Source organism: Medicago sativa, chromosome 6 (genome assembly GCF_051527215.1).
Source record: "Medicago sativa cultivar Bolivia chromosome 6, Bolivia_mono, whole genome shotgun sequence".
Taxonomy (NCBI): Eukaryota; Viridiplantae; Streptophyta; class Magnoliopsida; order Fabales; family Fabaceae; genus Medicago; species Medicago sativa.
This window is the reverse complement of record NC_140754.1, coordinates 40,443,967-40,516,055: the sequence shown is the minus strand read 5'-3', so window position 1 is coordinate 40,516,055 and position 72,089 is coordinate 40,443,967. Positions and strand designations below refer to the sequence as shown.

Sequence of the window (72,089 nt, the reverse complement as noted above, 5' to 3'; positions counted from 1 at the left end):
TTAGCAGGTTGTTATCATTACATGCTTTTAAATTTCTTTTGATTCTGAAGATGTATTCCAAAGAAGAAGAAAAAAAAGGTATTTAAAATGGAGAATTCTACGGTACAGTCATCCAAATGACTTTTCCAATAAAGTCGAACATTTTAAATCAGTTTGTGGAAAACCGGCTTTAAAAGTCTAAATAAAAATGGAATTTATTAAAGGACCAACAGGGAAATGTATTTTACAACCCTTTATATTATGTCCAAACTATCAAGATATTACACTAGTTAAAGCACAAATTAGATGGTGCAATACAACGGCTGAATATTTTTTAGATAAATATTTATATGAAAGCCATGAAAATATAGATCATTTTTTATATAATGAATATAAAGGATTAGCTCAAGATTTAAGGAATAAACTTAAAGAATTAGCTAGATGAGTGAAGAAAATAATACCCTCACAACTAGAGTTAAAGCTTTGCTTGACGAAACCAAGAAATTAAATGAGAGATTTGAAAGACAGATTTCTTTTCTTGAAACCTTACCTCAAATCTATAAACAAAATAATTTGTTTACAAAAGATTATGAGCAAGGATTAGAAAGACCCCATGAAACTTGGGTAAATATGGAAAAAGATTTTCCGTGTTACAATAAAAATGAGAATAATAAATATCCTCATATATATCATTCTTTTAATCCTCAGTTAAACAATATCACTGATATGATTAATTATCTAATAAAAAACTGTTGTAAACAACATCTTTCTCTTCAAGAAGGGGGGAAGAATAAGGAAAAAATCGAAATCGAAGAAAAAACCTTATTTGCTAATTATAAAAGATGAGTATAGAAGAAAACATAGAGTATCAACTCGAAAAATTAGATCAACTTATGGCTACTTTAGACATAAGTGAAAAAGATTCCATTAAGGAAGAACCTGAACCTAAAGATCTAGAAGATTTTGTCTACGACTTTAGTTCTGATGATGATTCAAAAGACGATGGAAATTTCGTTAAAATAGAACAATTAGAAATGGGCGAAAGCTCAGGAACAAAAAGAGGACCCTCTTATAATTGGAATGCAGAATTCCATAGGGAATTTTCCCAAGCTAAATACCAAAAAATTCCTATGAGTTATATTCCCAAACATAGTGTAAACGATGGAAGTGGAATTTTAAATATTGATTGTGTTGACAATCTTGTCCAAGCCATAAGAAGTTGGTATAATAAAAATACTATCCAGATACAGTTAGATAGTGACTTAAAAGGTCTAAGCCCAAAACAAATTTTTAATTATCTTTTGTGTAGAACAGAAGGTAATGCATATAAATTTCTGGCCGAAAAACCTGAAGAAGAACAAACTGCAGAAAACAGTATGGGAATGATCAATAAAATCTTTGAATGGCTTTTAAATGAATTCAAAGGATGGCAAGATACGGTAGACTCAAATACCGCCTTTAATACTGAAAAATTATGGAGAATAATGAATTTATCCATATGTAATCCTTGTTACATAGAAAATTATATTTGTGAATTTTCACAATTATATTATGATTTAAATAAAGACACTAGAGAAAACCAAAAGGTTGTCGAATTATTTTACCAAAAATTACCTATGTCTATGTCCCAAATAATTCAAAACGAATTTAACAGTGCAGTATCCTCAGGAACGGTTAAAGATACTTTAGGATCTAGAATTTCTATCCTTAGAAATTGGATACAAGAACAATGCCTAAAGAAACAATCAAAACGAGATGCACGAATAGGTTTGTGCTGCGATAGAATCCAAGGAAGAATTGGAGCATATGGTTGTGAAAAAACTAGGAAAAGAAGAAAATATCCTAAAAAAAAGAAATTTAAAAGATTTTCCTATGATAAAAAGAAACATAGGAAGAAAAGATTCTATAGAAGAAAAAGGGAGTACCCTAGAAAAAATAAAACTTGTCCTAAAGGTAAAAAATCATGCACATGTTGGCTATGCCATGAAACAGGACATTATGCTAATGAATGTCCAAAGAAAGTTTCTAAAGAAAAGAAACAAGTTTTAAACATGATCTATAGAATAGGTTATGAACCAGTAGAATCAGACTCAGATTCTGATTGGGAGCAACAAAGCTTCTATGAACTTTGTACAGATTCCGAAGATGAGCAAAACCAAGATTTTGAGTAAAGGAAACCCTAGTGCTACCTTTATTAAAATAAAACTTCGTAAGAAGGAGATTTTAGCCTATTTAGATACAGGCGCAACATTATGTTTTGGAAAACGAAACATATCAAGAAATTGGGAAAGATTAGGAAAACCCAAAGAAATAATTGTTGCAGATAAGTCAAAACATCAAATATGGTTTGTTTTGAAAAATATCTCAATTACTATAGAAGGTCATGAATTCTTCATACCAACGATTTATCTCCATGATTCAGGATTAGATTTAATCATTGGAAATAACTTTTTAAAGTTATATGCACCGTTTGTGCAAAATGTTAAAACTATTTCTTTACTTTGGAAAAATTTAGCAAACCCCAAAGAAAAGACAAAAGTTATAACAACAAAAATTATAACTAGAAATGAGATTATTCAATTAATTTCTGAAAATCTTATAAACCTAAAGAGTATTTGGGAAGAAGGTAAATTATTTTTAAATCTTGAAGAAATTGAACAAAAACTTGATGCTGTATGTTCAGAAGATCCTTTGGATAATCTGAAAAATACAAATCATGAACTTGTTACCATCAAATTACGAGATCCTAATAAGGAGATTAATGTAAAGTATAAAATGCCTTATTCAATACAAGATAAATTAGAATTTCAAAAGGATATAAAAGAACTTCAAGAAAAGAAGTTAATTACTCCATCTGCAAGTCCACATTCAGCACCCGCTTTTTATGTGACAAATCACAATGAAATAAAAAGAGGAAAAGCTAGAATGGTGATAAATTATAAGAAACTCAATGATGCTACAATAGGAGATTCTTATAAATTACCACGAAAGGATTATATTTTGCAAAAAATAAAAGGATGTGATTGGTTTTCATCTTTTGATGCAAAATCAGGATACTATCAAATCAGACTTTCAGAAGGAACTAAGCCTTTAACAGCTTTTTCATGTCTACAAGGACACTATCAATGGAATGTTCTTCCATTTGGACTAAAACAAGCACCATCTATATACCAAAGATTTATGGATAATGCTCTTAGAGGATTAGAACATATATGTTTGGCATATATTGATGATATTTTAGTTTTTACAAAAGGAACTAAAGAACAACATCTTAAAGATGTAGAAATTGTTTTAAATAGAATTTCAGAAAAGGGAATTGTTATTTCAAAAAAGAAATCACAATTAGCCAAAAAGGAAATCGAGTATTTAGGCCTTATCTTTAAAGAAAATGGCACCCTCGATTTATCTCCACATGTTCAGGAAAAGATTCAAGCTTTCCCTGATGAATTGAAAGATCGAAAACAAATTCAAAGATTTTTAGGATGTTTGAATTATATTGCCAATGAAGGATTTTTCAAAAACTTGGCAACTGAAAGAAAGATTTTACAGAAAAAGATATCTGAGAAAGTTCCATGGTCATGGACTGAACAAGATACTCTAACTGTAAAAACTATTAAAAGAAAAATTAAAGTTTTACCCAGCTTATACAATCCAACAGAAAACGATTTTTTAATTGTTGAGATTGATGCTGATAAAACAACCTGGGCAGGTTGTATGAGAGCTCTACCTAATGGTAAAGCGATACTGAATCTTGATGATTCGGGAAACTATGTTGGTGATGTAACCCATCAACAAGGAATGAAAGATACTGGAGCAACCCAGTACGCTAAGTCTAGTAGCTCGAAAGAGAAATTGGACAAACTCTCTGATTCATCAGAAAAATTAGTATCAAAAGATACTAAGATTGATTATTCTTATGAAAATATTAAAAATAAGATAAAGGATGAAGATCTTTTACTTTGTAAATATGTTTCAGGATCATTTACAGATACCGAAACAAGATATCCAATTCATGAATTAGAAACATTGAGTTGTGTTAAAGTTTTAACAAAATGGCAAATGGAATTAATTCCAACCAGATTTTTATTAAGAACAGATTCCAAATATGTAACTGGATTTTGGAAATATGACCTTCGCGTCAATTATAAATATGGAAGACTTGTAAGATGGCAGATGAAACTCCAACCGTTTCACCCATATATTGAATATATAAAATCTGAAAAGAATTGCTTTGCAGATGCATTGACAAGAGAATGGAAGCAGCTATAAAGACATTACAGAATTCTCTCAGGCAAAAGCAGGAGCAAATTGCCTCTGCAAAAAATCATCTAGAAACTCTTCTTTCTGAAGAGGGGGAGATGATATTAACAATTCAAAACCTTGAAAAATTATGCAAAAAAGAAACATCAACAGTTTCAGAATCCAAAAATACTGAAAACTGGGATCTGCTAGGTCAAGATTCTGGAAAATTCAACTACTATGTAAAATACTCAGCTCCAAAAGAGTCAAACATCCCAATTGAGTCAATAGAACCAAAAGGATGGAAATCCCCAACAACTGTCCTTGCAGATTTACCAAAAACATCTTGGGCTGATAAAGTCGAAGAAGATGAAAGAAAAAATGGAAAAGAAAAAGAACCCATTGATCAACAAACAAGCCAAAAGATTGACAGTCAACTTGGAGGCAAAAAGAAAGCTTATGTAATTTTTGATGGACCTATGAAAGGTATCTACCAAAACTGGGAAACCACAAAGTTACATACAAACGGCAAAAATGTCAGATACAAAGGATATGAGACCCTTGAAGAAGCAAAAACAGCTTACAACACTGTTTACAAGGAATTTGCAACAGCAAACAATATAGTCCAGCCATCAAAAATGGAGACTAAGAAGAAAATATCTGTAGATAGAATTATCTATGGAGAAAGCAAATTTGTTAAAGAAGTCACCATTGGAGACTACTACAAAAATTGGAGATGGTTAACCAACTACTCAGAAGAATTAAAAACAGAATGTTTTTATCCTAGCAACAACGGGATAGAAGTAAAAGCTGTAACAGTCCCAGGCGTAGGAAAAGAATTAGTCAGATCATTCTATGATTGTGGAATGATTAAAACAATGTATCTTCAAGAAGATGCAGGAAGAAAAATTCATGAACTAGAACTTCTTCCAAAAGATATAGGCGAAATCGCTTATAAGTTCAACAATAGCTTCGCAAAAGGTAAAGAGTTCTTTTTATCTTTTACTTCAACTTATCCATGGTTTGAAGACGATGAAGTTATTAAAGCCAGACACTTAATCAAGATTGGCATTTTAAATCATTCATATCCAACAAATGATGGAAGAGATGTAGATCCAAGACCAGAATGTTTTCTGCATCAAATGGAAAAATTCTACGACACTCTCATCAGATTTGGAGTAAAATTACCAAACTTCAGGGTAATTACTGCAAAGGAAAGTTTTCTAGTCTATAGTGATTCAAGGAAACAAGCAAAAGAAGAGCATCTTCAACAAATCCTAAAGTTTGAAGAAAACTTTAGTGGACTTGAAGCAGACTTGGGCCGTCTACCCGACCCAATCCAACAGGAGTGCTGCCGACACTTTCAAAAATACAAAGGACACCAATGCAAGTGGTGCGCAAAGGACATGAAAAACGTGGCCGACAAAGAATCGTTGTATGACAGTGACATATCACCAAATAACGAAGAAAATGTAGAAAGTTAGTGGGCATGGGACCCATTTAGAGATAAGCCTTATCTCCAAGGCAATTATGTAACATATTTTTCTACGTTTTCTTTTTCTTTTTGTCTTGTCATTGCTTTTGTGTGCTGTAAAGGAAAGGGACGTTTTGCCAACTATGAAGGCCAACTTGTGAGTCTCTCATCCTATAAATAAGGGCCTTGAAGCTCATTTGTATTCACCATGTTTTGAAGCAATATAAGTTATATCGTTTGATATGAGCTTGCCTCTTAGTTTTAAGAACTAGTGGTCCTATAGTGGTAAAACACTATAGTTGAGAATTCTTGAGGTAATACTCTGGAGGAATTCGCCCTGAGTTGGGATAAACTCAACACAAGCAGAAAAAACTGCTGAAGAAGATCAGATTGCTGAAGCAAAACAACCCATATTTCTGAAGAAAAAATCAGGTATGAATTTATCAAGAATTATTATAAAATATGTCTGAAGTTTCATATTTTGAAGGAACATCTAGTTATCATGCTGATAGCATAATAGATAATAAAATTGAAGAAGCAGATTTGTCTTTAACTGCTGAAGAAAATTTTAAAAGAAAGTTTAGTAAACTTAAGGAATTTCTGTCAAGAAAAAATATTCTAAAATTCGGAATAATGGTAGGAGAGGAAGCAATTCCAATTGAAACAACTAATGGAAAAATAGTTATATCAACTATAGATAAACAACAAATCGATAAAAGACTTGGAAAATTTTCTGAGAACGAGAGAAAAAAGATTGGTTATATTCATATATCAACCATTCAAATTCTAATCAAAAGTACCTTCATGAAAGGTATTGATTCACCTCTAGAAATAGCTCTAGAAGATTCTAGAATTAGAAATAAAAAACAAGCAGTAATTGCAAAAGGAAATTGTAATCTAAAATATGGAAAGATAAAATTTGATATAAATTTACAGATGGGATTATCCCTAAAAGATATAGATTTGAATAAATCTATAGTTTTTCATTATAAACTAAAAGATTCAACATTTATGAAAGAAGGTAATCATCCTTTTACAATTTACTACAGAATTAATTATGCTTTGAGTAATTCACATCATAGCATAGAATTCATAGGAAAAGAAACAATTCATATTGATGAATTATTTACACCATTAATTACTTTGGAAACACCAATATTTAAAGATATCACGAGAAATAGTTTTTCTTTGATAGAAGCAGAAAAGAATATGTTTGAAGAAACAGAAAAACCGTTGTTTAGGAGCCAAAGTCTTCGAATAACATCACCGAACAAAGATCAAAAAGATTTTAGCAAATCATTAAGTTCTCAAACTATATTTGAAGATAATACTTCATCCTCATTCGAACCACCTAGAAAGGATTTCGAAATAAGTAGAGAAAAAGAGCTTAAGGATCTTCATGATTCTATAAAAACTCTATCGACACAGGTTAATAAGATTAATCAAAGACTATAAAAGGTCAAAATGCCTGGATTAAATCTAAAATCAGAGTTACAACTCTATAAGCAAAAACTAGAAAATATAATTTCTGAAATAAATTATCAAAATACAAGAATTATGTTAAATCAAATTCTTTTTGCTTCACAAGATTTAATAATCTACCATGTAGATTCTATTTCTAAGTTATTAGAAGAAATAGAAGATTTGAATACTCTTACAAGTATTCAGCAAGAAAAAGCAAAAATGCTTTTAGAACCCTTTCAAGGTTTAGCAAAAATCGAAAAAATGTTAAAACAAATAAAAACTGATCAAATGTTAGAACAAGAAAACCTCCGCTGGAGAATCAACAATTAGATATGCCTGGACTAGATCTTATAACAGAATTAAGACTCTTCAAGAAAAGGCTAGAAGACATAGTCTCTGAAATAGAATTGTATTATGAAAGAATTGTTTTTAAACAAACTCTTTACAATTCTAGAGAATTTGTTATATATCATATAGAATATATTGAAGATCTATTAAGAGATACAGAAGATTTAGAAAATCTTACTCAGATACAAAAACAAAGAGCTAAAACACTCTTAAAACCTTTTCAAGGGTTATTTAAAATCGAACAAATGTTAAAAGAAGTTCGTGAAAATTCCGCTGAAAACCCCACCCCAAACCTGGTATCAGAGCAGGAAACACAATCCTAAGGGATAAATATGAAAATAAAAATAAAAAAGAAATTAAAAAATATTTTTTATATAAAACAAAAGCTTTTTAAAATCGTTTTTCCAAATAACCGATTTAAAAAGACATCCACGTGGCACTCTCCCATTAAGCCACATAAGCGACTTTTCCAGAAAAGTCATAAAAACAACTGCACCATAGCAGTCCCCATTTAAAATAGATGCACATTACTACCGTGTACTGTTTTTCCAATCTATCCAATGCATGTACTCTAAGAGTGAACATCACAATTTTTTATTTTTTTCACAAACTTACTTTTCAACTCTAATTAAACTTATTTTGTCTATATAAATTAAGTTCAATTGTCGAATCAAATTTTAGGATATTTTTCTTTTCTTTTGAGTAAAAATTTCAGGATATTTTTGAGATGTCATAATTCATTATCAACTGTAAATTGATTTGTCCTAGATAAAAATAAAAAATATAATCTTTAATATATAAAAAATGGAATAAATATTTATTTTTGAAAGATATTTTTAAATATATTAAACCAATAATATCAATGATATATATAGATACTCCCTCCGGTCTCAAATGTAAGAAAATATTCCTTTTTTAGATTCATTGAATAATTAATGTATCTGCTTTACAATGTAGACCAGATACATTAACTACTCAATGAACCTAAAAAATGAATATTTTCTTATATTTGAGACCGGAGGGAGTATATTACATATAATTGTTAATATTTTGTATTTATGATTTTTTAATTATGTCATTGATAAACAAAGTTTAAACAATTACTGATATAAATTTTGTCAAAAAAAAATTACTGATATAAATATTACATCTTAGACATTCATCAAATTAAAAATTTGTACTAAAATAAAATTGGGGAAGTAGATTTTCTCAATTAGATAAAGAAGACAAACTAACATGGAGATCTTGACCATTAATATTCACATTATTAATGGTTAAGATCTACCATTAATCTTGTACCAAAAAAAAATTAGATCTACCATTAATCTTTACTATTGATAGCATATATAGATCAATTGTCAATATTCACATTATTTCCTCATTTTTTTAATTAATAAATACAATCCATTTCCATAAAATTGACGTAATGGGTTATATAATTATATTGAAGTAAAAGTCAGACTAACACCAAAAAATATAATAATAAAGTCAGACCTCTAAAAAAGAAAAAAGAAAAATAGTGGGCATAGGTAATGATTAGACTGAGGTGATGATTCAACCTAGAACATCGAAAATTATCAAAGCATTCAAAATTTAGGATTTATATATAAGTTTTTGCACACTATGATAAATACTCAATCCCTTTTAAAATATAAGCAAAATTCAATTTTTAGGTTCATTCATTTAATGATGTATGTGCACATACATCATTAAATGAATGAATTTAAAAAGCGAATTTTGCTTATATTTTGAAACAGAGGGAGTAGAAAGTTAAGTCTCTCCCTAAAAAAAAAGGAAAAAAAGAAAGTTAAGTCTTAGGATAGACTTTTACACAGCTAAATATTGTTTTTTTTTCTTCTAACTTACTAACAAACAGTGGTTTAATTCAAGATGTACCAATATAGATATATTATATACTATAAATTATTGAATAAAGATTAGTTTAATTCAAGATCTACAATTATATATTTTTTTGTCAAAAAAAATTATATATTTTTAAATGTTACGAAATGAATATAGATCGACACCAATAATCTAATGATAGAAGAAATTTTTTTTAGCCACGTGTATAAACAAATAATTTAAAATTTTTCAAATATTTAAAATTCTTTTTTTCAAATTTACGAGAATTAAGAAAATTGAAATTAATTTCAATTAAAAAGAGAGAGTTAGTTTATGTTTTCAACATGTTATTTATTGTTAATTGAAGACATGTATAATAAATAAGAGTATATAGGTAAAAAGTAACTAATGTAGTTGGAAATAACAAAGAGGTTTTATTAAAAGGAACTTCTATGTCTCTCTTCTGTCACACTCTTTCAATTTAATTTCCTCTCTTTTTCTTATCTTTCTCATTTGTCTATATACAAAATTTCCCAAAGGCCAGAGAAGCATCGAACCAAAATGATCCCAAATTGAAAAAGGAGTAGCACTGTGTTTCCACTTTTCCTAACTCAAACAAACAATGGTAAATGTGTGCTCTTCTACATACTAAAATAAATGTTATGATACAAATTGTATGAGTCATTACACTAAAATTTTCCCTACTTGTTGCAGGTACCTGTTTGTCTTACGTGTGGTGAAATAGGTTTTGAAGAGTGGTTGGTATATTGTTTCAAATGTAAAGATTCTGCACTGCATAGGTACGTCAGATCACGTCGCCCTTCTGTCAATATTTCAACGATTTCACATCATCGGATATTGATAGTTGTTTGATCAAGATTATACGGTCTAGATTTAAACTAGGTAGTTTAAAATATAATAAAAATTAAAGTCAGATTTTCCGTGGACGAGTAGATTAAGATCAGGTGACCTATAACAAATTTTAGCCATTTTACTTTGCTTTACATGCATTCACTTCTGTTTCTATTAGAAGTTTGTGATTGTGATAACAAGTGTGGTTACAGTATTGTGGTTACTTGCATTGTGACTGTTGACAGGTGCTTGAAATAGTTAGTTGAAAGACCGTTGAAAGGAAAGAATTTTATTAGATCTTTGAGCGAATATGATCGAAATCGTCTTATCCAATTACGCATGAGAAATTATTTTTTAGCAGGTTTTTGTCACACTCAAGTAGCAAATGCGCATGTGGACATGCTTTTGAATTTCTTTTGGTTTTTAAGGTGTATTCTAAGACAAAAATAAGGGTAATAAATATTTAAAATATGATTAGGATGCACATTACTATAATAATACCATGGACTTACGTATCAGAGAAGTATCAGTGTTCTTCTGAAACATAGAGATTTTAGTATGCTATATTTTTTCAATCATATTTTTCTAAACAAGAGGCATTGCATTATATAAAATTGTAGTTTCGCGTTATTAAATACCTTAGCTTTTGCCCTTATACACTTTTTCAGGTACTGTTTAGACGGACCTGTGATTTTTGGAGATCCATTTATTTGGTTTTGTAAGGATTGTGAAGCAGAGGTAATAGGCATAGATCATCATGATAGCGAGATGGCAGATTCAGAAGAAGTCGAAATGGATTCCGGTGAAGATTGTGTTATAGTTGCTAAACCACAACCTACTGTTGATTCAATATGGAGGTAAGAATTTTTTTTATTTGGTAACTTTACAGAATCTGTTTTCACTACAAATTATTATAGAAATGTTACTTTTGTTTTGTTTTTTCAATCATTTGTTTAAAGATATCAATAACACTAACCCTAAGTTTTAAAATTAATGATAAAACATAGATAAATGGAGACTTAAAGGAAAACACTATTAGGTGAGAAAAACTTTCACTTACCCCCTTTAACCATTTTCTCATTTTTTTTCATTTCAACAAAGTCTTCCATCTCTTCTTCATCTTCTGCTTCGTGCTAAAACCACAACCATCATCTTCCAAACAAAAAATCTAAGATTCTATCACCGTCGATCACCAAAGGATTGAACTAAAAGACGAGTTACGATTTGACTAAGTACGCTTGTAGTCGTTTTTCACTATCGCGTTATCATTTTCTTTCCTTGATCGCCATATTTGTTTAACCCTAAAATCATGTTCTTATGTTGTTTTCATTCATCAGCTTCGTTCATCATACCCGTCATGTCTTATTTCTGATGTTGAATGTTTCAATTGATTTGAGAGTTTTCGTATTATCACTTATAAATGGTGGTTTATCATGCTTTTGACAGATATTGATGAACGTAAGACATGTTAGTTAATTAGTACTTTCTTGTGGATTTATGTTGTTACTAAATTTGGTAATTTTGTTGTTTGAATTTTTGTTGACATTTACCTACTATGTTGTTGTTTTGAATGAGTTTATGATTGTTGATAACCTTTGTAGGATGAAAGAATATTTTGAAGGTGAGAAAAACACAAGAAGGGGGGGTTGAATTGTGTTTTGAAAAATTCTTCGTTTCTCTTAAAAAAACTGAACACACTGATCAGAAGCTAAGTGAGACAGCTTCTGAAGTGATAATCAGAATCTAAATGCAGCGGAATAAAACAGAGAGAGAGAAGAAGAACGACACAAAGCAATTATACTGGTTCCTTCCACAAACCGGAAGTAGTCCAGTCCCCCTTGCACTTCCAAGGAGATTTCACTATAAGAGTAATATCTGATTACAATTGCTCAAGCACACAAGCAAGAGACTTCCTTTGCTCAAGCACACAAGCTAGAGACTTCCTTTGCTCAAGAACACAATCAAGAGACTTCCTGCTCAAGCACAACTGCAAGAGACTTCCTAACTAAACAAAATTACACAGAAAATTGTTTAAGGTTGAACACTTGATATACAATCAGAGGTGCTCACAATACAAATCAGATACAGACTCAATGGACTTAAGAATTTCTAAGATATGACTTTGAGACACAGAAATTCCAAGTGAATGCAGAACAATTTCAGCAGAGGTTTGGTACTTGTAAAAATGTTGAGAGTCTGTCGTTCAGCATTAGCGTTCTTGCATTACCAAAACTCTAAGTCTTCACTCCTTTATATAGAGGTGTGAAAGAGACGTTGTGAAATTGCCAGCAGTCGTTGTTTGAAGCTTGATCTTTCACCAATAATCTTTTGCCAGATTTGGTTGTTGTCCTATGAAGAACCAATTTGAAATCCATTCCTTATCCAAAGGAACATCTATGCAGGCGAAGCCGTATTCTGGAGCTGTTTTCTTGTCTTGTAGCGTGGACACAAAACAGATTAGTGGAGAAGGTGGTTGTACAGTTCGTACAATAGTACAATGTCAACGCTTTCGTCCAAATTGCAAGCACATGCCTTCAAACACCTTTGAAATGACCGTTGCAATGTTCCACTAATTTTTGCTATGTTTTCGAATCCAGTAGACAGCTTTTGCAATGTAGATTCTTCAATCTTTGAATCTTTTGCAAATCCAGTTGATCTTCAGCTTCTGGTGAAATGACTTCTGATGAGGCAACTTCTGATGATGCAACTTCTGCAGCTTCTGATGGTGCAGCTTCTTCAGCTTCTGATGATGCAGCTTCTGATGATGCGGCTTCTGATAATGTGGCTTCTGGACCTCTTGTCTTCAGGAGCACTATTCTTCAGGACCGCTTTTACTATCTTCAGGAGCAGCTTGACTTCAGGAGCGCTTTCCACTTTCAGGAGCGTATTGCCTTCAGAATCGTCTAAGCTTCATTTTCCTTTGCTCTTTATTTGCTCATTCAGAACCAATTAATGATGTAACTTTTTAACTGTGGTCCTGTACACTTGAACAAATATTAGCTAGTCCAATTTACAATTTTTAATACCTTATTATCATCAAAACTCTTTGAGGTTCATTGTTAAACACATTTTGTTCCAACAATCTCCCCCTTTTTGATGATGACAAACAATAGTATTTAAAAATTGTCAATTGTTGTTAATCTAATTAACGAGTTGACTTTGGGGTTTCTGAGGTTTGTAAGCTCAGAGTCTGAGGTTTGTAAGCTCTAACTCCCCCTGAGTCTGATAGTCTTTAAGGTGAGGTTTGTAAGCTCCCCCTATGTTCTATCCAGGTTAATTAAATTCATTTTTTGCACAATAATATCAGAGCTTAAAAAAAATTAAAAGAATTGACTTATTGAAAATTTAAAAATTGTCAATTGTTGATAAAAAGAATTGCACAATAAATTTTTATTTGAAATTTGATACTCCCCCTTTTTGATACACCGTTTTAAGGTTAAAAACAAAAAATGATAGAAATTTTCAAAATTTTCAAATATTAATTAATGGGGGCTCAGAGCCTTTAAATACTATCACATATACTCCCCCTTTTGTCATTAGCAAAAAGACATAAACAAAAAGAAGAGATGAGAAAAACATAAGTTTAAAGGTTCAGAGCATAATTCAAATAAATTTAAAGCATTTTAACCATCTTCAAAAATTAAATAAACAGGTCATAGCAAGCATTATTATCAAAGCAAATAACAACACACATGATATAAACAGTTAATGATATTCAGAAGCAAGAAGAATTCAGAAGCTTATAATATCAGAAGCGAAAAGAACTAAATCAGAAGCAGAGATGATCAAAGAATATTAAAATCCTAAAGAGACAAAAAAAAATAAGCTAAAAGTGTGCAACTATGGGTTTGGCTTATTTCTCTAAAATCTTCTTCAGAAGCTCTTGAACATCAGCATACTTCTTGTCCATATCTTTTCTGTAGTTGTCTTCTCTGATCTTGGCTTCTTGCATATCAGCTTCCAATTTTGATATCTTCAGCTTCTGCTCTAGTAGCTCTGTTTCAAGCCTTTCATTTTCTTATTTGAGCTTCTTGTTCTCCTGAGCTAGAGCCAGGTTAGGTGCATCATTCTTCTCCAGGATCTCAGAAGGAATAATCAGATGCAGCTCCTTAGGCAGGAATTCATCAGGTTCTCTGCCTCTGATACTGAGTGGATTCTTCACCCAAGTACCAAGAACTTCAACATCTCCAGTATTCTCTTCTATTCCATTCAACTAATCTTCCAGCTTCTGCTTGGCTTGCTCTTGAGCCTCAATGCAGGAATCATGCAAAGCTGAAATCAGGTTGACGACCCTTTCTTTTATCCTCTTCCATTGCTTTTGATAGCTTATTGTATGACCCAAGTCATTTCTACCTGCTATCAGTCTGAGAACTTCAGAAGCAATATCTTCCCACACATCTTGTAGTACTTGAGAATCCAGGAAAATGGTGGGAGGTGAAGGTTGTTTAGAGGGTTTTGGAGGGGCAAAGTGTACAATGGGTAGGTTTGATGATGATTGGTCATTTGTAGTTAAGGATTGGCTAGTTGATGGTTGGTCAGGAGTGGGGTCAACTACCATATCAGAGGCATGATCATCTTGATCATCCTCAGAGTCTGTGTCCATATCACATACACCAGTATGATGGGTGATCTTGATAACTTGTACTGGTGAAGGAGTTATGGAAGCAGGGGTTGGCTCAGGAACAATGTGTTCAGGAGCAGCAGTTTCAGATGCAGGTTCAGGAATGGGTTTAGTAACTGGTTGTTCATGAACAATATGTTCAGGAACGGTCTTTTGAGGAGTGACTTGTTCAAGAACAGATGGTTCAGGAACAGTTGGGGGTGATGAAGTTGTAGGGGGTGAAAAGGCTTTTTCTGGTGAAGGTTTTTGTTGTGGGGGGTCTTCTGAAATAACTTTATCAGAAACAGCTGCTTCTGGAGTTGTCTCAGAGGCTTTCTCTGAGGTTGACTCAACATTTTCTGGTACAATCATGTTGAGGGGTTGAATGTTAAGAGGTTGAGGGTGATGGCGGAGGATAGTATCAATGACTCTGTCTCTCTGCTCAGCCATTTTTTCTATCTTCTGATTGATTATATGACCAACTGGCTTAAAAGTGCTTGACTGAGAGGACTTTTTGTTGGTCTTGGTTGATGTTGAATGGCTTTTTACTGGCTTACGAAACAGAAGACTTATAGGTTTATCATCATCAGAATCAGAAGATGATGATGAGGATTTTGAAGAGGGTGAAGGAGAGTCACTGGATATCTCATGTACTATTGGTTCTGAGTGCGTGAAGATATTACCTGTTGTAGAGGGTTCTGAACAATCAGCTGACTTTAATTGATCATCTTCAGCAGTGTCAGGAATTTTAAGAAGTTGTGATGCTTCTGTTATTACCCTCTCTTGAAGTTCAGAAGCAATCTACATAGCTTTTCCAATAGCTTCTGACACATTAGTAGCAGCTTCAGCCTTCTTGGTAATAAGAGGAAAATCCTTGGTCCTCCTTACTGCTTGCTTCCTTTTCTTCTTTGGTATTGCAGGTTGATCAAAAGCAATACCAATACCCAGGACCACGCTAGAGTTGATGTCTTCAGCCACTTCTTCAATTGATGGCATTGCAGAACCACCAATGTTAAGCTTATCAGAAGTGACTTTAGACTTCTTCGCAGATTTTTCAACCTCTAGGTATTGCTCTGCAGTCATCTTCCTTTTTGACTTTCTGCCTCTAGCTCGTGGCAGAGCACCACCATACATTTCCTCTGGTACATCTTCCAATCTGATTCTCTCATTGGTTGCCTCAAAGTGTTCCTTGATATAGTACATCTGCACTTCAAGAGGATCCTTCTTGCAGATGGGTGGAAAGTCCTTCATAAGGTCAGACTTAGCAAGTGATTCACTCAAATCATTTTGAAGCTTGGTGACAACAGTGATCAATTTCATATTCTTGAGGGTTTGTGCATTTATGAACTTTCCAGTTTTAGTATCAAGCAGCTCATCTGTGAAGACTTCAGCACTGCTTAGCTTGTCCAAGACTCCTCCTTGATAGAATATTTCTGACAAGAGTCTTCCATAAGGTACCCAGGTTCTATTCTGCAGCTGACTCTGTTTCAGACACTCTATCAAGTACTTGAACATATATTTTGGCACGTTCACTTTCTCCTTCTTAATGAAGAGCTGGAGAAAGACCTTCTGTGCCAAATTGGGTTTCTCACTTCCACCACATGGAAGTAAGTCCTCATTCTGAATCTTCAGAAGCAGCTTCTTATCCATGCTCAGATCAGCATACTTTCCTGCTTGCATGGAGTTGTACAGAGCCAAGTTTACTTTCTCTTTCCAGAAGCGTTCTTCAGCTGTACTTGAGAGATCAATTCCAGAGTATTTTCCAAGGGCTTCTCTACGGAGTACAGCTTCTATCTGCCATTCTGCAATTCTCACTGGAATACCACAAATACTTGACCTGATTTCAACACCTGTAAATGGCTCAAGTCCCATTACTTCTCTGGTTTTCCCTTCCAGTTCGGGATAAATCAACACCATTTGACTTTCTTCAGCTATAGACGCAGCTTTGTCATAAACCTTAGCTCTCACCCAGAAGTGTCTAACCAATGCTTCGTATGTTGGTCCATTCAACATCTTGAAGTAATGCATAAGTTCCTGCTTTTCATAGTAGCTTCTGATCCAACACTCATGGAAGGCGAGTGATTCAAAATCCACCGGATTTTCTATTTGAACCGGTAGTTCCCATTCTTCCAGTTTCATACTTCTTCCTCTGTAGTCATATTCAGGAACCATTCGTGCAGAAGAGTCTGAAACTTCCTGTTGCGAGCTTGATGATGCCATTTGATGATGATTGAAGAAGATTTAGAGAATTTAGGGTTCTAAGTTTTTTGCGCTTACTTCGCAAGAGGTTTGAGAGCAAATGTGTTTGTTGTGAGTGAGTAGTGTGTGAATTGAAAAAGTGTTTAAGAGTAAAAACGTTTGCAATTCAAAAGAGACAAACAAACATAACATTAATGACAAATTGGGGGCGCGTGAAAAGTACTTTCAAAGCTATTAAATCATCATTTCCCTTTTAGTTATACACCAACACATACAGGCCACGTAAGAAGTTCACAGAGTAACTACCAAGTTAGTGGGCCAGAAGTTACTTTTAAAAAGTAACTCCCAACGTTTCCACTAATTCAACTATTCAGAAGCAATAAATCCAGCTTCTGGACTTCAGATGCTGACGTCATCATTATCAGAAGCGAGTTTTCCTCAGAACCTCAATAAAGAGCTTCTGATGGACTACTGCTTCTGAACTAACTTCAGAACCTAAAATCCTATTCAGGAGCAAGCAAGCATTTAATCAGATACAAAGTGCATGTTCAAATTTTTCTCTATAAAATCAAATCTTTCAACAGTTAAAGGCTTAGTAAATATGTCAGCCCATTGATTTTCAGTATCAATGAATTGTATATCTAAAATTCCTTTTTGAACATAATCTCTGATAAAATGGTGTTTGATTTCAATGTGCTTAGCTCTTGAATGCAAAATTGGATTTTTAGACAAACAAATAGCAGCAGTATTATCACAATAAATGGGAATACTGTTAGCAATTATCTGATAGTCTTCCAACTGATGTTTCATCCAAAGTAGTTGTGTACAACAACTTGCAGCTGAAATGTATTCTGCTTCTGCTGTAGACATAGCAATAGTTGTTTATCTTTTGCTAGCCCAGGATATAAGATTATCACCCAGAAATTGACAATTGCCACTGGTTGACTTTCTTTCAATCCTATCACCAGCATAATCAGCATCACAGAATCCAATTAGCTTATAATCTAAGGATTTCTTATAAAGGAGTCCAAGATTAGTTGTTCCTTTCAAATACCTGAACATTCTCTTGACAGCAGTCATATGAGATTCTCTAGGATCTGATTGGAATCTTGCACACAAGCATACACTGAATAAAATATCTGGCCTAGATGCAGTGAGGTATAACAAAGAACCAATCATACCTCTATACAGCTTCTGGTCAACTTTAGCTCCTTCAACTTCTTTGCTTAAGGTGCACGTAGGGTGCATTGGAGTGTTCATCACTTTACAATCTTCAAGCTTGAACTTCTTCAGAAGCTCCTTTGTATACTTAGACTGATGAACATAGACTCCATCTTTGCATTGATTAATTTGAATGCACAGGAAGAACTTCAGCTCTCCCATCATGCTCATTTCAAATTCATCCTGCATTAACTCAGAAAATTCCTTGTAAAGAGATGCATTAGTAGAACCAAATATTATATCATCAACATATGTTTGCACAACAAGAATATCTTTCCCAAGGGTCCTTCTGAAGAGTGTTGTATCAACCTGTCCTCTTTTAAAATCATTCTTGATTAAGAAATTACTTAGTCTATCATACCAAGCTCTGGGAGCTTGTTTCAAGCCATATAGTGATTTCTTCAGTTTAAAAACATGGTCAGGATATTTAATATCCTCAAATCCAGGAGGTTGCTTGACATACACTTCTTCTTCTATGACACCATTTAGAAATGCACTCTTGACATCCATTTGATATAATATTATGCCATGATTAACTGCATAGGAAAGAAGTAACCTGATTGCTTCCAATCTTGCAACTGGAGCAAACGTTTCAGTGTAATCAATGCCTTCTTGTTGACTATACCCTTGTGCAACAAGCCTGGCTTTGTTTCTTGTTACTTCACCTTGCTCATTCAGCTTGTTTCTGAATACCCATTTTGTTCCAATAATGTTCTTGTGCTGAGGTTTGGGTACCAGATCCCACACATCATTTCTTTGGAATTGATTCAACTCTTCTTGCATAGCTAGGATCCATCCATCATCTGAAAGTGCTTCATCAACTGTTGTAGGTTCAATCATTGAGATTAGTCCAATCATTGACTCTACTTGTCTGAAATGTGATCTTGTTCTTCTTGGACTATCTTTGTTTCCAATGATTAGCTCCTCAGGATGTGAAGACTTGTGTTTGAATGTGTTTCTGGGAGGATCTGCTTGATGTGAGCCATCTTGTGCTTCATCAGAAGCAGCTTCATCTTGCGCTTCTGATGTGGGTTCAGCTTCTGGACTATCTTCAGATTCAGCTATCTGACCAGGTTCTGGAGTAACTTCAGGAACCTGTATCTCTGCAAAACTTTCATCTTGCTTTGAAGTTTTATCTTCAAGCTCCCTGTCATCAAATTTAACGTGCATAGATTCTTCAACACAGAGTGTTTCTGAATTATACACTCTGTATGCCTTTGACCTTTCAGAGTAACCTAAAAAGATTCCTCTTTGGGCCTTGGCATCAAATTTCTTTAGGTAGAGCTTGTTGTTTAGAATGTAACATGTACATCCAAATTGATGAAAGTAAGAGATATTGGGTTTTCTTCCTTTAAAGAGTTCATATGCTGTTTTCTCCAAAATAAGTCTAATATAAATCCTGTTTGGAACATAACATGCTGTATTCACTGCTTCTGCCCAAAAATGTTTAGCCAAATTGTTTTCATGGATCATGGTTCTGGCCATTTCTTGTAAAGTTCTATTCTTTCTCTCTACAACCCCATTTTGTTGTGGAGTTCTAGGAGAAGAGAATTCATGGATGATTCCATGTTTTTCACAAAAAGCTTCAAATGGCTCATTTTCAAATTCTTCACCATGATCACTTCTCATTTTCAAAATTTTTGACTCTTTTTTAGTTTGAATTTGTGTGCAGAAGTTACTGAATACCTCATATGCATAATCCTTACTTTTCAGGAATTTCACCCAAGTCCATCTGCTGTAATCATCAACAATGACTAATCCATATTTACTTCCATATAAGGATGCAGTACTCACTGGTCCAAATAAATCAATATGGAGTAATTCTAAAGGTCTTGAGGTTGAAACAATGTCTTCGGTTTTAAAAGATGATTTCATAATTTTCCCTCTCTGACATGCACCACATAGTGCATCTGAATGATAGTCAATGTCTGGTAGCCCTTTCACAAGTTGTAACTTACTAAGCTTAGAGATTAACCTCCAATTAGCATGTCCCAACCTTCTGTGCCACATCCATTTCTTATCATTCACTGATAGTAGGCAAATCACCTTCTGATCAGCCAGTTCAGAAAAATTGATTTTATAGACATTGTCAACTCTCTTTCCCTTGAACATAATGGATTTGTCTTCCTTGTTGATTACTGTACAGTTGGGTTTTTCAAAAAGCACATCATAACCATTATCACAAAATTGACTAATGCTCAAAAGGTTATGTTCAAGACCATCTACCAACCATACATTATTAATTGAGGTAGAGGAATTACCAATAGTTCCTGTACCTATGATCTTGCCTGACTGGTTGCCTCCAAACTTCACATTTCCTCCCTCTTTCATTGTTAGGCTGAGGAACATGGACTTGTCTCCTGTCATGTGTCTTGAGCAACCGCTGTCTAGGTACCATGATCTTTGCTTTGGCACTGCTCTTAGACATACCTGCATCATTGACATTTTTAGATTTAGGTACCCATTGTCCTATGGGTCCTGGAAGGTTAGTACTTAAGGCTTTACTCTTCACTTCTTGTACCTTGTGCTGTGAGTTGGGTTGCTTCTGATTAACCATCACCTTAGATTTTGGTACTTCAGAAGCAGTAATTGTCTTCTTCTGAAACTTAGATTTCAGAGCCTCAGACTTTGGTTTCACCAGACTCTGAGGAATAGGTTCTGATCTTTTCAGGATCCTAACCTTTGAAGTCTTGGAATCAGATTTGATCATAGCCTTTGACTTAGAGTTCTTTGGCTTTGAAGTAACCTTAGCCTTAGAACTAGAAGCTTCAGGTTCTGATTGAACAACAGTTTCCAACTCAGCCCCTTCTGGTACAAAGAAGGTTTTCAGACTTTCCTTGATGCATTCACAACAAGATTTTAGATTGGTTTTCTCAAGTTTCACTTCTGGAAAACCAATTCCTCTGCCATTGTTCTTGTAAATGCTATAAATCATAGAAGCTACTCTGCTTCTGTCAATGCCAGATATAATAAAATCTTCAAGAGGAATTTCATGGTTACTTAAAGGTTTTTCATTACACTTTTCTTGTAGCTTCTGACATAAGAACCTGAGCTGATCTTCATATGTTTTACATATGAAGTCAAAGCCCCTAAGTCCTTGTTCAGAAGCTTTCAGATCCAATAGATTTGATTTTTGCTGTTGTACCAAATCAGCATATTTTTCTTTTAAATCCTTCAATTCATTGGTTCTTACTTCAAAATGTGTAAGAAGTTCTTTAAGTGACTCAACAAGTTCATCTCTGGGAATTTTGGAATATACCTCGTTTTCATCTTCTGAGTCTGAATCTGATCCAGCTTCTGAAGTTGTTGTTGCTACCAACCCAACAGCTACCTTTGCATCTTCATCAGCTTCCTCTTTATCAGATCCAGATTCACTACCCAAATCATCCCAGGTTGCCATTAAACTCTGCTTAATCTGCTTCTTGAATTTGCTTGGTTTAAATGTAGACCTCTTTGACTTGTCCTTTGACTTTTCTCTTTGAAGATCAGGGCATTCAGCAATGAAGTGTCCAGGCTTCTTACAGTTGAAGCATCCCTTCTGATCTTCTTTCCTTGAGCTTCTGGAGTTACCCCTTCTGGCGAGAAACTTTCTGTTCTTCTTGGCCAGATACTGAAGTCTGTTTGAGAGCATGGCCATTTCAGCAGCATCTGGTTCAGAATCTGAACTTGACTGTTCTTCCTCTTCAGATTCAACCACTTTGAGAGCTTTTGATGACTTGCCTTTGGATGGAAGAGCTATTGATTTACTCTTCTTAGTAGACTCGTGTTCATTAAGACTTAACTCATGAACTTTGAGAGAACTAACAAGATCTTCGACACTTAAAGTGTTTAAATCTTTAGCTTCCTCAATGGCAGTCACCTTTGATCTCCATCTGGCAGGTAAGCTTCTGAGTATCTTGCTTACATGATCAGAAGCAACATAGCTCTTCTTTAGAATCTGTAGCCCAGAAACTAAGGTTTGAAACCTTGAGTACATCTCCTCAATAGTTTCATCATCCTTCATCTTGAATAACTCATACTGATGTACAAGCAGGAGAGCCTTTGCTTCTTTGACCTTCTTGCTCCCTTCATAGTTTGAACAGAGAGAAGCAAACATAGCTTTAGCAGTGGATTTGTCACTCATCTTCATGTATTCTGCTTTGGGTATGGCAGTGACAAGGGCTCCTCTGATAATATGATGCTTCTTGTAGAGTTTCCTCAGTTCTGGAGTATGTTTCTTTCTATCCACAGCAGCTCCTTCTTCATCAAGGACTAAATCACCAACACCATCTTCCAGAATATCCCATAATTCTTCATCTAGGCTCATGATGTAACTGTAAAAGTTGGTCTTCCACCAAGAGAATTCTTCAGCATCTCCATTGAATTTTGGAATCTTTCCAACACTGGATTTCTTACTATCACTATAATCATGTGAGACATTTTTATAGCTAGTATCACCAGAACCAGTAGGAGGAGGAGTAGACATGTTTTTCTCAGATCTTTGACTGTTGCACGGTTAAGTGTTACACAACAGACCAAGGCTCTAGATACCAATTGAAGGTGAGAAAAACACAAGAAGGGGGGGTTGAATTGTGTTTTGAAAATTCTTCGTTTCTCTTAAAAAAACTGAACACACTGATCAGAAGCTAAGTGAGACAGCTTCTGAAGTGATAATCAGAATCTAAATGCAGCGGAATAAAACAGAGAGAGAGAAGAAGAACGACACAAAGCAATTATACTGGTTCCTTCCACAAACCGGAAGTAGTCCAGTCCCCCTTGCACTTCCAAGGAGATTTCACTAAGAGTAATATCTGATTACAATTGCTCAAGCACACAAGCAAGAGACTTCCTTTGCTCAAGCACACAAGCTAGAGACTTCCTTTGCTCAAGAACACAATCAAGAGACTTCCTGCTCAAGCACAACTGCAAGAGACTTCCTAACTAAACAAAATTACACAGAAAATTGTTTAAGGTTGAACACTTGATATACAATCAGAGGTGCTCACAATACAAATCAGATACAGACTCAATGGACTTAAGAATTTCTAAGATATGACTTTGAGACACAGAAATTCCAAGTGAATGCAGAACAATTTCAGCAGAGGTTTGGTACTTGTAAAAATGTTGAGAGTCTGTCGTTCAGCATTAGCGTTCTTGCATTACCAAAACTCTAAGTCTTCACTCCTTTATATAGAGGTGTGAAAGAGACGTTGTGAAATTGCCAGCAGTCGTTGTTTGAAGCTTGATCTTTCACCAATAATCTTTTGCCAGATTTGGTTGTTGTCCTATGAAGAACCAATTTGAAATCCATTCCTTATCCAAAGGAACATCTATGCAGGCGAAGCCGTATTCTGGAGCTGTTTTCTTGTCTTGTAGCGTGGACACAAAACAGATTAGTGGAGAAGGTGGTTGTACAGTTCGTACAATAGTACAATGTCAACGCTTTCGTCCAAATTGCAAGCACATGCCTTCAAACACCTTTGAAATGACCGTTGCAATGTTCCACTAATTTTTGCTATGTTTTCGAATCCAGTAGACAGCTTTTGCAATGTAGATTCTTCAATCTTTGAATCTTTTGCAAATCCAGTTGATCTTCAGCTTCTGGTGAAATGACTTCTGATGAGGCAGCTTCTGATGATGCAGCTTCTGCAGCTTCTGATGGTGCAGCTTCTTCAGCTTCTGATGATGCAGCTTCTGATGATGCGGCTTCTGATAATGTGGCTTCTGGACCTCTTGTCTTCAGGAGCACTATTCTTCAGGACCGCTTTTACTATCTTCAGGAGCAGCTTGACTTCAGGAGCGCTTTCCACTTTCAGGAGCGTATTGCCTTCAGAATCATCTAAGCTTCATTTTCTTTTGCTCTTTATTTGCTCATTCAGAACCAATTAATGATGTAACTTTTTAACTGTGGTCCTGTTCACTTGAACAAATATTAGCTAGTCCAATTTACAATTTTTAATACCTTGTTATCATCAAAACTCTTTGAGGTTCATTGTTAAACACATTTTGTTCCAACATATTTCACCCTAATACTGCATCACGGTGGAGTTTTAGAACGAGATGATAACCGTAGACTTAAATATATTGGTGGTGAAACCTGTGTGTGGGACAAAATAGAGTCAGATGATATCAACATGTTTGAGATTGAAAGTTTGGTGAAACATTGTAAGGGTTACCACATAATTGCTAAATTGTCTTACATGAAGCCGTATAAAGGTGTGAAATCTGATCTCAATATTTGTCTTTATCCATTGACGACTGATAATCATGTTATGGATATGGTTGAAGTTGCAAGGGCTAATGGGAATGAAGTAGAAATTTTTGTCGAACACCCGATTGAAGAAAGGGAGGAGCTAGAAAGAGACATTGAAGAGGCTGCTACACAGAAAAAAACGAAGAAACCTGAATTGGAAAGATCTACTGAAATTGATTTATTGAGTGCCGAGGAAAGAGCTGTTATTGACACATTTCTTGCAAATGTTCTAGATACCCATTTGAATTTTGGTGCTACTGAAGAACACATTGAAACAACTGCTACTCAAATTATTGAAGGTGTTGAAGCTACTGAATATGTTGCCGATCAAGCGATCGAGACAACTGAGGACGCTCGAAGAGGAGAGTCAAGAAAAGGGAAAGAAAAGGTAACTCAAGTACCTAAGAGAAAAAGATCATTAAGAAGAAACAATAGGATTGGTATCACAATTAACGAAGAGGTCCCAATGAATTTTGATTCATCTAGTGAAGATAGTGATTTGGAGGAGGACTTTGAGATACAATATAGGGCAGGGCACAAGGAAACAATGTTTGAAGTTGGTGATTCCAGCCATGAAAACATTCCAAGGTCGGCAAACATTGAAGTAGACAGAGATGAGAACAACGATACTTATCATTCGGAGGAACTAAGGAATCCAATCAGTAATGATGATGAAAATGATGGAAGCGCGAACATTGTTCATCCTCAATTCAATGAAAGTGTTGGATTTGGTCATGTTGATTTGAAATTAGGAATGGAGTTTAGTACCATTCAGATGTTTAAATCTGCTGTCAAAGATTTCGCTATCCATCGGGGAAGTGATATCAAATGGGCAAGGAGTGACCAATTAAGGGCAAGTGCAATTTGCAAGAAAGATGAGTGTGATTGGAAAATATATTGCTCATGGAATGAAAAGTTAAAATGTTTCCAAGTCAAAACATATGTTACAAATCATACTTGTAGTAAACTCTCCACTTGTAGGAAACCCTCCGCGTATAAACAAGCCAACAGGAAGAGAGATACCGGAAGACCGAAAAAACAAAGAAGGAAGGATGGCGACGAGGAACCTGTTAATGGCCATAACATGAAGAAATCATACAATGAAGCCCAATGCTGAAAGTGTGGATTACTTGGTCACAATACAAGACGATGCACGAAACAAAGTGTTGCAAGGAGACTAAGGAATTGGATTCCACCTAAACTACAACAACCACAAAGAGAATATCATGTTGCAGACCAGGATAAGGTTGTTGTTGAAGAAGGGCAGATGAATGAAGAATATGAGGAACAACAAGTTAGAAAAAATATGGTTGTTGCTGAAGAAATGGTGCAAGAACAGGTACATAGATTATTGCATTTTTTGTTAACAATACTGTAAGTGTAACCCTTGAGTCAATAATGCAGTATTTATTTATTTATTGTAGCCTGTAATTGCTGGGAACACTGTTGAACTTGAACATATTCATGATCATGCAGAAGCACATGCCCAGCCGGTAAGAATTTAGGGTATAATAGATTTCATTAATAATTAGTTTTAGAGTTCAATAAGTAAATGGTCCCTCTAAATATACCAATATTTGATTTTAGTCTCTCTAAAATATTCTTTAGGCTTGTAATCCCTCTAAAAATTTTCAATTAATCCCTACTTTTTATTCAACTTATGTTTAACCTTCATATTTTTCAATGAAATTTTCCAGAAAATGAGAGAATATTATGACAGTCTCTCCAAAAAAAAAATTAGAATTTTTTAACAAAACATTTAAATATGAATTTTAATTTTTTTGGTGCTAAAAAATTCATATTAAATTAATGTTATGTTAAAAAATTCTATTTTTTTAAAAAATATTGTCATAATTTTCTGGAAAATGTCATTCAAAAATATGAAGGTTGGACATGAGTTGACTAAAAAATAGGGACTAATTTCATTAATGACAAATTTTGAATAGACGTCCTCGTGAGCTTAGCTCAGTTGGCAATGCATAAAATATGCAAGGTCCGGGGTTCGAACCCGGCCACCACCAAAAAAATTTTTTTTGAAGAGACTAAAATCAAATATTGATATATTTAGGAAGAACATTTACTTATTTAACCCTTATTTTTAATACGTAGAGCTAGATTTTCTTAGAAGTGTGGAAATATAGAGTTAATAGTGTACTATAAATTTCTCACAGGTTTTACCAATAAGGAGGAATGACACAAGAGAACCAATCATTTCAACCAAGAGTTCCAAGTATTCAACAATGAGGAGGGTCTACTCCAACACAGGTCACAACATCAAGATTTCCACAAAAGAAGCGGTGAAGAATGATCATGTTGTTAGGGTTATCAGAGGCTATCTTTTGGATATGTGAAAGTTATTGAACTTGTTGGTTTATGGTGACTTATTTATGGCTTTATTTTACTTTATTTTCCAGTATCAATGATAACTCTTTCATGGCACTGGTTTGCCTTTATTTTCAGTGTTTAATGACTTTTTTTTTTTTTTTTTGAGAGCCAGTGTTTAATGGCTTATTTATACACTTATATGTTTGTGGGCAAATTTGCTTCATTTTGACACATTGTTTACTTGGAGTAATATACTTTTATGTCAGCCCCCAAGGGCTATATTGATTGTGGTAATGTCAATTAATGACAGAATTAATATGATAATACAGTACGCAATTAAAAAAAAATAATCAAACGACATTCTTCATTTTCAACCTCATGCCACAAATGGTTGCATACGCTAGTGCAGTTGTTACAAGCAAATTTTAAGTCATAATAATTTATTGATTTAAAATCTTTCGAGAGTGTCCTGAACACTCGTTAGCAAAACCCATTAATTTAGGAATGGCATTTGACCCCAAGCCTAATGGGAACCGACAAAAGATGTCCATGATTGGCGGGTCAATACCCGCATTATTGGGTTTGGACCTAGGTAATTAGCCCCAAATTTGAACAGGTATGTGGGAGGGTAAAAACATTATGGTACCCAACCCACCGTAGAGCCCACACATGATATAAACTATAACTATTAGGGGTGTTCGTGGTGCGGTTTAGTTCGGTTTTGAGGTTAAAAGTCATCCAAACCGCAAGGTAAAAAGGTATGCAGTTTGGTTTGGTTCGGTTAACTTTTAAAATAAAATCCGAACCAAACCAAACCAAACCAATTCGTTTTGGATTGGATCGGTTGGTGCGGTTTTTTTTAGGCAATAATTTATTTGTTTCCAACATTAAAATCAAATTAAAAAGTTAAAACACAACATATCTTCAGTAATGTTTTAAATTTCATCCAACTTTACAATTTTATTTTCATCGAACAATGTTCTCAACTACATAGACCAAATTAAAACGTGAACAAAAAGTAATCTAACTTTGTAAGAAATACAAAAGACTAATTTTTTTATCATTCTTAAAGAGTTCAAGTAGCACATAAATACATTTTTGAAAGAAAAAGCAAAGAAGAATCTTAACATGAGAAAAATATGTCATTTTATTAAAGTTTCCATTGAGTTTTTCTGAGTATTGGTCTAGGTGATATGTATTTAATTAAAGTTTTTCCTATATTGCGGTTTGGTTTGGATTGGTTTGGTTGGTAAAATCAAAACCGCAAACCAAACCAAACCATGCGGTTGAGTAAAAAAAGGATTCGAATACATCCGAATCAAATGTGGTTCTTTGCGGTTTCAGTTTGGATTGGTTCGGTTTGTGGTTTTTCTATTGGATTGGTTCGGTTTTGAACACCCCTAATAACTATAATTTTATGTAATACTAAAATTGGTTAATTAATTAATCCTAAATCTTTGATATTTATTATAATATGCACTTGTTTATTACTCTCTCTGTTATTTTTTAAGTGTCGTTTGAATGCGGATTTAACGTTCTTATTTAACTTTCGTTTTGGTATTTTAAGGGTACAATTTGTCGATTATACCCTTGTCTATTACTCTTACATTTTTCAATAAAACTAATTAATGTTATATATTTGAAAAACTAAAGTTTTTTTTTTAAAACAAAGTTGTTTCTAGTTATCTTAAAATTGCCAGATGTTTGTTATAAGAGAGAGAGAGAGAGATATTGTTCAAAAAATAGGAAATTGTTGGAAAATAAGATAGTAACTAACAATTGTTTGTTACGAGAGAAAGATAACATATTAAATTTATTAGAAAGAGATAGTGTGTGCAAAAAAATTAAAATATATTGGTGGATTAAAATAAGGGTATAATAAGAAGTAAAGATGCAAAAATACACTTCGCTAATTTGATGTTAATATTCCAAAATGACACTAAAAAAGGAACTGAAGGAGTATAATTTAGATGATTTTCATTTGACTAAATACTACGATGTGTAATATTTTATAAGTTGATTTAAAAGATTTTAGCTAAAACTCTAATTATTTGTGATGTCTTTTTTTGTTATTTATTGGGGTTTTGTAGTTAAGGTGCGGGTAATGAACGTATGTACGAACCGTAGGTGCCCATAGAACGGGGACGGACACCAGAATTATAGGTCACGAAGGTATGAGCTCGGATTCAGTATTTTTTATAAACACAAACACGAGAATGAGTTATATAATGGGAGCTTCTATGAAGAAGTCGGGCAATTGACTTCTTCGGTGAAGTCGTTTAATTCAGCCAATCAGATTTCAAACCATGACACGTCAGATGTTGGGACAAATTCTAATATGGATCACTTGCTTCATATGTTCCACCATAGATAAGTTTATTTCAAGATCTTAACGGTTAGCTTTATTTAGTCTCTATGTTATTGTGGTACACCCTCTACCCGTGATTTTTCTTATTATTCCATTTCTCTTTTCTCTTTATCACTCATTCATCTCTCTCATATTTCTTTCCCTTTCTTTATTTATCCATATTCTCTTTCTTCCAGATTTTTATCAAATCACTATGTCACTCTTCAACATCTTCATCATACATTCATGATCTTCATGTGAAAAAAATCGAAAAAGTTAAATAAAAAAAAGAAATTACAAAATTAAAAAAACATAACAAGTAATTACATTTGCGTAGAAACAACAACGACGTAAAAATGCAGATGAAGCTATAGATCCATCACAATAAACCTACCATAGATTCCAAAACGTCAACAACAATTTTGGGTATTTTTTGTTGAAATTAAATTTATTTATTACAATTTGAGTGCTTAAAGTTACAAAACATTTCTTGAAATCGCAAAAAAATGTTACTTTTGTTCATGATTATGTGTTTAAAATGAGTTTTTGATGATAAATTAAATGACAAGAAAAATAAATTATTTACATTAAAGCCTAGTTTACATTCTAATATCCTTGCTATAAAATGACATAAATAAATGCATGAACAAAATAATAAATTTAATCCTAAAATATGCATGAAAAAGAATGTAAAAATAATTACAACGCTAAAAGAAAAAATGCATGCAAGACTTGAAAAGAAAAATGGGGTTCAATCACAAGGTGGGGGGTGCAGTGATTAAAAGGACAGATATTGGGCTTCAGACATGGCTGCGGTGCTGGGCTTAAGCAGGAATAATCTGGGCCGTTTGATTGATCATACGGCCCTGATTTGATCAAGGAGTAAAGGCATCAGGGCTGCTGGATCAGAATCAAATTATCCAGGAGCGAGGGTGCACGGTTGAGTGGTGTACTCGCACACACACAAGTCAGCAGCGCTTATAAATAGGCTGTAGAGAAATTTTCTATTCTTTTTACCAACTCTCTTCTCTCTCTTCCCTATATTTTCTGAAGGATGCTCTCTTCTCTCTCTTCTATCCCTTTCTTCTCTGATGGGAACTCCGGCAGAGTTTGGCTTCCGGCGCGGTGGTTGGCCGGCCGGAGTGGCGGCGCCACCGCGTCAGATCTAAAAGGTCACTTTTTATTATTATTTTTTTACGATTTCTTCCTCTACTTCTTCTACTCTTTTCTAAACCCAAAAAAAAATCCAACAAGAATCTAAATTAACTTAGATCTGAGAGATAACAAAACGAGGAACAAATTTACTACCTTATTAGTCTGGATGCTTTTCGATTTGGTTTGTATCCGATTGTGATGTTGACGCGCCTGGGTCGATGGTTCACGTACGACCTTGTGAAGAGTTTGGTTTTTTTTTTACGACGAAACGGTTGATTTCTTGCTGCTGTGCGTGTTCTTGTTGTGTTGTTTCGTTGTAGGTTGTGAAAAAATGGCCTTGTGCGAGTTGTTTATTGATGATATTGATTTAAGTGTGTCAGGGGATTTTGGATCAGTTATGTTGATATTGGTATGGTCTGGATTTTGTGAAATGGTGACTTTGTGAATGTTGTTGGTGATGGATGGAAGGAAATATATGAATTGGTTTCTTGATTTTTGTTGCGGATTTGATTTGTATGCAGGTGATTGTGAAAAATTGTTATGAATTTTGGCCTGTAAAATTGTGCTCGGGAATTTTTGTGTTGGAATTCGTTGCTAGTTTTTTGTGATGAATTTTGGTAATGGTTTGGAGTATTGGTACTGATCGGTGACGATTTGAGGCAGTTGTGTGCTGCGTTTTTTGGCTGTGAATTGTTGAGGTTTTTTTTATTTTATGTGTGTAGGTACTGGTTTTATAGCATCAGTGTTGGAGTTGAAGTTTTGTTGAGAATGAGCAAAAAATCAGTAACTTGGGGAGGAGAAAACGAATTAGTTCCTGTAAATGTGTTTTTTGCAGATAAAGCTTAAAGGATTGTGGCGTGTGAAGGATTGGGATTGGACGATGAGAGCGCGTGACAGACTGGTTTTTTTTTTCGGATTGGACCATTGGACATTTTTTGGACAAAAATAAATAAATAATAATAAAAAAGGATAAAGACTAAAAGTAAAAAAAAAAAGAATAATATTAAAAAAGAAAAATAATTTAGGATGAAATCAAAATTAATTAAAGAATTTTTAAATAAAGATGGAAATTAAAATTAAAATTTAAAGATATAAAAAAAGAAGAGAGACGAGGGCTCGACTCGGAATCAAACATGAGGTATTTTAAAATACCTCTCTGCCGAATTTTTTTACTGAAAAAACAAAGATTGATCAGAGTCAAACGACGTGTGTCAGTGGTATGAATGTAGGATCTTTAGGTCAAAAATTAGGGTATGACAACCTTCTTCCAAAATCTGCTTCTTAAGCTTAGGTACATCCGGTACACAAACTCGATCACGAAACATCAAAACACCATTCTCATCCAATCTGAAGTCCACTCATTTACCTTGATTCACCAACACCAAACGGTCCACAAGTTCCAAATCCTCTTTCTAACCTTCCTTAATTTCCTCCAAAATGTTACTTGTTAACTTCAACATCCCCAACTTCACACCACTTGTCGGCAATTCACTTACCAAACTCAAATCCCTAAACTGCTCGATCAAATCCCAAAATCCTGAAACCACCTTTTGCGTTACTGAAACTCAGAATGGGGCGTCTAACACGCCATAAGTCCCAACTCTTCTTGAATTTGCAGTCGTCACGGAGGTTGCTCACGAATATGAAACATTTCAAACCAGTTATAATCGAGGATAGTGTCTAGGTGATCCCTGTGCTCGTCGGGATTTTTAGTGCTGTCGTAGGTCTCCAGCTTTGGGTTTTTGGTGAAAACGTAGGGAACAGGATATTCTGTTATCTTCCAGGTGAAAGGTCCTTTGTGGAGGCTCCTACGACGTCACTCCGGGGAGCATTCCCCTTCTTTTTAACGACTTTGGTGTGGACTGCTGCTTCCTACATCCGAGTCATCATGATATTTTCTGCCTTCTCTTTGGCGATTCACTAGAATGGAGGTGGTATCGTCAACTATCAACGGAGTTGACGAAGTTTTCTCCATCGAGCTTCCTCGATTTATGTGGCTACTACCGTCAGGATTTTTTCCTGATACTTGTCCACGCGTTCGATTCTATTGCTCTGCTGTTGAAGCAAATTCACCAGGTTAGTAAATGAAGATAATATTGTTTATTGCCTTAGTTAATGTTTTGATGATGTCTAAGATAACTAGGTTTATTTGATGATGTTCTTTTGTGTTGATTAGCTTTAGCTTAGAAACTTGTTAAAGCACCCTAGAAAATCATGTCTCATAGTGTCATGTGATTCTTTGACGTCTTGTGTGTCATGTCTCAAGTGTCATGTGAATCTTTGATGTCTCGTGTGTTGTCATGAATTGCTTGATTCGATTCATGATTCATTGATTCATATCTAGAATTCCTTTTGTCCATTTTCCTTGTGTCACTCCTTTGAATCGAGTCTAACCTTGTCTCATTATATCTTGTATTCCCTTGATGTCTTGTGCGGTGTCTTGTTTTGCAAACTTCATTTTTGTGTTTGAATTGACTCATTATAGTCTGAATCAATTCAATAAAGTTTCTGACTTTATGTGAATCGATTCACACTTAATTTGAATTTATTCATAAACCTCTCTGACTTTGGTTGAATCTATTCAAATTTTCATGACTAGCTACTCAGTGAATAGATTCAAAATAATTTTGAATCTATTCAATCATCTCTCTGACTTTGGTTGAATCTATTCAAATTAATTTGAATCGATTCAAATTCCTCTCTGACTCTGGTTGAATAGATTCAAATCCTGTCTGAATCTATTCAATCTTCATCCTGGGATTTTTGAATCTATTCAAATTATGTCTGAATCGATTCAATCTTTATCCTGGGATTTTTGAATCTATTCAAATCCTGTCTGAATCTATTCAATCTTCATAACTGTCTGAATCGATTCAGACATTAATTGAATCGATTCAAAATGTTGTTTTTGGTCAAAATCTTGTCATAACACACAATTCATTGAATCATTTGCATCTATTCTCTCTAGGTTTCAAAAACTCATTGCTCACTCATTCTTCAAGATTAAACACTTTTTCTTAGAATCACTTTGTCTTTGAGTGTGTAGATTCTCTAGGGTGCTAGTAGGGATTGTAAGTTTGTTCTCTCAAGGAGATTGATTGAGCTTAATTAAAGCTCCAAAGGAAGTGAATAATCTCATTCCACCTCCAAAGGACTTGGGGGTCTTACTAACCGTTCTTGAAGTCGAAGGGGGTTCGTTTTCCGGACATAGCATTGAAGACTCGAGTGAAGAGTTTGAAGGAGTGCACGGGAAATTCAAGGATCCTAAGATTCAAGGAGCACCAAATTCAAGGGGTACTTGAAGTTTGGGGGAGCAGTTGAAGAATTAGGGCTTTAATTTGAAGGAACTCTTGTAAAGGCGTACTTCATCAAGAAGAGTAGACGTAGCCCTTAGCAAGGACGAACAAGGGTGAACTACTATAAATCTCGGTGTTCTCTCTCTCTCTCTCTCTCTCTCTCTCTCTCTCTCTCTCTCTCTCTCTCTCTCTCTCTCTCGTCTTTACTATTATTATAGCACTTGAATATTTGAATAATTGATTAGTGAATTGCTAGCTTTGATCTAAGTAGTGTTTTCTCAATAGATTAATCTAAATCCATTTGATTTAGGTTAAAACAATTTCACTTGGATCAATTAATTGCAATACCAATTCAATTATTCAAATTCATGTGTTTTGTGTTTTCAATTGGTAATTAGGTTTATTGTCATATATGTTTGGTTTGAAATTGTACACCGTTAATAATTTTCAAACGTTAGCGCAATAAAACACTCTAGTAGAGAATGTGTTTTGTGTTTTCAATTGGTAATTAGGTTTATTGTCATATATGTTTGGTTTGAAATTGTACACCGTTAATAATTTTCAAACGTTAGCGCAATAAAACACGCTAGTAGAGAATATTCTCAATAGATTAATCTAAATCCATTTGATTTAGGTTAAAACAATTTCACTTGGATCAATTAATTGCAATACCAATTCAATTATTCAAATTCATGTGTTTTGTGTTTTCAATTGGTAATTAGGTTTATTGTCATATATGTTTGGTTTGAAATTGTACACCGTTAATAATTTTCAAACGTTAGCGCAATAAAACACTCTAGTAGAGAATGTGTTTTGTGTTTTCAATTGGTAATTAGGTTTATTGTCATATATGTTTGGTTTGAAATTGTACACCGTTAATAATTTTCAAACGTTAGCGCAATAAAACACGCTAGTAGAGAATAAAGATAATCTATTGATTGATACTTTTAATGATTAGAAAAGTTTTTTTGGTGGTGGCCGGGTTCGAACCCCGTACCTTGCATATATTATGCATTGTCCATACCAACTGAGTTAAGCTCACGAGGACGATGATTAGAAAAGTTTAAAATATAATAAGTAGTTTTTTGAGATATTATGCTACATAAATATTAAAAATAAATTCAAATCTTAAATAAAATATTTAGTTGATAAAATCAAAGTAATATACGAAATTTGTTGGGATATTTATGTCAAAGTAAATATTTGATTAATAAATATAATAATATTAAGAATAAACATAAAAGAGCACGTGACATAAATCTTACTATGTATATATACACTATTGATGGGATAGAGAACAAATAAATTCAGAGAAGAGGAAATAATTTCTTGTGAGGGAAGGAAAGCGATCGTGGGAAGAGAAGAGAAGAGAGAATGGTATTTTTGTTATCCCTTTTTTCAATTCTAGTTGATCGAAATATTCCAATCTTCTTGAATTTAGGGTTTAGGGTTTTAAATTTTCTCATTCAATGCTTCTTCTCATTCAATGCTTTTAAATTTATTGTTGACGATTTTCATAATCGTTTGTTTCAATTCTAGTTGATTGATTATTATATATGTCTCTTCTTGCCTACCTTTGAATCTGTTTTGGTACTGATTGATCGAAATATCCCAATCTTCTCGGATTTGGGGGTTAGGGTTTTAATTTTCATAATCGTATTCTTTTTCTTTGTTTCATTTCTAGTTGCCTTTGACTCTATTATGCTACTGATTGATTGAGATTTTGGGGTTAGGGTTTTAAATTTGGTGGTATTAATAGAATGTAATAGGATTTAGTACCGAATCTGTTTTCTTTTTTTTAATAATGGAATAGTTCATTGCCTATCATGAATAACCAAACTGTGTGTTGTTTAGGGTCTGTTTGGATTCACTTATTTTATAGCTTATGCTAATAAATAAGCATTAATGTATTATTCATAAGCTTGTTACGTTAGTTTATGAAAAAATAACTTTTCAACATACAATTTTCTTTGGTAAGATCTTATGAATTAACATAAAAGCTTAATTATCCATATAAGCTTTTTTTCATAAGCTCAAAATCCAAACAGAGCCTTAGTCTTGTAACTCATGTTATCAGTCTACATTAAATTTTTTGTATATTTAAATCTATTATTATAAACTAGAATTAAAATATATATACAACCAAATTCTCTAAAATTTCATGTTAAATATTCGAAGGGAGTTTAATCTCATTGCTAGTTTATTAGTTTAGTTAAACATTAAATTTGTCTTTCTTTTACATCTGCAGTTGAATCTTTGACATCTCACAAGCGCAAATGCTTCCTTTCAAGGTTAACAAGAGATATTGGCCCAAAATTCGAGCTGGGCCTAAACCTTGGCCAAAACTTGATGTAAGTTTTTTCTGGAAATGTTAACAAAGTTTATGGGGCCTGTAGCAATGCTTTTGATTGAAACAGTTTTAGATTCTTTGTCGATATTTGATTGAGTTTTTTAATTTTAATCAGGAGAAGTCGATCCGCAAGGCATCATATGAGACTATGCTTGCTGAACTTCGAAAAGACAGGAATGCTGCAAAGTCTGACTTTGATTTAAAAGTTGATGTAAGTTTTTTTCTGGAAATGTTAACAAAGTTTAAGTTTATGGGGCTGGCCTTTAAAGATACTCTTGATGATTCAAGTTTTACATATTTAGTTTCTTTGTTTAATTTTGAATTCTTTAATACTGATTGATCTCTTAACCTGCAGAGGAAGTTGCTGAAGATTGTGAATTATAGAATGGCTGAAGTTAAAAAGGAGATAGCTGCTGAAGAACGAAAGAAGAAAGCTGAAGAACGAGAGAGGAAAGCTGAAGAACGAAAGAAGAAAGCTGAAGAGCGAGAGAGGAAAGCTGAAGAACGAAAGAAGAAAGCTGAAGAACGAAAGAAGAATGCTGAAGAACGAAAGAAGAATGCTGGAGAACAGAAGCAGAAAGCTGAGGACCGAAAGCGGAAAGCTAATATAGCTGAAGTTCGAAAGCAGCCAGCTAGGACCGTTAAGAAAGCTAAAGTTCAAAATCAGCAGTAGAAGAAAGTGTTGGAGACTTAGAGATGAAGAACATCCAGCATGTAGGGCTGGAAATGAGTCGAGTCGAGTCGAACGCAGTCTGAGCTTGACTCGACTCGATAAGTATTGGTTCGGCTCGAAACTCGACTCAAGTTCGATACGAACTTTTTTTTAGATCGAGTTCGGCTCGTTTAAAGTTCGCGAACCACTCGATTCGGCTCGTTAGGTTCAACCCGCTTGCTCGAATCACTTAATTCAAAAATATTTTATTTTTGTTAAATTTTTTTTTTATTTTTCACCCTTTTAATGAAAAACATAGATTGTCTAAAATAAAACTTGGCGAGTATCTAAACAATATTCCAACATATTGGTACATGATTATTCATATGCAATTCATATTCACATATATCACGTACCAAATTAAAAAAATAATAATACTAGGCCCTTCAAAAAAAAAAAACCAAAGAATACTGGCACTTAATGCATAGGTTTGTTTAAAAGCTTGAACTAGAGAGTATATGATACATCGTCCACATTCAGGGTTACATTATTTTATTATTAGCTTTTATTATGTTATATATTTTGTTATATATACATTACCGAGCTAACTCATGAACCAAACGAGTTGAACTATACATAGCTCAAGTTCAGCTCATTTAATTAACGAACTTAATTTTCAGCCCAAGTTCAGCTCATTTGGTTCATGAACCAGGACCAACGAGTTAATTGTCGAGTCGAGTTCCGAACTATGTTCGAGTTAGCTCGGTTCATTGTCAGCCCTAAGCATGTATATGTTAATGTTAGACCTCTTGTGAAGAAGAATATTAGTAAGGGGCGTAAATAAAGCATGCCTAAATATTAGTCTACTGTGTGTAGAGAGTAAGAAGGAGCAATACTAATTAATCTTGTTTATCTATGTCTTGTTATCCGGTACTATTTCCTATACATAATTATTGTAATATTCTGGTTTTGAATCACTCTCCAGAATTATTATCATCACTTAAGTATTTGTATAATGCAATCAGTTTCTGTCCAGTGCTACTTTCTACTAGAATCAGTTTCTTTTGCGATGAAGTCAGTTGGTGTGTACTATTTATTATACTTTCATCATCTAGCAAAAGGGTTATGGATTGTTGTTTAAAAAGTTTTACTTCCTAAAATGATAAAAACAAGTTAAACTAACCCCTATTTCTACTCTAAATGAAATCGCTACCCTAATCTAGTAAAAAGATAAAATCTGAAAAGTCTAGGTAGTTGATGTTACCGTTTTACACCGTTTTTTGATTCTATAGAGTGAACAAAAATCATAACGAAACACCCTTATGGCCCCGACGAAACGTTGTTATAGCCGCAAAAATATGCAGTTCATGGCATTAGACATAGAATCCAGATATTTTTTCAATTGAGATAGATGAAAATCATATTTTTAGTACATATTTGATCATAAATCAAAAGTAATCTCCTTGTCTAGCTTAGAACTCCAAATTTTTCTCTAGTTTAAGTTATTTAAGTTACTATCGTTATTTAAGTTACTATCATTATTTAAGAGTTGTGCAATATTGTGATTAATTCACTCCGCGACAACCGTAATCCATATCGTAACACACGTAACAGCCAAAATTGCGAAATCTTACACGCAACCTTGACAATGACCGTTATTTAACTGAGGAGTGTAGCGCTAAAGTTCAGGGAAGAAGAGCTGAAGCTCAATGAATCATTGAAATTAGAGTATGATGAGCGCAACAAATTGATCGAGTCGATACCTAATTTCTGGGCAACTGTCGTAAGATATTTGTTTATTCAATGTTAAGGATTTATGTTCTTATTTATTTTTTTTGTTGACTGCGTGCTCTGGAATTGTTAAATTGTTGTTGTGAATATATTGTTTATTTATTTATTTGTTATCCTTGGGCAGTTTTGGAATCATCCTCTACTCGGTGATTATTTCACCAAACAAGATCAGAAGGTTTGAATTCCTTTAATTTGTCACGCAACTATGAAGTATTTTGTTATGTTTTGATGATCTTTCCAGAATAACATTTAAAAAACCCCATACACAAGATGTCCTATTTTTGTATGCTTTTGAATTTGGTGTGTATCAATATTTTGTGTTTATGAATTTTTCTTACAATATTTTCCAATGATGCTCTTGAATTATTTGAGATTTTTATATGATATACTATTAGTTTATATTTTTCTATGTTAATAATTTTAAATGGCATAATGACAATTTTATTGATCGTGTGTCTTACAATTCATAATAGATCTTCGAGTATTTAAGTTCTCTTGAGGTTAAAGATGACAAATCATAATATTCGTTCATCTTTGTGAGTTCTTCTCTTTCCCTTGGGTGCATCTAATTCTCTTGAGGTTAAAGATGACAAATCATAATATTCGTTCATCTTTGTGAGTTCTTCTCTTTCCCTTGGGTGCATCTAATTGATAGAAATGTTTTTAAATTCACATTTAGATTCTGGAAATTTATATTTACTTAAATTTGAATCTGAAAATATTTCTTGTTTAGAACTTTAAGGACAACAATCCATATTTTAGTACAAGACAGATTGTAAAGACATCGAAAAACAAAGAAAGTTATGTTTGCCCATGCAATTTTGAAATAACAATTAAAAAAATTATGAATATTACCTTAATTGCTCTTTATGGATTATAAAAAAAAATGATTTTGTTATTCAATATTACAGATTTTAGGCCACGTTTGCCATTTGGATTGGCTTATTTTATGTTTTCGTGAGCGTATCTACTAACATAAGCCTTTGTAAATGTGTTTGGATAAATTAATAAAAAGACCTTATCTCAATTTCATAAGTTGCTTATGTCATATTTTCATAAGCCCTCAAATTGTTATATGAATACGGTTTAAACATGGAAGTGGAACCATCGCAAAGATGATTCATTCCATTTACCCTTTATTTATTTATATTAAAATTGTTACTACATATCCAAATATAATGAACTTATTGAGAATAAGAGCTTATGGCGTACTCTCGCATACTATAAGCTCTTATACTATATAAGAATTTGAGAAAGTTACTAATTGCAGGTTGGTGTTTAAATATGTGTAAGATGTTTATCTAAACATAGCCTTAGTTTTTAGAGATTTTTGTATAAACAAATAGAAACTTGTATTTGTTTTACCATAAATCAACAAGCCTTTTAAAAAATTTTTTTATCAAGAATGGCTTTTAAAATAAGCTACTATCAACTTCTCATTTGAAGCAACTTTTTGATATTTTTTTGAGCATTTGTGTTGAATGATTAAAGCAAGGTTAGTTTTTCTCTACTCATGATTAAATGCTTCAAAATTCTAAACCTTATATATTTATTTATTTTAAAAACTAAAGTATAAGGGCTCTTAATGGTTTTGTATTTTAGATCTGTGATAATTCTTCAATCAATTGAGTGAAATTTTGGGGCTTAGCCTTGTCTCCAACTTTATTTATGTCCTCTCCATTGCTCAGTTAACTTATTATTCACTATTAATTATTGTCAATATATTCTTCTTTTTAATGCCAATTGAAATAAATAATTAACTATGGCTTACCAATGAATGCAGTTTCTTTACGTGGTTTTCTACGGATAACAACGACGGGGTATATATTTTTATGTTTTTGTTAAAATTCTATAGTATGCATTTTTATCTCGTATTCTCCATTTATCTATTATAACAATTACTGATGTATTTTAGTTAATTTTGTGACATATTAGATCTTTGTGTAATTTTTCATGCCAAATTGTAGTTTGCAGAAATAATCAAAGATGACATATGGCAAAATCCATTCAAGTATCTCGATGATGTAAGTTAATTTTTTTTTTTATTAGTGTTAATTATTATTTTATAGTGTACACGGTTCATTTTTGTACCATTTTCTCTATTATTGGGTACTCTAATTGTAGTTTATTAAAATGAAACAGGAGGACCCGCTGAAGCAAAATAGTGAAGATGAGTCTGATGAAGAGGATTAGGGATCAAAACCATTAGTATTCCATTTATTTTTTATTCCTTGGAAAGCTTAGTTTTGTAGAAATGTGCTAGAGTTTTACCTGAATTTTTAGCCCATTAATTTCTTGTTCATGTTGAATATACATGTTATAAGTTACTAGGTAATTCGTGTTTGCATTTGGTTTGAGGAAGATGGGTATTCAAAGCCGAAGGGGGAAAATTTATAGCTTTACTAAAAAAGTTTATTTGGGATTTGCTAAACTAGATCATCAACCCGTGCTGCCGCACGGGTCATATATAGTAAAAAACATAACTTGAAAATTATAAACCACCGTAAATGTTATCTGAGAACACAACACAATTGAGTTAAAAGCGAGTTTGATAAAAGTATGCTGACGACACGATATTAGATACACATCTTTTAAATAAAGTACCTTGACGAAATACAATAACTCAATACGACAGATAATAATGCTAAACATGTGCCCTTTAGCATGAAGAACATAATGCATTAACAATGACATTATATAGACTTGGAGTGCACGTATCGAAGGTCGGGTCCTAAAAACAACATTGACACAAAAGCATGCTCACTTAGCTCCCAATCAACCTGCAGTTTTCATATTCAAAAGAATAAACAATTTTAGAATCAATGTTGTTTTTGTTAACAGATATAATTAAACATGTCAATTTTTCTACATGAAATATGCCTCTTAAACTCGAACATACCTACAAACATTATGCCTTTCAAACTACCAAACGGTTTAGCAGGCTTCAAACGTCATCCATGCTTCTGCAATGCCACCTGGTTGCATTTGTATGAAGCGTACATGGCTTATAACATCAAATACAAACTGAATTCACCTGCACATACGGGAACAACGTTATGAATCATTAACAGCCCAGTACGCCTATACTGCCTAAAATTCTGTTGAATCTCAGTTTAGCATTTACCTATCTCCATTTACCGTTATTTCAATTTTCAAAATTTTATACAAACTTAATTCCACTGCACAAATACGGGAACAACCAATAACACAGGGACCTAATAACATCACAGCACCCTATATGACAGTGAAAGGTTAGCATCAATAAAAAAGAACAAAAATATAATGAAAGATCAAAGATAAAGTACACGCACATCATTAACATGAAATCCAACGGCATATGTTCGATATTTAACCCTTAGTTCGTTTACATGTCCATAACAGTTACTGAATTTGGATCCAATGGAGCTATGTATGAACAAAAAAACTATTGTTAGCATGGTAGTAAAATGGAACTATGATTAAACAAAAATTAGCATTACAAATTAAGATATGAGAGGGTAAATAGACAACTCAGAATAACAAAACAGCATGTGGGAAGGAGGCTTATCAAATATCATACTTTCACCAAGAGTGCATATTAGAACTAACTTAAAATTAATTCAATGGAGTAAGAGATCATAATGACTTATCATAACTAAATATGCCCATAAATTATGATAGTAACAATTCCAAAATAGTTCAATGAAAAAAGAAATTGAAGAAAATTGTGAGAAGCAAAGCTTGTACGATTGTAGTTTCCCCACAAATGTAAATGAAGAGGACTACACCAACGATAAAGTGGGGAATCGAGAGTTATAAGCATTGAAAGAGTAGATAATCAACAACCTAATAGTTTTGGGGGCGTCCGGGACTCTTGGTGTTGCTGGCTGCAGGTTTCAGCAGGTTTCCTGCTACTGTAATGTAGCATGTCTGCGTTTTTTGGCCTCCTGTTTGGCTGCTTTAGTGGGATGTTTTGGGGTTTTGCTGTTTTATTGTTTGGTTGTTGCCTTCTGGCCTTGGTCCGGTGACTGCCGCAGCCTTGTTATGTTTCTTTTTCGCGTTTTACCCTTTGCATCAGTTTGTACTTCTCGTATAAGTGGGTGATAAATAATATAAGCTGTTTCAAAAAAAAAAAACAAATAGTTTTAAAAACTTTTGTACAAACACTTGAGTTTTAAAATATTTTACAGAATAAATAGTTCCTATTGTGTATTGAATTAGAAATTTAAATTCTACGGAAATGAAGCACAATAACTACAAAAATCTACCTAAGAAATTTAAATGCTTTCGAAGGCGTAGAAGAATCTAAATGGTAACAACGATGCACACAAAGCAGACATAGAAACTGAGGGGAAAAACTCTTGCCCAAACCACAACAATGCAATGAAAGGCGTAGAAACAGTCATGAAAAAATTTGTCGATGCACTGTGATTTAGCTTTCACATATCAGTGCACACAACATGACCAAATCAAAGCGCTTAATTACTAATCTTTCTTTTAACTATCGAATACCAAATCTGAAGGAGATAATATCGAAAACTTGAGGTATGAGAGTATCATTAAGATAGCAGCAAAAACTTTAAGTTACTAATACTCACAAAATTTCATAATTCACTAAATCAAAAGAAAAATTGAAGTCCATATATAACACAATCGAACTAAGAAACACGATTTCAATAATTTGAAAAACTAAGCAACAATCATTAAGCAATGAATGCACATTACCTTTGCATTTCAACAGTAAATTAAACTTTCATGCACATCAATTGGGCTATAAGACCGCAAGGAATGACCTTATAAAATAGAGATGAGTTCCTTGGAACTTGAAAATGATGGTGCCATGGAAGTAACTTGAATTGAAGCAGTCTACAACTTTCACATGACAGGAATCCAATAGAGTCTTACTATGAATTAAGTCCACAAATCCTTATCATGTGAAGGTGGATGATCAAAATATACACTCACCTAAACAAAATATTGAAAGTGATTCAAAAGAGAAAGAGTTTTAAGAAACAAACAAATATAATATGATCCTATCACTTCTACCAGACACTTACAAAAGAAACCTATTTTTCTCTCATAGTAAAACTAAAAGAAGTGTATACTTCATCCATAATTGAGATTTATCAATATAATACATGCCAAATAAGCCGAAATATAGAGTACAATAAAAAGCTCCAATACAACAGACAACACCTAACAACTGATTCATTCTACAAATTTCAAAACAATTGGCTATGACTTTTCAAACCAAACCATAGAGCAGAAAATAGGAGCCTTGGTTATCCATATACACCAGAAAATAGGAGCCCCAAAAAAACACGAATTGTCAATCATCATACAAGTTTCAATAGAATAATTGAGATCATGTGAATATATTTGAGCAATAATATAAGTCCCATACAATATATAAAAAAGTCGCAGCCAAAACTTCATAATATTAAAACAAAAATGAAGATTGTTAGCATGTAGAGAGGAAGGAAAAAGAAAATGAGACGATGAAGCTTATATGAATAGCAAAATAAAATGAGATGTGTTTACAAAAATAAATAAATTGAAATTAAGTTAGTACGAAATAATATCCCTGTGAGCTTAGCTTGGTAGGGATATTGCATATTATATGCAGGGGCCGGGGTTCGAACCCCGGACACTCCACTTCTCTACAATTAAATTGTGTGAGCTCTAGACACTAGGCTACTTGACCAAAAAAAAAACTTAGTACGAAATATATAGCAAAATTAATCCTTACTCACAAAGATCTATGAATCCTCAAAATCAAATAAAAACTAAAACTGAGACGGGGTGTTGGTTTCTGACATATTGTTAAGGTTATAACCAATTTTTTCTCTGCTTCTCCCTAGATAACTTTTCCGGACGCGCGGTTAGAAAAATATTGTGATTTTACGCGTTTCGGTAAAAAAAATTTAAATAAATTGAGGCTTAGTCAAAATACTACGTAAATTTGCAGATCCTCTATACGTATTTTTATAGAGGTGTCTGCAAAAAAGCAGCTCAAAATTCAATTTAAAGGTTGATGTTTTAAGGTTTTGGTGTCTTGAGTTTTGGGCACGTTAAAAATTCATATTTAATTCGTCCTTTGTCGAAAAATTCAAATTTTTTGTGGAAGATGTTCTTTTTTTGTCCTAAACGTGAATACAAAATATCGTGAAAAAATTCAACTTCTAGGTCACTTTTCCGCACTCACACATGGAAAAAAAAATTGATTTTGCTCGATTCGTTCGAAAAATCAAAATAAATCGAGACTTAGTCGAAATGCTTCGAAATTTTACAGACACCTCTATAAAAACACACATAGAGGATGTGCAAAGTTCCGTAGTATTCCAAATAAGTCTAATTTTTTTTTTATTTTTTCGACCGAAACGTGCAAAATCACAATTGATGCTCTGCCAGGAACCGAAATTAAGTGCAGATGAGCCAGCGGTAGTTAACTGCAGCTGAGAGCTAGCGATGGTTAACTGCAGCCGGAAAGATTGAACGGTAGTTAACTACCGTTGGGGGTAATTCTGAAATTTCCATGTGTTTTTAAAAACTTATTGAAGTCAAAAAAGCAATTTTCTTTTTTCTATCCCCTTCTTTAACTAAGCAAGAAAACGACAATGACAAACCAAGACATGATTGGGACCAATTATTTCGGGCCTTAAGATTTGGCAATGCTTCGGAAAATGAAAATTGCTTGTCTGACATCAAGAACTTCCTAATAACACATGGAAAATACCAATTTGGCCCCAACGGTAGTTAACTACCGTTGGCTAATCCCGCAGCAGTTAACTACCGCTGAGGCCAACGGTAGTTAACTACCGATGCGTTCTGTGAATAAACAAGAACAGAAGCATCAGTTTTTCCATTTTCCAGAAACACAACACAACTCAACTCTCTATTTCTCCAACAAATTCCTATTTTTTTGCACTCTCTCTCATAACAAACAATTGTCAATTTTCTAAATATTGTGCACATCTTTTTAATTATTGTAAGTCAATATAAAAATTATTTCAACTTCACATTTATCAAAAGTTAAGAAAAAATTAATTTTCTTCCAACTCCTTTAATCAAAGTTAAGGCTTCAACAAATGCTAGAGTCACACTTGAAATTTTTAACAAAGTTACTCATCTTATTTATAGAATTTTAACTCTTCTTGAAACCATTGCTTGGAACAAAATTTTGTTTAAATTTGAAGATAACAAGAAACAAATTTTGTTTAAAAAAACAAACAAAATTTGTTTAAAAAAACAAAATTTAATTTTCCAAATAGATAGCATTAATTAGTTTTACTGAAAAAGATAAAAGTAATTGACAAATGATATAATTGACAAATCGTACTCTTAAAATACCAAAAAGACAGTTAAATAGGAACAGAAAATTCACCCTAAAAAGACACTTAAAAGGGAACAATGACTTATTGATCTCACAATGTCTGAAAGCAAAATATTTTCCTAGAAGCAATTTCTTGAAAGCTTCAACTGGTTACTGCTCGAGTTATACATGGAGAAGTATTTTGCAAGCACGAGTGGATGTTATTGAGAAAGCTGATCTTTGGAGAGTAGGAGACGATCGCCTAATTAATGTATGTGAGGATAATTGGCTTCCTTATCAAAATGGGCACAAGATTTGGTCCCCTAAACCTCCTAATTGTGATATTATGTTTGTCTCCTAATTGGTGCTGTGGTGAGAGATAATGAAGGTGTTGTCGTTGGTGCTAGTTGCTGGCAAGTCTTTTCATCACCAGATTCAGAGGTTGCAAAAGCTTTTGCTATGCGGAAGGGTTTGGAATTTGCAAAAGACATGTCTTTTCTGAATCTTATAGCACAAATCAGATGCTTCTAATGTGGTTTTAGCGTTGAATGCTCACCAACAATCTCCGAACTATGTTGGATCAATTATTCGAGATTGTATTAGTGTTAAGGGTAGTTTTCGTAGTTTAAATTTTTCGCATGTTACGCGTGAAGCCAACCAATCTGCTCATTATTTAGCAAAATATGCTCTTAAGAATTTAGATTGCATATGGATTGAAGAAACTCCGTCTTATATTTCTGCAGTCTCGGCATTTTATTTATTGCCAGACTTTCATTATTGAAATTGTCTTTAACGTCAAAAAAATAAGGGAACGGAGGGAGTAATAAGTAGTTTGTTGAGATATGTGCTACATAAATATTAAAAATAAATTAAAATCTTAATAAAATATTTAGTTTTTTTTACAAGAATAAAATATTTAGTTGATAAAATCAAAATAATATTCGAAGTTTGTTAAGATAATATTGTCAAAAAAATAAAAGAGACACGTGATATAAATCTTACTATGTATGTATATATACACTATTGATGGGATGGCAGAACAAATAAATTCAGAGAAGAGGAAATAATTTCTTGTGAGGGAAGGAGAGCGATCGTGGGAAGAGAAGAGAGAAAGGTATTTTTGTTCTTCCACTTTATCTCTTTTTTCAATTCTAGTCGATCGAAATATCCCAATCTTCTTGAATTTAGGGTTTAGGGTTTTAAATTTTCTCATTCAATGCTTCTTCTCTCTAGGGTTGACGATTTTCATAATCCTATTTTCTTTCTTTGTTTCTTTCTTTCTTTGTTTCATAATCCTATTTTCTTTGTCTCTTCTTGCCTACCTTTGAATCTGTTCTGCCGCTTTCTTTGTGGGTTAGGATTTACTATAACAATAATGGCTGATAGTGAGGAAACAATAAACAAGGTGATGACACAGTTTGGTATTTCTCGCAATGAAGCCGAGGGCTTGCTTCAAAGCCAAAACGAACTCCAAGAGGTATCCAACTTTCCGATATTTTGCAAATCAGTTCAATATTTGTACAGTCTTCAATTAGTCATATGTTAATATTATTTTTCTTTAATTTAATATTGATTTTATGATTTTAGCTAACTGAGGAGTGTAGCGCTACAGTTCGGGAAGAAGAGCGGAAGCTCAAAGAGTCATTGAAATCAGAGTATGATGAACGCAACAAACTTATCGAGTCGATACCTAATTTCTGGGCAACTGTCGTAAGATATTTGTTTATTCAACGTTGAGGATTTATGTTCTTATTATTTAGTTTTTATTTTTTTGTTGACTGCATGCTCTGGAATTGTTGAATTGTTGGAAGAATTGTCTGGAATTTTTTGTGAATATATTGCTTATTTATTTATTTTGTTGAGATATTTGTTTATTCAGTGTTGAAGATTTATGTTCTTATTTAGTTTGTTTTGTTGACTACATGATCTGGAAATTGTTAAATTGTTGTTGTGAATATTTTGTTTATTTGTTTGTTATCCTTGGGCAGTTTTGGAATCATCCTCTACTCGGTGATTATTTCACCAAAGAAGATCAGAAGGTTTGACTTCTTCTTTTTGTTTTTATTGTTTTTTTGAGCAAGGTTTGACTTCTTTTGTAACATGCAACTATGAATTAATTTGTTATGTTTCTATGTTATGGTCCTATTTTTGTATTCTTTTGAATTTGGTGTATCAAGCTTTTGTGAAATTTAAAATCAAAGCAATTTTGGGATTATGAATATTTCTTAAAAAAATTTCCTATGATGCTCTTGAATTATTTGAGATTTTTTATATTATATACTATTAGTTTATATTTTTCTATGTTATTATTTTTAAATGGCACAATGACATAATTTTATCGATCGTGTGTCTTACAATTCATAATATAATTTTATTTATGATTCAAATAATAACTCTTTCAATTCACAATTTTAATTTTGATTTGGTAACTACGTTGCTGAATATTATTCCTTATTTGACAGATCTTCGAGTATTTAAGTTCTCTTGAGGTTAAAGATGACAAATCTGAATATTCATTCATCTTTGTGAGTTCTTCTCTTTCGTACATCTAATTGATAAAAATGCTTTGAAATTCACATTTATATTTTACTTAAATTGTTTAAATGAATTTGAAAATATTTCTTGTTTAGAATTTTAAGGACAACAATCCATATTTTAGTACAAGACAGATTGTAAAGACTTATACCACTAATGGAGACATCAGTTTTGTTACTCCCATAGATTGGAAAAAGAGGAGGGTAAGACCATGTTTATTCTCTATCAACTTTTTCACTTTCATTTTGTTTATTTATTTTTTTTGAAAAATCATTTTGTTTATTTTTAACCCATGATCTTATGCAATCAGGTTCCCAGAGGAGTTAGTCATGGGAAAAAAAAGAAACAGAAAGTTACTAATGCCAGGTTGGTGTTTAAATATGTTTTCTTTCTATAAAAGACATCCAAAAACAAAGAAGGTTATGTTTGCCCATGAAATTTTGAAATAATAACAATTAAAAAAATTATGAATATTACCTTTTTTGGTCTATATGCATTTATGGATTATAAGAAAATGATTCTGTTATTCAATTTTAAAGATTTTAGACCCCGTTTTCCATTTGGATTGGCTTAATTTATGTTTTTGTCAGCTTATCTATTAGCATAGGCCCTTGTAAATGTGTTTGGATAAATTAATAAAAAGAGCTTATCACAATTTCATAAGTCATAAGCCCTCAAATTGTTATATGAGTAAGGTTTAAACATTGAAGTGGAACCAGCACAAAGATGGTTTATTCCATTTACCCTTTATCTATATTGAAATTGTTACTACATATCCAAACATAATGAGCTTATTAAGTATAAGAGCTTATGGCGTTCTCTCGCATACTACAAGATCTTAATAAGAATTTGTGTAAGATGTTTATCTAAACAGGACCTTAGGTTTTAGAGATTTTTGTGTAAACAAATAAAAACTTGTATTTGTACCGTTATCAACATGCCTTTTTTAAAAAAAAGTAAGTTATCAAGAATGACTTTTAAGATAAGCTAGTATCAACTTCTCATTTGAAGCAATTTTTTGATATTCTTTTGAACATTTGTAAAAACTTTAGTATAAGGGCTCTTAATGGTTTTGTATTTTAGATCTATGATAGTTCTTCAATCAATTGGGTGAACTTTTATTTATGTCCTCTCCATTGCCTGGTTAACTTATTATTCACTATTATTGTCAATGAATGCTTCTTTTTAATGCTAATTGAAATAAATAATTAATTATGGTTTGTCAATGAATGCAGTTTCTTTACGTGGTTTTCTATGGATAACAACGACGGGGTATGCATTTTTATCTCATATTCTTCATTTATCTATTATAACAATTAGTGATATATTTTAGTTTATTTTGTGACATATTAGATCTTTGTGTAATTTTTCATGCCAAATTGTAGTTTGCAGAAATAATCAAAGATGACATATGGCAAAATCCATTCAAGTATCTCGATGATGTAAGTTAATTTTTTAATTAGTGATAATTATATTCTATAGATTAAACCCTTCATTTTTGTACCATTTTCTCTATCCTTGGTTACTCTAATGGTAGTTTATTAAAATGAAACAGGAGGACCCGCTGAAGCAAAATAGTGAAGATGAGTCTGATGAAGAGGATTAGGGATCAAAGCCGTTGATGAGGCAATTAGTTTCCAGTTATTTTTTATTCCTTGGAAAGCTTAGTTATTTAGAAATGTGCTAGGGTTTTACTTGAATTTTTAGCCCATTAATTTCTTGTTCGTGTTGAAAATACATGCTAAAAAGTTCAGTTGCCATGAATGATCAAAAGTACTTTTAATCAAGACATGTTTAGTCTTAATACTATTGTTGTCTAATAGCCGCTACATTGGTGCTATAAAAAAGTTGAATTTCAACAAACTCTTTATTTTGTGATATGTTATTTAGTACGTATAAAGTGTTGTCAGATAAAGAGCCTTCATAATAGTCAATTCCGCATTCATAATAGTCAATTCCGGATAGAGGCATTTAGAAGCCGACTTCAAAAGCGGGAAAGCGGAATAGTTTATAGTGAGATGACTGCTATTTGATCATGTTTTTTTGGACAAATTACCACAAATAGAAGCCTCAACCAGCTCTACTCAAACCTTACCTTCACCTGCTGTTTCTGAACCTGCTGTTCTTAAACAAACCACTTCTGACCCAGACACTTCTGAACTTACTGCACCTGAGCAAACAAATTTCATCCAAGTCTCAGAAACTGAACTAGCTACCCAACAACTAACCACCCTAGAAACTGAACAAACTCAACCCCCATCTCCCAATCAGATTCAAACACTTAGTGTTCCTGACAAACCATCAACCTCATCTGACCTTGAAATTCTAGAACAACCACCCTTAGACATCTTAGAATCTGATTACATTGACACTGAGCTGCTAAAGCTTAGCTCTGACATGCATACTCTAATGCAACTGAGAAGAGTTCCCACTCTTTCTCTTGACTATGAGGCAAAATGGGCATCTTTGAAGAACAAAGCCTCTGAGCTAATAGATACTGTAAGCAAGAGATGCATCAGGACTCAAGCTGCTACTGTAAGAAGACTGCTGATGAATCTGCAACAATTTGAGCCAGATAGAGGTCCAGTTCTTTGCTTAGCTAATGAGCCCTTCTATCCAGAATCAGAGTACAAATGGAGAGACGAAAAGGTGTTCAAGACGCTGAAGAAGAAATTGATAGAATCAAAGGTTAAGGAAGATTCTCTTCTTCAGAGGCAGCAAGCACTTGAAGATTTTGTGAGGCAACAAACAGAGCTACTGAAGAAACAGTCTGAAGAAATTGCTCTCATGAAAGCAATGATGCAACAACCCAACCATTAGATGCACACATTAGTTCTTATTATGTTGTTGTGTTTTATGCTTCTGAATGTTTATAGGCTCTACACTGTTTTGCTTCTGAACTTCATCATATCATGTTTATACTTCATTCTATGTTTGCTCTTATCTATAACATGATTTGCTCTGATACTTTTTACTCTGATTATTATGTTATGTTTATAGGTACTGATTATAGTTTATACTCTCTCTATTTATTGGTTTTTCTCAATATCTTTTTGTCTTAAGTGTTTATTTTTCTTTTTGCTAATGACAAAAGGGGGAGTATATGTGATAGTATTTAAAGGCTCTGAGCCCCATTAATGATATTTGAAAATTATTTTGAAAAACTTCCATCATTTTTTTTACTTGAGAGGTATAAGCTATGAACGTAAGAAGGAGTATCAAATTTCAAATAAAATTAAGTGAACCATTCTTCTTATCTATAATCTACTTCTTTCCATTTTGAAATATTATAATGCGTTAAAAGAATTTAATTAACTTGGATAGAACTTAGGGGGACCTTACAAATCTCATCTTAAAGACTATCAGACTCAGGGGGAGTTAGAGCTTACAAACCTCAGAACCCCAAAGTCAACTTGTTAATTAGATTAACAACAATTGATCAAGTTTTAAATATTATTGTTTGTCATCATCAAAAAGGGGGAGATTGTTGGAACAAAATGTGTTTAACAATGAACCTTAAAGAGTTTTGATGATAACAAGGTATTAAAAATTGACAATTGGACTAGCTAATATTTGTTCAAGTGTACAGGACCATAGTTAAAAATTTACATCACTTAAAGGTTCTGAAGCACAAATGAGAGCTAAGGAATCAAGGAAAGGAAGCTTTAAAGCATCTGATGAGAAGTGCTCCTGACGACCAAAAGTGCTCCTGAAGAATGATGATGTCATCAGAAGCTGAAAGTCATCAGAAGTTGAAGTTCATCAGAAGCAAGTAGTTCAGAAGCAACTTCATCAGAAGCTGAAGCTCATCAGAAGCTGATAATTACCACAAGCTGAAGATTCAAGAATTAACACTTCAAAAGTTGTCTATTGGATTCGAAAGAAATGCAGAAGACTGGTGGAACGTTGTAACGGTCATTTTGGTGAAGATTTGAAGGCATTGGAAGCTTATCTTCAAAGAGCGTTGACATTGTACTTTGTACGAACTGTACAACCACCTTCTCCACTACTCTGTTTTGTGTCCACACTACAAGACAAGAAAACAGCTCCAGAATAACAGCTATGCCTGCAAAGATGTTCCTTCACAATGGGAATGGATTTCAAATTGGTTCTTCATAAGACAACAACCAAATCAGGCAAAAGATCATTGGTGATTGATCAAACTTCAACAACGACTCTCTTGATGTGCTGGCAATTTCACAACGTCTCTTTCACACCTCTATATAAAGGAGTGAAGACTTAGAGATTTGGCAATGCTGAACGACAGACTCTCAACATTTTTACAAGTGTCAAACCTCTGCTGAAATTGTTCTGCATTCACTTAGAATTTCTGTTTCTCAAAGTCGTATTCTAGAAATTCTTAAGTCTTAGAGTCTTATCTGTTTTGTATTGTGAGCACCTCTGATTGTATATCAAGTGTTCAACTTCAAACATTTTTCTCTGTAATCTTGTTTGTTTAGAAGTCTCTTGCAGTTGTGCTTGAGCATAGAAGTCTCTTGATTGTGTTCTTGAGCATAGGAAGACTCTTGCAAAGTGTGCTTGAGCAAAGGAAGTCTCTTGCTGTGTGCTTGAGCAATTGTAATCAGATATTACATTCTAGTGAACTCTCCTTGGAAGTGCACGGGGGACAGGACTACTTCCGGTTTGTGGAAGGAACCTGTATAATTGTTTTGTGTCTTTCTTCTCTCTCTTTGTTTTTATCTGCTGCGTTCAGACTCTGATTATCACTTCAGAAGCTATTTCACTTAGCTTCTAACCTGTGTGTTCAGTTTAGGAGAAACGAAGAATTTTTCAAAACACAATTCAACCCCCCCTTCTTGTGTTTTTCTCACCTTCAGAAGCTTCTTTTCCTAAAAACAAATAAACAAATTGGAGTCTTTTAATCATAAAATAAGATCGTATATGTAAACTTTGTTGAAAGTATTATGTGTAGTTTGTTGAGATATTTCTGCTACATAAAATATTAGAAATTCAATAAAAATTTAAAGAAAATATTGAGTGGATAAGATCAAAATGTTGTTGAGAAATTTATGTTAAATAGAATAGGGTTAATTAAGTTTTTAGTCCCTATAAATATTCACAGTTTTGTTTTTAATCCCTATAAAATAAAATCACACTTTTTAGTCCCTGTGACATTTTCCTTAAGCATTTTAGGGACCAAAAATGTTGATGGAAATTTTTTATAGGGACTAAAAATGCAAATGGAAAAATTTTACATGGACTAAAAATGCTGATGGAAAATTTTATAAGGACAAAAAGTGTGATTTTATTTTATAGGGACTAAAAACAAAATTTTGAATATTTACAGGGACCATTTACTTAATTAAGCCAATAAAATATTGGTTTTTAAAAATAGAAAAAATAATAAAAATATTGAGAATGAATGTGGAAGTGACACGTGGCATAAAAAACCTTACTTTATATATATACTATTGATACAATACAATCATAAATGGTGATGATGTGAGATTGGAGCAGATGATAATAATAATAATAATAATAATAATAATAATAATAATAATAATAATAATAATAATAATAATAATAATAATAATAATAATAATAATAATAAAATTATAAATCAATTATTCTATTTGATTTAATTAAATTTGTTTATATTTATTTTTATTGTGCCATGTGGCATGCAATGATTGGCCCATGTGACACTCGGTTAATTTTGACTTTTTTTAACGCCTAACTAGCCGTATGGACCAAAGTCAATTTTTTATAAGTGCAAGAACTGAAACCAAACAAAAAATAGTGCATGGACCAAACTCAAAAAATGGCATAACTGCAGCAGCGACTAATGACATATTTAAAACAAGATTAAATCTCTAAACTCCTAATTTGACACCTTTGAAAATAAAATGTGTCTTTTGGTGAAGTCAATCTCAATCTCTACCCTTTGAAAAAATAATATATAGGGTTGTCATGAGGATCCAACAACGAGTATAAGTTATATTTTAAAAAGGAGTAAATTTTCAAGTTGGTCTCTAAGAAAAAAATATAGAAACTAAATTGGTCCTTAGTAAATAATAAAAATCAATTTCATCTTTAGCAATATTATATGAAATAAAATAATTCTTTTTTAACATTATATTGTATGAGACTTTAATCTCAATCAATGGCTAGGTAGACCTATATCCTAAAAGAAAATGCTAATATGTATTCTTAAGACACTTATATTAAAAATCGAAATTTTGTATCGGAAACAAATTATCAAATTAATCCCAAACTTTCTTAATATTTAAAAATTAACTTGGGAGTAAATCATCAAATTAACTCATCATATCATATAACAAATTAATCCCAAACTTTATTAATATTTAAAATTAGTCCCATATTTATTAAAAGTTTTTCAATTATATACCTTATCATCTATGAAGCCCATATACTTTAAAATGGATGACGTACCATATCGCCTGTGTATCCTGCACCGATACCTGCACGGTACTTCCCGATACGTATTAGGAGAGCATCCGAAGATTAAATTTTATTTTTTAAAAAAACAATTATCTGATACTTTTCAATACATCTGAGATACGAGCGATAGGCGGTGGAAAACCGATGTGTGCGAGCTAATTGATGTTTCTATTATATTTGATATATATGTAATTGATTAAGTAATGATGTTTTCTATTTAGGATATATCATATATGTAATCGACTAATTGTCGCTTTCTTTGTTATCAATATTACTTACATTTATATTTCTATTGTTGCTGCTGCAGTTTGTGTTTGTTTGAGAACGATGTTATTGTTGATTGTTCTGTGAAGGCAATTTCATTGGTGTGCCTTATGATTTTTCTATGTCTGTTTGGTCTAGGTTTTTCGTCAATTTTTTTACTTTTGAGTTTTAGTCCATATTTTGCATTTTGAGTTTTAATATGTAGTTTAAATTTAATTTTTTATTGAAGTATCTCAGCGGTATCATATCTTGAATTCTAAAAAAAAATTATATCGACGTGTTGGTGCTGTATCGTATCCGTATCGTATCATGAATCATGCATATGTATATGAGCTTCATAGCTTACCGTATAACAAAAAACATAAAACAATTACTCCCTCCATGTCAAAATATTAACAAAATTCACTTTTTAAGTTTATTCATTTAATGATGTATGTGGTTCATAATACGGACCACATACATTTGGTTATATTTTGAAACGGGGGAAGTAAGTGACTTGAAGACAATTACAGATCCAACAGTTTCATTTGCCGAAAACCTTTTTTTTTTTTTTTTTTTTGAATAATCATTTGCCGAAAACCTAACTACAGAGATCCAACAATGTTTCATTCTTTTTCGATGTTGCCGAGGTACTCTGTTTTTCCAAAAAAGTTTCATTCTTTTCAATTTCTAAAAAACACCCATTCCTCTTCAACCTTATCCCCTCAGTTCCATAATGTTGATGATGCTGTTTCATTGTTCAATCGCCTGCTTCGTCAGAATCCAACTCCACCCACAATCGAATTCAATAAGATTTTAGGTTCCCTTGTCAAATCCAAACATTACCACAATGTTTTTTCCCTTTCTCATCAAATGGAATTTAAGGGAATTAACCTTGACTTAGTCAATTGCAACATCCTCATCAATTGTTTCTGTCAATTGGGTCTTATCCCTTTTGCTTTTTCTGTTTTGGCTAAGATTCTCAAAATGGGTTATCATCCCAATACAATAACCTTCACTACAATCATCAAGGGTCTCTGTCTCAAAGGTCAGATCCATCAAGCATTGCACTTTCATGATAAGGTGGTAGGGCTTGGATTTCAATTGAACCAAATTAGCTATGGGACCTTGATCAATGGCTTATGTAAGGTAGGAGAAACAAGAGCAGCCCTTGACTTGCTCAGACGAGTTGATGGTAAATTGGTTCAGCTTAATGCGGTAATGTACAATACGGTTATTGATGGTATGTGTAAAGATAAACATGTTAATGATGCTTTTGATTTATATTCTGAAATGGTTTCTAAGAGAATTTCTCCTGATGTTGTTACTTACAGTGCTTTAATTAGTGGCTTTTGCATTGTTGGTAAAATGAAAGCCGCAATTGATTGTTTTAATAAAATGATATTGGAAAACATCAATCCAAATGTGTATACCTTTAGTATAATGGTTGATGGATTTTGTAAGGAAGGAAGAGTGAAAGAAGCTAAAAATGCGTTAGCTATAATGATGAAACAAGGCATTAAACCTGGTGTTGTCACTTATAACTCTTTAATGGATGGATATTGCCTAGTTAAAGAAGTGAATAAGGCTAAGGGTATATTCAACACTATGGCCTCAAAGGGAATGACTAATGTTCCAAGCTACAATATAATGATTAATGGGTTTTGTAAGATTAAGAAGGTCGATGAAGCCATGAATCTCTTTAAAGAAATGCATATCAAACAAATTATTCCTAATGTGGTAACTTACAGTTCCCTTATTGATGGTTTGTGTAAATCGGGGAAAATATCTTATGCTTTGAAGCTAGTCGATGAGATGCATGATAGAGGTGTACCACCTGATATAATTACTTACAGTTCTATATTGGATGCTTTATGCAAAAACCATCAGGTTGACAAGGCAATTGTGTTGTTAACGAAGTTGAAAGACGAAGGTATTCAGCCAGATATGTGTACATACACAACCCTTGTTGATGGACTATGCAAAAATGGAAGACTAGAGGATGCACGGATAGTTTTTGAAGATCTTTTGGTCAAAGGCTACAATCTTGATGTCTGTGCATATACCGTTATGATCCAAGGGTTTTGTGACAAGGGCTTGTTTGATGAAGCGTTGGCCTTCCTGTCAAAAATGGAAGAGAATGGATGCATTCCAGATGCTAAAACTTATGAAATAATTATCCTTTCCCTGTTCGAAAAAGATGAAAATGATATGGCAGAGAAACTTCTTCGTGAAATGATTACAAGAGGTCTATTGTAAGACTGAAACTAGGTAAAATGTTTTGCTATATAATAATTGTTTTATTTGTATTTATATTTGAATTTGATATCATCATTTCATTTTATGTACTTGTCTCTGGTAGTTGAAAAGCCACTTTTTTTATTGTTTTTGTGAACTGTGTTTAGCAAAACCTTTATACTTCTCGTATATCTTCTATTTCAGTTTCTCTATATTATATTACCTCATTGAGAGTTCCATCAATCAATTATGAAAGTTGTTCACCCTCTTATCTGCAGATTTGGATGTTAGTATACCTTTCTGCTTTGAATTACATTTATTTATCTTGAGTGAAACTTTGAATGATCCAAACTGTTTTATAGACTAATTTCGATGGAACGGCTGCCTTAACAAATGTTTTTATAGCCAGCATATGGGGAAGATGGACTTGGTGTGCTCGTTTAGCTAAATTACATTGCTGCATAGTGAGTATGTAAGACCCCATTTCAGCTTCATAGTCAACTTAAATAGGCCTTGAAAGAAGTACTGAGTGCTAGAAAGATCTTCAAATATTGTTGTCCCCATAGAATCTCTTTTGCTGCATAATTCTAATTTTTCAGTGTTGAGACATAATTTCTTATTGGTGATTGAAGAATGTGATTATACATCTGGAACAGTGAAGGTACAGGCTTGAGTTGGGATCACAGTGGTTTTATCTTCACGGCTCTACCTCGACTGAGCCCTTTCACTGCATTGACTAACAAAATTGGCAACCTTTTTTAGTTCTCAATCGACTTTCTTGTAGAAAAAATTATTGAATGTTGTTGTTTGCAACTAGTGTTGCCTTTCTTAAAGAATGTGGCTATGCTTCTAGATTGGTTTAGATGCATATATCAGTTTTGCAACGATAAACAATAGTAGTAATGTGGTTATGCTTCTTGAGTTCTGATGCAGACCTCAACACCAAGAAGTTATATAATTAGAGAATAAACACAAATGCTGAGAAATATTTGATATTATAAAAAGGAAATTGGTAAATGCAGATAGGAACAATGCCCCTAATCCACCCACAGAGCTGAGCTCCACAGAGAGATATAATTCTCTGCCTACAACAGAAACTTCACTTCTACATAATCATAATCTCTCTCTACCCCCTTCCCACAACTTTATAACATAATTTGTTACATCAAAACCCTCCACTGACTCTACTGCCACATCAGCAGTCTTATTACTTCCTTTTCCACACATAAATTTTCAACACCTTGGGTCCACTTTGCTGACCCAAAATCCTTGTGTCCCTATCAAGTTCCCATTTAGTTTATGCTTTTCCTCTACCTATTTCGTTTTATGATACATATGAACTGCACTTTGCCTCAGAAACGGATATGAAGCCTCAGTCGAGACATGTTATGATAGAACCCCGAAATTTGAAGGTAATATTGTATTTATTTAACTGGAAAATGATGAGCTCAAAGCTCTTACAAAGATGAAAACAGGAAATGGAAAGGATAAACCAGAGTTCTGAGAACTCCTACCAGAGCTAAGCTCCTAGACCAGAGAGAACTTCTCTCCTAAACAACTAATAGCAAACTTTCTGAATGCCTCACCTCTAGACTCTCCCCTCTTTTATAACTGAAATTCTCTTCTTAATGACTGACCCTCTATGCTTCCCTCTCTTCAATAACTGCAATTCTGCCTAAATTCCAATAATTATTATAACCATTTGCCCCCTCGGCAGTTAACTGCCGAGGAATTTGAATTCCGGCTGCAGTTAACTGCCGAGGAATTCCTCGGTAGTTAACTCCCGAGGAAAGCATTTATGCAGACAGCAGGTTCTGCATTAATGCTAAGCATTTCCAAGCCATTTTTCGGCCAGTTTTTACCTGTAATTTTACCAGAGCATTTCCATATGCAATTCAAATTATACAACAATGAAACTCGGTCATAAACAAGAAAAATACAATATCTTTTACATATGTCCATAATTAAATCAAACCGACATTTGGTTCAAACCACACAAAAGTTTGAAATTCATCAAAACGGAACATAGTGTCCATAATCAAACAACACATTACAAGTCATTACACATCATTACACATCATTAAATTAAATCCCTACTTACATTCATTACAATTGCATATGGAACGAACATATATATATATAATACATTATTTTCCACCATATTCCTAAACATAAATCCGACGTCGCTATCGTCTTTAATAAGCCAAGGCATATAGCTTGCCGTTTTCCATGCGAATTCATCTCTATCTTCTCCTAGGTCTATCATTGGCATTAGAGCAGACAATTGACGTGTATATTGATTTTCACCAAGATGCTCAAAATAAGTGTTAAGTTGTGTCTTCAAATCATCAATAGAGTCCGTCGGTGTTATCATAACCTTAACCGTCTTTTTAAACGCGCAATACCTAACACGACCTTCAATTCTTGCAACCTCTGACATGTTTCACTTGACAAAAGCTTTAAAAAAATAATCATAGATTAGAACAAAATTAAATGGAATGTAATAACGAATAAATCAAATGCGTAAACATTAATAAGCTATAAATAAGTATTGCACTAGTTTCAAGTCAATAAAAGTCATATTATCATATATATCAATATCATTTACATAATGTTACTTATATATTGGCCACAAAAAATTGGCATTACAATTTTGACCCCAAAATATACGTCGGTGTAATTTCTACCAAAAAAAAGGACTAACACCGACAAAAAAATCCCTAGATAATTGCCAAGTGATTGGAGAAGATCAAGTGACATAAAATCTTCCTCATCTTCCGCAATAACTTCAAATTGTTGCTTTGGTTTTTTGGGAGTGTCCAACAAAATAGGCGCCGCTTTGTTTGATTCCTTTTCTGGTTTTGGCGGTTTGTTTCCACTTTCAATAGCCATGAGCTTTCGGAACAACTCATGTTGATCCAAATACTCATCTTCCCAAGTCAATGCATCTTGTTTCTTGTGATTGTGCCACTCCGTAGATGATGGAGGTAGTGGACAACCATTCCTCAAGTAAATAAGCACAAAGTGATTAGGAATTACCCCAAGGCACATAATGGGAGTTTTTTGCTTACCCGGCGGTGGTGGCCCTCTTAGTGGAAAAAAAGATTCCGAGTTACCAAGTTCAAGATTTGTCAACACAACCACACACCTTTTGTAATAATTGGCAACAATGTGCCCCATGTCCGGAAAAGTCAACCACTTATCAACAAGATGTGCACAACTTTTTGTATTTGCGGGAGGATGTAAGTCATTTAAAATGTAGTTATAACGATCCTCACCCGCAAATACTTCAACATAATCATCTCTATGATCTTTTAATTCTTGAATAAGATGTGTACGAATCATGAGATGATTTTGTTCGGTTAAGCCCATGAACTCGGCTATAGCCCGGAATCCACAATGTCCATCGCCAATAACATCCACCACTTTTTCAATAAATGGAAGCATGAAGCGTGGCATATAATCAATAGGCCTCATAACCGGGATAGCCTTAGGCTTTGGATACCGAGAAGGTGGTGGAAGTGGGGAAATTGGTGCTTTACCAAGACGAGCACCTTTTTTCCTTTTATATGATGATGTTGTTGGTGATGGTGACAGTTGACTATCCGGATTTTGGGAATCAACAACCTCCCAAGAAGAAGGGATCCGGCTAGTGGATGTAATTCTTCCTTTAGACCTCGTAATGTCCACTTTTTTCTTGGCTCCCTTGGTTGTTGCTTTTTGTGGTGGTGGAGACATCATGGTGGTTTCAGGAAATGCCAATTGCCGCAAAGCCTCCTTGACTTCAAGCTTCATTTGGAAAGGGAGTTTCTTGAGACGTTCTACAATACCCTTCAACTCATCATCCACCGAAAAACCAAGTTCATTACTTTCTTCTCCCATGCGTAACCTTTGCCAATGGTGGTGTATCTCATCCAGTAAAATTGGCTTTTCTTCAAGGAGTTTAGTTGCAATTTCGCATGCACATGGTAAGCCGTAAGATGTCCTTTGAACACAACCACAAATTTCCTTGTTCATGCACAACGTTTCCCTACAACGTGACTCTTCCATAGCAATGTTGTCCAAAGCATATCTAGACACATGACCACCTAAGCCGGAGTACAAAGTGACATCTTTGAATCTATGTTCCAACACGGTAACGCTCTGACCAAAGGCTGTTTGTATCGCAGTGTGTTGAAGCAACAACATGTTATGTATTTTCTCCCAACAAGTACCCAAATCACCCACACTATTGTCTAAATATTTCTTCACCAAAGCATGAGCCGATTCTACCCTATTGGTGGATCTACAACCAAGATGCAACACACGGTCTGTCCATACCCTCACTATTTTCTCCTTCACTTCATTCAAGGTGGTCATGGCATAGGCTAGGAAAGGTGGGAAATCACTACAAGCATCTTGGAACTCCACTAATGCATTTGCATATAACTCTTGAGTGGACGATTCAACCATATCTTTCCATGCCCTCATGATCTTCTTGACAACATCGCGATTACTCACCTCTTTCCCATCCTTTTTTCCCATAGGATATTTACAATCTAAGACGCACCTTTGTTTAACATTTGCTTGCACATGAAAGTAACAATTCATACCATAACTTTCCGGGAAAACAATTCCAACCGCTTTCATCAAAGACCCATCTCTGTCGGTAACAATCACCTTAGGCATATTCATCTTTGAAGTAAGAAGTTTACGCAACATTTTTAAAACCCAAACAAAGTTTTCCTTTTTCTCATGCATCAAGAATCCAAACCCAACCGAATATGTCAAATCGGTCGAAGTTACCCCAACTACCTCAAACATTGGCATCTTATACAAGTTGGTTTTGTAGGTGGAGTCCATAACCAAAACCGTTGGAAAATTGTTAAACAACTTAACGGATGTTAGGTGAGCCCAAAAGATATCTTCGATTGTATTACTTTCACCATGTGTTCTTGTGTAATAAGTATAGTTGTGCTCCTCCAACTTCGAGATTAGATATTGCAACGGCTTCTTGTCACCTCTATTTGCCTTCCATATTTTTTGACGTTCATTGTACACTTGCTTCACATTTGTCATGCAATGTGGTCTTTTGTTCTTCAAGTGTATCAAAATATTTCTTGGAAGCATCTTGTTCTTGGTCAAGTCATGTACAATCTTCTTGTCATCCTCCTTTAATCTACCGGCAAGAATGTGTCCTTCTAAAGCCGGCTCCATCGCATGGTTGTGAACTCCATTAAGAATATTCAATCCCCATTCCTTTGTTTGCGTACTTTGATATCCACTAATCATGAACAAGCACCCGCATTTTCTTGAGCCCGTTGTCGCATGCTTTGGTTTTTTTTTAGGCACTTTGTGAGCTCCACTCCTTTCACACACTAGGCGCAATATTGGATGGATCAAGCTTGATCTTTGTGTAACAATTGTAAATTCCGCCTTATTTGCTTGACACCGTACCCACCCAAGCAATTCTTCTCTATCTTGAAACTTAATGTCGTCAGAAAAAAACCTAGTCGTGTCCACTTCGTGGGCTTGAAGTGGGACGACACCGGGGCTAACATATTTAGAAGCTTCAACATGGACGGAAGCTCCATCAATGTTTGGTTTGACTTCAACCTTAGGCGGTTTGACATCTCCGGAAATTTGGACAAAATTACGTTTTGTCTCTCCCGAAACATCTTCCGCGTTCTCGGTCATTACTATAATTAAACAACACAAAAATATAAATTAACAACTTACTAATGCATAAACATCAATGCCATAATGAACTAAAACAAAAAAAACAAAAAAAAAACAAAGAAAAAAATTTTTGGAAAAAATGGCAGTAGCTGCCATTTTTTCGTTCCAAAATTTTTTCCTAAGTGTTCCTCGGTAGTTAACTACCGAGGTTTTCCTCGGCAGTAAGGTACGGAGGTTTTCCTCGGCAGTAAACTACCGAGATTCCCCATGACAGTGTTACGTAACTGACGTTGTAAAACTACCATGACAGTGTTACAAATCCAAAAAATAAACCGAATAAAATGCACAATACCTGTTTTTTTACGTCAAAAGTGTGTTGAATCATCCTATGCTTGATGCTTGAATCATTTTGGAGCAAGATTTGATGAAAAATAATTTAGGATTTTGGGTTGGATTGGAGTTGTATGGAAGGTGATGAGAAAATAGTGTGTAGGGGGAGCAGGTGACTGTTTCATCTGATGAAACAGCTTTCCTCGGCAGTTAACTACCGAGGAATTCCTCGGCAGTTAACTGCAGCCGGATTTCAAATTCCTCGGCAGTTAACTGCCGAAGGGGTAAAAGGGTATTTTACATGTGTGTCCCAGCCATATGGAATGTGTGAACAGCAATTTTCTAACATTTTTTCAAGACATTTAGTGATCATGATTCATTGAGAATTATCATGAGAATAGTATCTTATCTTACACTATACTATAATGCCGGTCTTGTACTGTATTATGGCCCATCTAACTTGCAGTCATGACTCATGATGCAGAAATCCACCACTTTAGGGGACCATGAAATATCTCTCTGAAAAAATTCCTAAGGATACTTCAAGCAAGGTGCGAATAAACCGTGATCTATACACTCACGAAAGGTAAAATTTCCGGAGTTCATGACTAATCTTGTTTCCTAGCTGCTATTTGATAACCATTCTTGTAGTAAATGAAAAAGAAGAGGACCAACAAAAACAATATTTTTATATTTTATAACAGGATCATGTAGACAGCTCCAACATTGCCTGAATTTTCTTTGGCATTGAAACTAGATGAATACCAACTTCCACCAGTGGATTCTTCTTGGAAAACAGAAAACATAAAAGTGACACAAACTCATTCTAACCATCTCAATGGTGACATAAAGAAGAGTGTTTTTCCATTCTAGTCAATTGGAAAAATAAATTATTATTATTTTTTTTCTGTTTTCTTCTTTTTTGATGTACTTTAATATATTGATTTTTTTTTTTCTTCATCTCTTAATCCACATGATTAAAAGATAGCTTGCAAATAGAGCTTCCAATGGTTTTGAATGAAAGGGAACACAATATATTTAGAATTCAATAGCTTCAGTAAGAGAGTAATAATATTTGTGTCCTCTAATTATTTATTTCTTTTACAATAGTCTTTTAAGTTATTGAATAAACATCGTTTCTTACAAAGAATTATTTGTCTGCTAATGATATTCACCATCACTGCAAGGGTTTTTTACACCGTCAATGAATTGTTATCATCAAATCATTAAAACATTTAACTTTAATCATAATTACTTCTAATGTCACATATATTATTGATTATGATTTGTTGACGATGTAAAGTATCAAAATTAAACTCCACATTTTTTGAAGTTGTTAAGTGTTACATCACTCTAATTTAGAATGAGAGGTTAATCATTACTAGCATTAATGTAAATAGCCTTTGATGAATTCATTACTAACATAGAAAACTAAATTAAAATAAGAAAAATATGTAACAGGAATTTTGAAAGTGAAAAATTGAAGACTGAAATCACATTTCTTCCAATTATTAATTACTCAAGGCATGTATCAGTTTTGTAGTTTATAGTTTCAATATGAATTTCCATTGAGAAAAGATAACATAAACTCAATTAGATTTCATATAAGTTATAAGTTGATTTCATAAGTTATTTTTAAGAGCTTATAGATGTTGAAAATAACTTGTGAACACATAAACTGTTTCTATAATCTCCACCAAGAAGTCTCACAAGTTCTTATGTTTGTATATATAAGACCAAATAATCCTTTTTTGTGATAAAGTGGAGAGGAGATGCATCAACTATTCTTGGCGTCATAGTTGAACTAATTCCACAATATAGTTCTCTTCTTATTTGGCCACTTGATGAAGTAAGACGTTGGACCTGAATATCTTTCATATTAACAAAATATGGGGCCTGAGACAATTTTTTTTAGAAAATTTGCTTGATGGTCAATAGATGCATTATCTGGTCAAAAACATATCAGACATTAATTAAGATTAGGCAATGTGCAAAATCTGGGAAGTTTCTACACCATGATGACATACTCTTTTTTTTGTGGTGGCCGGGTTTGAACCCCGATCTTGCATATTTTATGCATTGTCCATACCAACTGAGCTAAGCTCACAAGGACAAATCTGCAGACATACTCTATCAAAAGAGGCACGACCATCTATCTGCATCCTGTGAAAAAAAAATACAGATTAAACAATAAAAGTGTGATATTCTTGATTTTAAAATATGATCTGATAAATAAAAATTTACTTTATCATTTAGGGACATGAAATTTATTTAAAAAATAATAATTTCTATATCTCAAAATTGTTTTTTAGTTACACGTTTATTAAAAAAAAAAAAAAAAAGAAGGGATGGTTACACATTTAATTGTTTTTAAGAAGTTGAGTAGTTAGAGATAATTTTTTTATAATAATAATAATAATGTGTGAAGTGGTGTCCACATAAGAAGGAAAAAAAAAAGAGTTTTTTTTTTTAGGGAAACTTGCTTATTGCATTTCATTGATAATAAGAGATTCAATACAAATGGGTATTTCATAACAAACGGCGGGACTAGCTAGTAACGTGGTTTCTCTTGCAAAAGCATGAGCAACCCCGTTAGCTTGTCGCCTAACAAACTCCACCCTAGAGTTGGAAAATAAAGCACTAAACAAAGAACGACAAGAAGAAATAATGCAACAAAATTCGAACGTGTCATTCCTGTCAGGTAGAAAAACATCAGACGTCAACTTAGATTCCGTTTCAAAATCTACATTATCAAACTACATGTCACTTAACCATTGCAAAACTAAGTGCAATCTGTGCGCTTCACCAACATCTACCGGAAGAAGACATGGATGTGTCACAGTTTTTGCCAACACAAAGCTACCATCTGACTCCCGAATGCAAATACCAATACCTATTCGATTGAGGGAATTAGAGAAGGCAGCATCGAAGTTGCATTTGTAACTTCCCGACATAGGCTGCCAATGACTTCCATTACGTACTCCCGAAGTAGAAGGCCCCCCACTGTGGGTCAAAGAAGACGGGTTATGGGTAGTTGTTACAGTAGCATCCGGCTCGTTTGCTAGTTGCCAGTCAACAACCATATTTCGAGCTCTCACCACAACTGTTGCACTAGTTTCTGTTACATCATCCCAAATTCTAAAATTACGGTGTTTCCAAATGCTCCAAATTATAGTTGTTAGACGTTGTGAAAGATAAGCAGACAAGATGTAATGAAAAAATAGCATCTGTAGCTGACATAGTAGTGGAAAGAGCATGTTGGATAGAACCCCATAGGCCAGTTCTGTTCCAAACTTGGATGGCAAAAGGACAAGAGAAAAATACATGAGCGAAATCTTCATGTTCGGAATCGCAGCTAGCACAATTTGTTGGACATGTGACACCTTTGTCTAGCAGGCGCACTCTGGTTGGTAAACGACCCCTACAAATACGCCAAATTAAATTTTTTACCTTCGGGGGAACCTTGAGATTCCAAATTCCAGTCCAATATCCCGGACGCCACAGATAAGAGGAATCAACCAACTCTGAGACACATAATTTGTAAGCACTACGTACAGAGTAGCGTCCATTTCTCTCCACTTTCCAAATAATTCTATCTGCCTCAAACTGGGAAATAAGAGGCGTTTGTAGAATCTTGTCTGCAGTGTCTGCACTAAATACCTATCTAACTGTGTGTTCATTCCAACTTTTATCATATAAATTCATCAAACTATTGATATTAAAATTTTGAACAAAATGAGCTCCTGGTATATCACTACGAATGCATTTCCCATTTACTAACCAAGGTTCATTTAGAATAGGAATAGACGCACCTGAACCTATACTCCACTTTGCACCTCCATGCACTATGAATCTGGCACGCATAATGCTCCGCCACACATAACTAGGATTATGGCCAATCTGAGCCGTGAGATATGTACCCGTAGGAAAATAGCGTGCTTTGAAAATGCGAGCTACTAAAGAGTCTGGTATTTATGTAGGAACCAGAAAGTTGATTAACGTCCTTGTAACTCCCATATTGTATTTAATCTCTAGAGTGTATATAAACAGATCAGCTGAGTGGAATTTCACTCAAGCATTTCAGAAATCCTTTAGTTTTTCTCACTAACTCCGCTCAACAGGTATCATAACAAATATTTTGTGATGAAACCAGCTCAAAGTTGGGAATTCGAATAGTGCAGTTGTTGTTTTTGGATTTCCAAACTATTGTATTTGGATTTCCAAATTCTATTATCTACCGAAGTTGTTACTAGGTTGAGTCACGACTAGGTCGCTCTCTTTAAGACGTTTCGTGGCACTACCCAAAGTTGTGCAAGGTAGACTATCAACCACGCCGCCTCCAGGATAAAACAAGCCCAGCTACAACTGTTCGATTAACTACTGCACTGTAGTTAATCGTTCGAGAATTACACCTTCAAATATGGTACTAAGACCACTCTTTAATATTGAAACCACTCAAATTAATATGGTATTATTACCATTCTATTATGGTGCTGAGACCACTCAAATATGGTGTTACCACCATTCTAACTTTAACTTCTCCAAAACATCAATATGGCACTACGACCACTCAAATATGGTGATACCACCATTTCTCATTAAATAGAAAATTATTGAAATAATTTATATACTGTTAAGATCATTCTTAATTCCGACGGGACATTAGATATACGAAAAGGGACTATGATCTTAATAGTACTCTATATTCCGAAGGGAGTATGAACTTAAGACCACTCTTAATTCCGAAGGGGCATTAAACCGAAAAAGGGACTATGGTCTTAAGAACACTCTTAAAATATGGTTCAATCGATTGATCGAAGCCACTCGATACGGTACGTAACCGCTCTATTTGATACCGAAAGGGACAGAAAGGAGTAGAAGTAGAAGAAACTTGTTAACACAAGTCGGAGGGAGAAGAGAAGAAAAGAATTCCCGACAACTCAATGAAATTCTTTTCGGTATATGGAATGTACTGTGTGAGCTCTCTATTTATAGAAAAAATTCACAACTAATAAGTGAGAAACTTTGGGAACAAGTAATATGAGAAACTTTGGGAACAAGTAACATATTACTTTGCGATTAAGTAATTCACATATTAGATCTAGTACAAAAATATCTCAATTGAGTACCAAAATATATTATATTTAGTACAAAAATATTTTAGCAAAACTTGGGGACTAAGAAAGCACTTTCTAATAATGATTAAATTAATTATTTAATTTATCATTTCCAAATAATAAAATATATATCAATATATATATTTTTCTCTAGTGCTTATGTACCCCCATTAATTAGAGGTACACCCCCACTATATAAACACTACTAATGTGTGTGTTCCATCCGATGTGGGACTTCCACTTTTTTCAATTCACACAACACTAGTTCTACCCAACATGGGATGTGTGTGTTCCATCCGATGTGGGACTTCCACTTTTTTCAATTCACACAACACTAGTTCTACCCAACATGGGAATTTGTGTTTAGTCTTTTTACTCAATTTCCACACATGTTCCAACAGCAGTTTCCATAATCGTCTGTATAGGAGAAAAAGAACTGATTGCATTGAAAAATTAAGGGTAAGAGGACATAGCTTTATAGAATTTTAAAAGAGAGAGGTCAACAAAATTTGTAGCTATGTTTTTACTATCCTTACTCATCAAGACTAGGGGACTAGCAATGATAGTTGCAGCCACAATCCCTTAGAGAAGGGTGTCAGTGAGGACTGAAGAGATATAGTTTGGTTTCAGAACTTCATTTTTAGAGGGCATGTAAGATGGTTTTGTATGTTGATTCTTCGTTATCAGTTCTATTTTGTATTCTTAATTTTTTTTATTGTTGTGTCTTTTGTTAAGTGTGTTTCTTTTATTGATGTCTTTAATTTTTTTACTGTTGGCAAGTATTGAATATTACCGTGGTGCATTGTTTAAGATTGTGAAAAGCTGTTGACCCTCATTATCTATTTGGACGTTAGTTTTCCTTTCTGATTTGAATTACATTTATTTATTTATCATGGGTGTTTTGAGAGAAATTGGCTTTGAATGGTGCATGAATGAAGAAATTCGTATTTCAAGGAGAAAAAATTGCACGTGGAGATGTTTTGGGAAGTTTTGAAAGTGAATGGTTATGTTTCTGAGTTGTTGTTCTATAACAGCACGCCGCGTGAGTTAAGTCATGTTGGGTTTACAACATGAGTGAGTTAACTCACGCTGAAAGTATCGAGTATGACTTAACTCACGCTGAGCACTTTCGTTCATTCAGTTAAGAGTGAGTGTTATTTGATGGGCGAAGAGTAACTTCCTTAGTAGTGCACCACTGATCTACACCCCAACGGTTATAAAATTAAGATTCTTATCAATGGACGATTTTAACATTGATGTCCTCTGATCGTAATTCCTCTCAACAAAGCTACTCCATAAGTTGTATAAAGGAAGTCCTTTGATCACAACAAAAGTACACCTTATCTATACATTTAACTTTTAAAATGTTAACTACGTACTTTTTAAAATATTATTAATATATTTGATTTTATAACAAAAATCTCTTAAAAATAGTTGTTAGTATTTCTTTTGGCTTAATTATACATTTAGTCCTCGTATTTTGACATACTCACGAAATTGGTCATGCCTCTTTAAAACAGAACAAAATTGTTCTTCAATTATCATTTATGTTGCATTTTTCGTCCTACCTCCCATTTTATCCTCCAAAAATGATGATGTGTCGCATTTTTTATGAGGTGTCCAAAAAAACGCTTAGGTGGCATTTCCATGTGGCATTTAATCTGATTTAATTAAATAACATTAGTTATTATCCTTTTCCAGTTCTTCTTCAACCTCAAAATCACAAAATCGTGTCCCAATTGTTGTTGAAACAGCAAAATCGTTTTCCTCTGTTGTTGAAACCGTAAATCGCGAATCATGTTCCAGTTCTGCTTGATTCGTGTACTGAAACTGCAAAATTGATTTCCTCTTTCGTTTTTCTCCTTTGTTTCCTTCATATCTTGTTCAATTCGTGTACTGAAACCCCTTAATCGCGAATCCTGTTCCAGAAGCTTGTGACTGAAAAAGCTTCAGAAGCCATGGATTATAGAGAAGATGAAGGTGATGGTGTGACCCGAAGAAGATAAAGGTGTAAAAAACAAAACCCTAAATCATCAATTTATAAAATCTTTTCAACATAACCCATGTTCCCAATCAAAACAAAATCCGAAATCATTACACCCCCAAAATTCGGTAGGGATTCCCAAATTTAACAAAATTCAACTGTCACAATTCTGCTAAAAAAAATAAAATCCAGATCTAAAAAATTGAAACCCATATTGTAGTTTATTTCATCTCTCCAACCAGGGGCGGATCTGGACATAAAAAATCAGTGAGGCTAATTGTAACAGCCCGATTTTTAGCTAGATTTATTTTATTATTTATTTATGTGTGCTATATGTGCTCTTATGTGATTATTTGCCTCTGTGTGTATTTTTGGTTGGGATTTGTAGAATTTGGTGTTAGAAGGGTATTTTAGTCATTTTGGACTTAGGGGTATTTTGGTCATTTTGAGAGTAGGGGTAATTTTGTAATTTTGTTGAGGATTATTTTTAGTGCTTAGTGAGAGCTAGTATTATTTTACTAAGTGCTAGGGGGTTGTGGTGAATTATTTTATTACCGGTAGGTGACCGTTAGTGTTACATTTTACCGTTAAGTGAGTAGTAACATTTTGGGTTAAGAATAGAAATGGGTTAGACCCATTAAGACATTGTGAGTTGAGTCCAATTAGTTGAACCTATATAAACTCTTGTTAGTAGAGAAATAAGGTTTTTACCAACATTTTCAATTGAGAAGAGATAGAGGTAGAGAGAGAAAGAACAAGAGGAGAAAAAGGGTTTGAAGAGAGGAGATCTAGAGGAGGCTAGAGGGAGCTAGAGATTCAAGCTTTGGGAGCTAAAGTGAAGCCCTAGTTGATAATTGTGAAGAATTAAGGTAAGGGGGTTAGACTTTACTCATAATCCTTCAGTTTAATTTCTACCCTAATTCTTTACATAATTGCGGTTAAGTGCTTAATTTGATTTTGGTTGTAGAATTTCGTGCTTAATGTTGTTGACATGACTATATACATGAATTGAATGATAATTGTGATGTTGTTGTTGAATTTGTATGTCAAAATGGGTAGATATGAATATGATATGTTTTTGCATGAAATTGATGATGAATGAAGTTGTGGTTGTGGAATTGTGAATGAATTCATGTTCAAATGTTGTTGTTGTTATCTTGACATATGTTGTTGTTGAATTGATGCAATGGGTATCATTGAAATGATGAATTATGATGAGATTTGTTGTTGTTCAAATTTGTGAAGTTTGTGTTAAGTTGTTCATGTGAAGAACCCAAATGAAATTTTGATATATGAGGTTGTTGACTGAGTTTTTGATGTTGTTTGATGAATTGGACTTGGTAGAATTTCTGTTTTCATGTTGTGGTTGTGTTAGTCAAGTCGTTTGGGAGGAAACGGGTTTTTCGTGTGAAATGTCAGTGTTTAAGCGTTTTTGCAAATAAGTGATTATGTGAGGTTTTGGGAAAATGATTTTGGGATGGTTGAAACTTGAATTTTTCTGTAGATTATGATAGAGCTAAGTGTCAGGAGCGTATAGGCGAAAACGGCATCGAAATTCGATTAACGGTTTGAGTTTTACGCGCGAAATGGTGAAAAACGCACTTTTTGAAAAGCTGTTTTTTGGACCTAATGCAGTCAAAATGCGTCACGATTTTTCCAGGCGTGACACGATTTTGTTGGCAGAAGGTTCAGTGGTTCTGGACATAAAAACGCGCCACGATTCCTAAAATCGTGACACGATTTTTATGAACCAGATCCTTCATATTTCACTATTTTTCACCCCTTTCCACTCTGAACTGGGTTTTGGTATAAACATGAAAGTTGTAGATAATTCTGTTAGCTTTCCAATGGTTTTGGTTTGACTTGAAAATGTTTTGTGGATTTTGAGTTATGATGAAAACACT

The 72,089-nt window shown here is 33.7% G+C and overlaps 3 protein-coding genes and 1 long non-coding RNA gene across 5 annotated transcripts; 3 read left to right on the top strand and 1 right to left on the bottom strand.

Annotated features, from left to right (window-relative positions):
• The first annotated feature begins 34,872 nt into the window (after nucleotides 1-34,872).
• Nucleotides 34,873-36,948, top strand: LOC146915127 (uncharacterized). The gene is made up of 4 exons (XM_085716287.1): nucleotides 34,873-34,950; nucleotides 35,822-35,924; nucleotides 36,039-36,134; nucleotides 36,279-36,948. The coding sequence occupies exons 2-4, from the start codon at nucleotides 35,850-35,852 to the stop codon at nucleotides 36,594-36,596; spliced, it is 489 nt and encodes a 162-aa protein (XP_085572413.1). The 5' UTR covers nucleotides 34,873-34,950; nucleotides 35,822-35,849; the 3' UTR covers nucleotides 36,597-36,948.
• A 3,954-nt stretch (nucleotides 36,949-40,902) lies between these two features.
• On the bottom strand, nucleotides 40,903-42,389 carry LOC146915126 (uncharacterized). Its single transcript, XR_015013251.1, has 3 exons — nucleotides 41,491-42,389; nucleotides 41,266-41,400; nucleotides 40,903-41,146 (listed from the first exon to the last, which is right to left on the bottom strand). It is a non-coding gene; the product is annotated as an uncharacterized LOC146915126 (long non-coding RNA).
• Nucleotides 42,390-46,910: 4,521 nt separating this feature from the next.
• Nucleotides 46,911-51,166, top strand: LOC146915125 (NAP1-related protein 1-like). Its single transcript, XM_085716286.1, has 9 exons — nucleotides 46,911-47,134; nucleotides 47,245-47,367; nucleotides 47,646-47,696; nucleotides 48,120-48,182; nucleotides 48,288-48,395; nucleotides 48,503-48,558; nucleotides 49,428-49,464; nucleotides 49,578-49,634; nucleotides 49,748-51,166. Exons 1-9 carry the CDS (start codon nucleotides 47,033-47,035, stop codon nucleotides 49,796-49,798), a joined length of 648 nt encoding a protein of 215 aa, XP_085572412.1. The 5' UTR covers nucleotides 46,911-47,032; the 3' UTR covers nucleotides 49,799-51,166.
• A 4,195-nt stretch (nucleotides 51,167-55,361) lies between these two features.
• On the top strand, nucleotides 55,362-64,289 carry LOC146915124 (uncharacterized). Of its 2 annotated transcripts, XR_015014483.1 has the most exons (3): nucleotides 55,374-57,129; nucleotides 63,569-63,670; nucleotides 63,789-64,289. XR_015014483.1 is itself a non-coding variant. In XM_085717676.1 (2 exons), exon 1 carries the CDS (start codon nucleotides 55,480-55,482, stop codon nucleotides 57,115-57,117), a length of 1,638 nt encoding a protein of 545 aa, XP_085573802.1. In that variant the 5' UTR covers nucleotides 55,362-55,479; the 3' UTR covers nucleotides 57,118-57,129; nucleotides 57,301-57,343. The 2 variants fall into 2 exon arrangements, 1 of the variants encoding a protein (XP_085573802.1); XM_085717676.1 differs by lacking the exons at nucleotides 63,569-63,670; nucleotides 63,789-64,289 and adding an exon at nucleotides 57,301-57,343 and having other exon boundaries at nucleotides 55,362-57,129.
• Nucleotides 64,290-72,089: the final 7,800 nt, after the last annotated feature.

Coding starts and splice junctions, on each gene's coding strand:
- LOC146915124 (XM_085717676.1), top strand. CDS start 55,480: ATGTTTCATTCTTTTTCGATGTTGCCGAGGTACTCTGTTTTTCCAAAA.
- LOC146915125 (XM_085716286.1), top strand. CDS start 47,033: ATGGCTGATAGTGAGGAAACAATAAACAAGGTGATGACACAGTTTGGT. Junction 47,697..48,119: donor TCACCAAAGAAGATCAGAAG/GTTTGACTTCTT, acceptor CTTATTTGACAG/ATCTTCGAGTATTTAAGTTC. Junction 49,635..49,747: donor CATTCAAGTATCTCGATGAT/GTAAGTTAATTT, acceptor AAAATGAAACAG/GAGGACCCGCTGAAGCAAAA.
- LOC146915127 (XM_085716287.1), top strand. CDS start 35,850: ATGCTTCCTTTCAAGGTTAACAAGAGATATTGGCCCAAAATTCGAGCT. Junction 35,925..36,038: donor AACCTTGGCCAAAACTTGAT/GTAAGTTTTTTC, acceptor AATTTTAATCAG/GAGAAGTCGATCCGCAAGGC. Junction 36,135..36,278: donor ACTTTGATTTAAAAGTTGAT/GTAAGTTTTTTT, acceptor CTTAACCTGCAG/AGGAAGTTGCTGAAGATTGT.